Here is a 68,219-nt window from a genome sequence, read left to right on the forward strand (position 1 = left end):
GGTGAGTGATTAATATCCAAAATACATGGTTTGTTACAAGCTTTACGTTTCAATGATGTTTTATAATTTGAGATATGAACTCCATGGAATATCAATGGAAGGTGGACATGTTTTATATCTATTAATGGCATCCTCCCACGTCCCAGCTTGCTAGGGGACACGTGCTAAAAGGCTAGCAAGACATGGCTAACAAATCGGATAACGAAAGACGTCTTAACTTATCCACTACCGGGGACGCCTGGTAGACATGAAATGAATAGAGGATGTGCATTACTATGCTATGTTGCTATGAAATGTGATTCGTTTTTTTTAAATGGTTTTATCATTGTCCATGGAAAGCATGTGAATTGCGTATTAATCATTCATACGAGCTTTGGCTTATGAATTTTCCCACCTTTCAGGCAACGGGACGTAGAGTGGTGGCGTGCAACTCTTCTTTTGGTCGCACTAAGTAGATGTTGGCTTGTAGATAGGGAGTTGTTTTTTATGAGCATTTTTGTATGTAAATATGCACAGCTCTGGGTGGTTTGCAATGTAGAGATCCTTGTAAAGACTTTTGGTTTGGCATATGAAATAAAATAGAATTTGCTTCCGCTTGTCGTTAATTAAGTCCCTTTAGTCATTTGCTAATGAGGTGTTTAACTTTAATATGGCCTTAGTGATGTGATCACTGGCGCCTTGTTGTGACTAGAGCCTTTAGGGGCGGGCTAGGGTCGTGACACGTATTACATCAAAGATAGATGGTTTTGATTGCCAAAAAAGATCTCATGCAGGGCTTCGTTAGTGCAGTATAACACTTAAACGTCTCTGAAGGCATAAAATGTCTTTCGATCACAAGGTCACCGATATCAAATGATCTCCAATTTAGAAGACAATGCTATAATGAGTAAGATGTGAAATCCTAACGGTTCAGATCAAGCATTATAAATAATGGCTTGGCAGTTACATTTACAGTCTATACATTGAACTTACTTGGTTCTAAACCAAGGTATTTTGCTATAGTCTATTGGACTCTAGCCACACGATCACGACAAATTTATGACGATCCACACCGTTCATTTTGTTGTTCTTGGTGTTTTAATCATTCTCACAATTCCCGACAAATTATTTGGTCGGAAAATATTTACATTTACCGACTAAATATACATCTAGTTGGGAAATGTCAATTTTTTTGGCCAATTAAGAAAATATCAATATTTGTTCTGATTACACTCATCACGATGCAACCTTCCCGATCGAAATCGTTCATTTTTTTTCTCTTCTTAACTATAAGATTCTCGTAAAATTTTGGCTTGATCAGCTTAAGGAAGCCCCTTCATCGACATGAAAATTCCTAAATAAAAAGAATTTTGTTGTTCGATCAAGTGCCTATCCATATACAGTTAACTTCATTCTTGGTACGAATGATCTAGTTCGTATTACGTTAAAGATAGATGATTTCGATTGCCAAAAAAGACCTCAAGCGGGGCTCGGTTAGTACAATGTAACACTTAAACGTCTCTAAACGCGTTAAATGTCTTTCGATCATGAGGTCGCTGATTTCTAATGATCTCCGATTTTTGAGACAATGCTATAATCGGTAAAACGTAAAATCCTAACGGTTTGGATCAAGCATTAAAAATAATAAGCCAGCAACTACCTTTAAAATCTATACATTCAATTTATTTGTTTCTGAATCAAGGTCTTGTGCTATAGTCTAATGTACAGTAGCTAGAAGACCACAACAAAATCACAACGATCGATACCGTTCATTTTGTTGTGCTTCGTGTTCTAATCATTCTCGTAAATTTTTTGGTCTATCGGATTTCGAAAGCCCCTTGACCGGGACACAGATTCATTATTAGAATGATATTTTTACATCTAATCCTATACGTAATGATAAGAGATTTACTTCATTTATTGCAGGAATGATCTAATTCCTCCTACGTAAAAGATGGACGGTTCCGATTTATAAAAAGAAAAATAGCTTAGGCAGCCCTCGAGTGGTGCATTACAAGACTTTAATGCCTCCGGAAGTACCGAATGTGTTCCGATCATGTGGTTGCTAACATCTGATTATTACCAATTTTGAAGAGAAAAATATAATTAATAAGACGTTAAATCTTAACGGTTTAAATCTGTAACGCCTCGATTTTCTAAGAAATTTCGGAAGTATTAACCCTAAAATACACTGAATTTTATAAACTACTAGGTTCCTATTTGTCGTTATACAAAATGTACATTAAAAAAAATACAAAAAAGAATCTAACATTTTATTTAAACATCTTCAGAGTAACTCTAGTCTTGATACAGATCTCAAGCATACTCGGTCTCCGCTTTTGGTATTCCTTCTGTGTCAAATAGCTCCACCATTGAACCCTGCACCCTCTAGCAAATTGATCACCGAAGCAACCGATTTACCAGGATACAAACGTATCCGTGAGTGATAATTCACCTAGTAAAATAATCCCAATCCTACATTTACTCTACAATTAGCATTCAAAAAAATAACAATAATATCACAATTGATAATACACTAGAGGTATAGAATAATAGCACATCATCTTTTTCTTTACTATCCATCATCTTACATGAAATCTAAGGATCATCTCCACAAGATCCTTTCCTCCCACATCTACTAACTACAACCGTCTCATGAGTCCACCCTTCCTCTTGCTTATCATGCACCAGGGTCCTAGGTGAACGCACCTAAGTTATGTACCGAGTATGTTCTCACTTAAGACCATAACAGGAGGATTGAGTTATCCCATGACGTATCATACATTAGGGTCGGACATCCACTACCCCACGCGAACTATAACCGTCTCATGAGACCCATTCTCTTCCCCAAAGAGAAACTTCCCATGACGTATCATACATTAACGTCTCACTAACTATAACCGTCTCATAGGACCCATTCTCTTCTTCGAAGAGAAACTTCTCATGACGTATCATACGTTAGCATCTCACTAACTATAACCGTCTCATGGGACCCATTCCCTTCCTCGAAGAGAAACTTTCCATGACGTATCATACGTTAGTGTCACAACACCGGGCCCCACAGGTAACCCATTTCAACACAAGGCCCCATTGGTTACCCTTACCATCACCATGGCTCAAATCACAATCCACACAATCACACTTTCAACACTTTACCAATTTTCATTTACTTAACATAGTCTACGTGAGTCACTACTCGTAACCACCCGGTGAATCTAAGTCCATTCTAGCATGTACAATATGATACAATCAACACTAGCTCAATTCATAACATTATACATTTCAATGAGATAGCAAATATAACAATTGATATGTACGAATAATTGAACACACAAAGGGTTTGGGTTGGGCCGATGCCTTTTGTATTGCTTAAGATTTTTATCGAAAAATTATGTTCATCAGACTTTTTATTCACCTAAGGGAGTATTTCGTAAGCCTAGAGCAGTTTTAGTAACTTACTACTGTTAGGCTTCTATTAAATTAAATTTTATCAGATTTAAGTGCACTGTAATTTGATAGGGACTTGAAAATACCTTTACTATCATATGAAATTAAAATAATTATAAGTTTCGATGTCTACGTACTAGTTACTGACTTCTTGAAATTATTTTCTCAGTTTATTAGTTATAATATCAACATATATTTAAATAATAGTATTGGAGTTTAATAAGTACATTCAATATTTTTATAGACCTAAAATCTCACAGTAGTAATTATAAACTAATTAAAAAAAACATTGTTATAGGTTAAAATCATAAGCTATTCATACAAGAGGAACCTTAGTGTAGTTAATGCCCAATGATTTAAAATCAAGCACGAGATCACTGTTCTAGTTTTCGGAAAAAGAAAAAAAAAAGAGCAGGTTGTAGTTTTAAGGATTTTGATGCATGGATCGATTTGTTTTATTATGACAGTAAGTGATATTGGAATTCAATTCACATATTCACACAATACAAGGATCAATCTGTAATAAAACACTCCACATGCAAACTGTTTTCATCTAGTACTCACATTCATTTTGCCAAGAAACAAAGTATAATTTAATTTAATGGATTTTGATAGATGGGCTCCATTTTTAACATTATATCTCATCATTACACAATACTAGGATTTAATATACTTAGGAGAGAGTAGGATAGAGATTAATCTACCTTAAATTCAGCCGAAAAAGGCGGTACTAGTTTGCAGACGATTTCGATAAAATGAAAAAGACGGCGGCGGCAGCAGGGGACTTGGGGCTGACTCGAAATGATTGGAAGGTGGTTTGTGGATGCTTGGTGATGTAGTGATTGATTGAGAACCTGAATATGATGTACAGAGGAATTTTATGTAGAAATCCGTCTCTCTCTCTCTTTCTCTTTCTCTTTCTCTCTCTCTCTCTCTCTCTCTCTCTAAGATTACAGACCGTAATCAAGATTTGTTAGGGCTTTTGATTTTAGGCAAGTTAGGGCTTCTATTGAACCACTGTGAGTTTTCTCTCTTTTTCTCCAAATTAGGGCTCTTGTTCAAATTCGGGCTCTTGTTCAAGGGGACATTTGGTGGGATTTTCTTTAATTCTAATGTATGTGGACGTGTGTATGTATGTGGTGAGAATATATGTGGACGCGTGTATGTATAGGATGAGAGAGAGAGAGAAGTGGAGAGTTAATTTGAATAGAGTTCTAGTTAGGGTTTAAATAAAAAAGATAAGAGATGAATATGAATCCCTGATTCCCTGTATATCTAAAAGTTTAAATATATATTTTTATACAATAGTGCAAATAATATCAATTGTACACATAATAATATATTTTAATTATTCAATCTAATTAGTTATTGAATTATAAATTTAACAATATAAATTTGTATTAAAAAAAATTGGGTAGAAAATCCGGGTCATTACAAAATCGACCATTTAAAAAAATGTGTTGACAACTATCTTTAAAATCCATACATTAAAATAATTTTGATCTGTCGAGAAAAAAAAGTGACTTTGATCTTGTTTCGCCTACTAAACTATAACTTGTCAAGGAAAAGCAATTTATGCGCTAATTCAAAATTTCACGAAAAAATTGGCGGGTTTCCCACACAGTAAAAAAAACTCCAATATTTTCCTTTTCCACCCAAGTCTCAAACCCTATCTCCTCATTTCTACGAGCCGCCGACTTCAAACTTCTCCTCCATGGCCATTTCGCAATTTGCCTAAGACCAAGGCTGAGTCTCTCTTTTTCTCCCTCCCTCTCTCTCAGCCTTTCGCTTCTTCAAGACTTCATTTGTTCATCATCTTCTTCATTATGTTTTGTTTGTAGTTTGTACACTGTGAACAACGAACCACCGAGCACCATCGCAAACCGTTGACAACTGCAGGTAAGTCTCTCTCTCTCTCTCTCTCTCTCTCTCTCTAAGATTACAGACCGTTATCAAGACCTGTTAGGGTTTTTTATTTTAGGCAAGTTAGGGCTTCTATTGAACCACTGTGAGTTTTCTCTCTTTTTCTCCAAATTAGGGCTCTTGTTCAAGGGGACACAATGGGTAGTACCGTAGCACAGATGGGTAGTATTGACCTGAGCACAATCATGTCCAAAAAAGATTGGCGAGCACAGTATTTGGTGGGTGCACAAAGAATAATTAGATGATAGGAAGTTAATTTTTTTTTTTTTTATGAATCACATGGTGTAAGTGAATCGTGGATTTGGTTGTGCTCAAACGGCAAAGCATGTTTCATGTGACTGGTCCACGGTAACTATACAAGAGCACTGTGAGTTGACTAATGTTACTAGCCTAGTAAGTTGTAGCAGTGACTTCACTGATTCCTGAATATAAGGGCTTATATCATGTGTATGTTAGCTGGGTAGTCCCCGAGTCTTTTCAAGACCAAACTGAGCATACCAAAACTGATAATTTCACTCCTCAATATCCTACTGAAGCCTCCAATCGAGTGAATTGGTGAAGAAGGAAGAACTAATGCCTTCCGGATAAGAAAATGACCCTTGCTTGCTGTCTGGTGCGGCTTATTAGGGCAGTTCAAATCCAAGAACTTAAGCCTTAAATAGTAGGCACAGAAAATAAATAGCTGCCACAATCTTAGTAAGTTAGCACAAATCTTTGCAGAATCTTACCTGGTACTTTAGCGTGGCTTCGATTGTGCATATCAGATTGAAAGTGCCATGTACTTTAGTGTTAAAGATTACTGATGACCCTTTCACTTGAGTACCTCCATGCACTTTAGCTTCTCTTTTCCTAGCATCCAAAGGCCAAATTCTTCTATTTGGAAATCAACCACTTGTAGGAAGAATATCCCTTTCACTATCTGCAGTCCACTTGCTGACCTTTTCCAGTGGTGGAATGAAATCGATAATAGGAAGGTTCTTAGTGCTTACTAAGTGGGAAAAAAGAACTGATGCTTGGCAAATGGCTGTTTAGTAATGGATACTGAAAGGTCCCTGGATTCTGGAGGACCTCAAAGCAAAAAGCTCAGCCAGGCTGAGATGATGTCTACAGCAAACACTAGGTATCAAGCATTAGCGCCATAGTGTGCTTCCTCGTTGACAGGGAATTTTCCACATTTTCTTGTCTTTTCCTCTCTTTTTAAAGGAACTTTGCATCCACAAAAGCATGCAATTTGCTGTACATTTTTCATTCTTAGGACAGGGCGCACAGTATCAAGTTTATTGGATAAAGCCCGTATTATGAGAACTTTGTGGTGTGATCCTGAGATCTTAAGGCATTCAGTATATTCAAGAAACGTTCGGTAGAAGTAAATTTAAATGAGTAGAATGAACTCCGTGTAGTGTTTCAACTTTGAAACAAAGACCATACAATGTTAAACAATCACTTCCCTGCCGGTTCTTTAGGCCCCAATTTCCATTATCAAAATGGTTTTTATGTGTTTGGGTGGCCACGAGATCCAAGGATCCATGGGAAAAAATGGTTTTTATGTGTTTGGGCGGCCACGAGATCTAAGGAGAGAGAGAGAGAGAGAGAGAGATCAGTATGCATTCGTTGATATAACCTCCAATTGATAAGTTAAATGGTTAATTTTATAAAAACAAGGAACTAATTATTTTTCCTTTATGAAGCTTCTTGAGTAATTTTTTTTTCTTTTCATTATGAGGAGGAGTGATGCTGTAGTGGTTGGGGAATTTTTAAGTGTTCGAATGTTTGACTACTAATGGCGAGCTTAGGAAGCATGTTCGTGCTCTTGGAATTACACTTTGGGCGCAATATTTTATTGCCTCATATGACTACACAATTATGCATTTGTTTCGGCATCAGCAGGGTTGTTGCTTTTCCAAACTGCTATTGTGCTCTTTAAGGGATTAAATTGTATTATCCATGACTGTAAAAGTTCATGGTCCGATCAGGTCCTGTTGGGAGCAGATAGTAGCTGAGACTTCATCTCACCACTGGAGCTGCACTAAACAAGCAAAAACTGTCACCATTTACGTACTTACCTTTGTACTTATCTGCATTGCAAGCACCGAAAGGTGCGACGCAGCTCATCATCTTTTGGCCACACCAACTACCATACCGGTAAAGGTCGTACCATCTCTGCCAAAACTGCCACCATTTCCCAAATTCACCTTACTAGCAAGCCCATCCATCCCAACTATTCCCACCTTCCCTTTCTCACCACCTTCAAAGAAGTAAGCTATGAAACTACGCATCATGGGGAACTCCAGTAATCTAGTTTATATATTGTGGCCATAGGAGTTCACCAATAATCCTTTGTTGGTCTGCATGTGTAGCATTCTACACTTGTAGTGTGTGCTTATAGCTCTCTTTTAGTGTGTTTTTCCTGATATGCCAAAACCACCAGACAAATCTGTGTTTTTTGGCAAATTAAAAGATATCTCCCCTGTTGAGGCTAAACTCAATAGCTCAGATGCATCCAGTCCTTTGGCTGAGCCGAGATCACACCTATCAATCACATGCTTTGCTTGCCAATGCATTTTTGGATATGGCTATACGTAGCGCCAGTGAGATAATCAACAAAATACTTACAGTTGCTCTCGACTTGAATTTGCAGTCCATTTTGTAAACCTTAATATGGATTAATACGATATGAATTCTACTTTTGTGTATACTGTTTGGAGGTTGGTTTGGTGAATGAGTCGACTTACCACTGCACTTTGAGCCTCTCTTTTTTTCCATTATGTATTTCTGAACCATCTACGGAACTAGCATTCTGGGTTTCTCATGTCTGCATTATGGATTCTACATTCTACATTATGGATTCTGCTTTGCTAGAGTTGTAGTATGATGTCTCAACATAACCACCAATCACAGCCATAGTTTTGGTGTTTGAACATGTGCTATACCGTTCAAAAAAAAAAAAGTGCTATGGAACCGCTGCATTTGGTATTGATCACAGCCATGTAGTGCTGTACATGGCTGTTTTTTTTTGGGCCTTTCAAGTGTTGTACCTTGCTATTTTTTGTGTCCTTTCAAGTGCGTAACATGGCTATTTTTTTGTTGGGATTAAAAGGTATGACCTCATAGCCACGTCTTTAATACTTTTTTAGTCTATGAAACTGGTACCTTATTGGCCCTTTGGTTTAATTAGCATTTAAAGGAACTTCAATGATCAATAGTATCTTGTTTTTCTATATAGCCCTCGGACAGTCATATTATTTGATATTGTGGCAATGCTTTGAGAACAATGAAGAATTGGTAGTATTCTGTTTGTAGTCGTAGTAGTTGTAGTAGATGTGCATATGTATTTGGTCAAACACTTCCATTTACCGTTCATGCTTTGAGTAATGGGATACACTAGTTCATAAATACTACTCCCTCCGTCCCTAAATAAGTGTCCGGCGCGTAAACCTAGGCCTTTAAAAAAATGTATTTGTTTTGTTAAAAAAATCAATTTTTTTTGACAAATGAATAGATAGCAATGAGTTCTATTAGATTGTGAAAAAAAATTAGATTTTTTAATAAAAAATATGCATTTTTTGTAAGGCCTAGGTTTGCGCACCAAACACTTATTTAGGAACGGAGGCAGTAATGGTGGATTGTTCTTTTTTCTACAGATCGACGGTCTAATGGAGTATCCCGTAGTTATACTTCTAGTTATTGACTATGAAGATCAAAGTTATTGTGGACGTGCTTGGATGTTTTAAGGTTATCCGTTTGTTGAGGTTGAACTTTTTAGTATTTTGTGGTCTGAGTTTGGATACATTTTGTTACCGAGCTTGGATTTTTTTTTAATTTCCCCCTTGTTGTAGTTGGGGGCGTGTCGTTATTTTGTGCTCTAAGAATTCGGATAAAAGTTGTTATGACCGTATTTGGTGGACATATCTATTTATGAAAATTTGGATTTGTTTCTTGGAATTTGGATTTTGTATTAATTGCATTAGGTTGGTAATTTTGTGGATGTAATGATCGTTGGCTCAAATTTATAGGTTTTGTAGAATGGGAAAAAAATTTGTAGGAAATTCTAGAATGAATTGCGGATAAAAAAAAATTTTCTGGAATGGTACTACACAATTACCGACTAAACTCTTTGTTGGTGAAAATAAGACATTACCCGACTAAACATTAGTCGCCATTAGGCCACACATTCCCCGAGTAAGGTCTTGGTCGGCAATAGTCCATACCTTAGCCGACTAAATAATTTTTAGTCAGCAAAACCCTTTGCCGACTCTTATTCCCCGACAAACTTGCCGACTAATTTATTTAGTTGGGAAAATCATTTGCCGACTAAAAAGGGGACATTAGGCGACTAAAGGGTTAGTCGGGAATTGTGTTTTTTCTTGTAGTGATGGATTACTTGAGCCAAAATTTGTGCTGTAGTTGATGGTATGTTGAAGATAGGTTTTCATACTCTCTCCGTCCCATAATATTTGTCCGATCCGCAAAATAGAGACGTAAAAATAATACAATTTTTGTAAGAAAAGTTAGAAAAAAATTCAACAATTTACTAGATTTTGACGAGTTCTTTTAACTTATGAAAAAAATTTGAATTTTTTCTTGAAAGAAATACATTATTTTATAGTCCCCGTTTTGCGGACCGGACAAATATTATGGGACGGAGGGAGTATATATTTTGAAAGAACTGTAGCAAGTTTTCGGTCGAAATGTTGGGTTGCAATGGATGTCATTGTAAGTATAATGTTTTACGAAATTTGTCATGTTTGAACTCACTTGTATCATGTTTGAAAATTTTCATGTTCGTAGAACTTGCCATATTTGAACTCACTTGTTTCATGTTAGTAATCTCTCAGATTTTTTTTTCCTGATAAATAAAATTTATTGAATCTTGATTTTTCATGAAATAATTTGTTAAAATAGGTCATGAAATAGATTATATATTTCAATAAATAATGAAACTGGTAAGTTTTAGGGGGAAAAAACCATGAATTTCATAAATACGTCATAAAAATTAGATCATGAAATATTTAGATTTTAGGGAAGAGAAAATTGGAGAGAGAATAGTAGTTTTATTTTAAATTTTTTATTTAGATTTTAGGGGAGAGAAAATTGAGAGAGAAGATTAGGAGAAAAAAAGATTTGAAAGATAGGAGAAAGATAGTAAGAAAAACTAGAAAATGGAGAGAGAATGATTTGAAGGATTATGAGAGAGAAGCGGTAATCTGGGGTTTATTTGAGTTTGAGAATGAAAAAAACAAGTTTTTAAACTTACTAGAATGAGGACTTAAATATCTATGTAGGGCATGACGTCTATTTATGTTCCCCTCTTTTAAAATGGCTATTTTTTTTTTTGGTAAATCGGAAATTTTGAAATGACTATACAACTAGGCATGTGTGTCACAAAAATAAATTGGGTATAAAACCTTGCTATCTACCTCGGACATGTGCTTTTGTGGGGCGTGGGAGTCTCCATGTCTTCAACGGCTATGATTTTTTGGGGGAAAGAGGCATCTGAAAATGGGATCCGAAAGTGCTATAGTGCACCCCGTATAGTGTATGAATAGGGCGGCACATAGCCATTGATCTCATCAATCAACGGTTCAGATCAAAAATCAATTATAATTGATAAATCGGTCATAATTAAAAATTATACCTCAATTATTCATTATTAAGAACGATAGCCCGTGTGCACCCTACTGAATATCTTACAGGGTCTTGCACTGCAAGATTTTCCATCTCTAAAAATGAGATGATGGGGGAGAAAAGGAAAGAAAAAAGAGCTTTTCATTGACAAAAGGAGGAATCTCCATGGTTCTTGGTCTGTCTTGCTTTTGTGTTTAATCGGCGTGCGAATCGCCATTGCTTCATTGGCAGTCTTTTTTTCATTTGGTGGGGTAATTAATTATACCGGGGAAGAGAAGGAGAGAGAGAGAATAAAGCGAGCACGGGAAGCAAGAAAGAAGAGCAACGGATTGGTGGGTTTCAAAGGGGATGGCCTTAAGAATCCATACAAAGAAAACACCCTTTTAAGAACACAACATGACAATGTTTGATTATGACAAGTTTGCATTTTGTTTAGGTAACCTCATATCAGCAGTAGAATTTTTTTTTTCCTCAATGCTTGACTTGTCGGGTGTATTAAAATAAAGACGCGTCCCAAGCGTAGGACTCTCGACCAGTGTAGCACAAAATCCGGAAGTACCGGAGTCGAACCACAGAAACGGACGGACGGTGCTGACTCAAAAGTGTTGAATTATATTTTATCCTGGCTCTTAGGTAGCCACCCCTAGTTCAAAGAGTTTGATTAACTAACTAAATTACCCAACTAAATTAATGAAATAAAGATTTAAAAAGGAGAGTACAGCCGTGGGAACTCAGCATCCGCAACTAGCCTAACCAATATTTACTCGGGCCACAATTATTCACTTTGTTGATTTTAGAATAGGAAAAAGGATCCCTAACAAATGCGCACCACCTGTCGCCAATATCCGTGCGCATTCGAATTCCGGCGATGCCTGGGTTTTGTTTGTTAGAAGAGTTTTCGTCTTCTAAAACTGCTTAAAGATTAAATTAATTCGACCCCGAGGTAAAACATTGATTAAACTAGCTACGAGACGCCTTTGCCCCGTGGCCGCACTCTACAGAACTACTCACTCATGATTCTATTAAACGCAGTAATAATTAAAACCCTAGATCTAAACATGCTTCGAACAATCGAAATAGAAATAAAAACACGATTCCGCAGACTTACGGAAGAGCAATGGATTCGAATACCGAAAAGGAACAAGAATTAACAACCGGAAATCTTGAAGAACTGAGAGTAAAACTTGAATCTGCAATAAAGAACTTAGAAAACAGCAGCCAAAAGTTAAACGAACGTAAAAACTAACTATCAAACGTGTAACCCTAATCTTCAGTTAAAAAGGGGTTTAAATAGTAATCCCTTTAATAAAACAATTAAAATCCTAAATTAAATCGGAATCGGACCCGCAACGACCCAAAACGCCACCGTTCCATAGCCAATTAACACCCTCGGTAGCGCTATACAACAAATGGTATAGCGCTCGCGAACTTGTTTGAGGCGTTGACTCCGTTGACCTAGCTTTGGCCGTTGTTCTCTCTTAACCTTTAGGTAGCGCTACACCAAAAAGGGTGTAGCGCTAGCCAACTCTCTGATCACTTTGTGCAACACGCTATGCCACTTCTGAGCGCTGAACTCACTTTCTTGTAGCGCTCGCGAATGACTACGGTGATTTCCTCGCAAATTTCACTCCAACACTTAGTCTCCACAGCCTTTCTCGCTCACAAGCTCTATCACGGCCTACCGGGTACTTCTCATTAGCGCCAAAACATCTCAATTTCCTGCAAATTAGGCACAAACACAAAATTCAACCTCGTACACGCATTAAATGGAAAAATGAGAATTAAATGCACGTCTAACGCGCTAATTTCCCTACTTAGGCGCTTAAATTCATGAATTCCACGCGCCTATCACATCCCCCAACTTGAGCGTTGCTAGCCCCTAGTAACGAACGAAAAGAAAAATAACAAAACAAAGACTAACGAGACACGAATGGGGATACGAAGGTTATGCATGTTGTACAATAAATAGGCGGGTCGAAAAATTTTCGCCTCCTCACTCACCCGCAACTCAAAAGCATGCATGCCTTGGCAAAAAAAATGAACAAAATTAGTGTCGAAACACATGCAGAGATAAATGCCCCCACGAAGGCAACGAAGCTACACTCGCTCACCGGAACACTCAAACATTCCATGCAAAAAGCGCTTGGCGAACTACGTGGGACCGAAACAAAGGCCACCACGCGCCAATCAAAGACAACGCTGACAAAGAATAAAAGCACAATATATATACAGTCACGATTCCACAAAATTAGCAACATTAACATAAAACATGCATGAACAAGAGTTTAACAACGTGCACAAGGTCCACTAAGGACTTAATTAGGCTTATAATGACCATGGTTCCAAACGAAAGGGAAACTGCAAAATTAGGCGGCGGCCTATAATAGCGCACGGTCATCTACCCAGACTAACCGCCACCTTACCCTTAGCTACCAACATGCTTCCATTGGTGCCAACCAAACAAAGTCCAACAAGAGATTTAAACATCCGTAACTAAATTTTTACGGACCCAAATACTAGAAAAACAAATATAATCCACCGACACTGAAAAACATGAAATAAACACATAAAATGACACCACCACCCTAGCTTCATGCATCATGGAAATCCAAAATCAATCCAAACTGCTCTCGGCAAAGTTGTCGCTGACCTCTAAATCTGGAAACTGAGGCGGTTGATACAGAGTCGAGGACTGCCCTATAACATGATCAAACAATCACTTATTCTGATGTGCCAGTAGGTGCTGATTTCTCCCAACTTGCCTCAACTCCACATTTTCTTTTTCTTTTTTTTTTTTCGACTTAGCTTTATGGCCTGAAGGTTGGGTTTGGTTACAAAACATGACACCCATCAAGATTTCTTCACTTTCACTTCCGACGACAACGATGCTCCAAATCCAATGCAATAAGACACCCATGATGCACAATGCTAGACCCTCCAAACTATAGTCCAACCCACACACCGGTTTCCTAGGTTAGACTCAAGAACTGACTCGGACTGGTTTAAGATTGGACAAAGGGACACATATGTGGTCTAATCATGCAAAAATGCCTTGTCTCATCCCCTATGCACGTTACCAACTCTCACAAATGCATGCAAAACATCTAGCTACTCAATTGTGAAACAAAAGCCTACTATTTTCCGCAAATGCGAGAAAAAGAAAACAAAGAATATGAGAATGTTTATCAGGATGCACTATTAACTACGTGGGGACACTTACTCAACGTAACGACAGCACTAACATGTTCACAAAGGCGCCAAATATATGCATGAACTTGAATTAAAACAGGCACAATAATTCGGCTAATTCTAAAATGCTCGCCTAACAATACAATCAAGCATAACAAATGTATCCCCTGAAAAAAAAAAATAATAATAAAAATAATAAAATAAAAATTTACCCTAAAATTACCCTAGCAACGCAACAAAACATGTACAAGGTACACCCTCCCCCCAACTAGAAACATGCTATGTCCCCAGAGCATGGAGACACATCAAAAGAAAGCACAAGGGAGAAGAAATAGACCGACGGGTGGCAGCCAACCACCATGACCTCGGCCGATGTTCGAGGAATTTCCTGTCACCCAGCCTCCGGGCCAATCACCGTACTCTGCAAAAAAAAACATTAGTTCCGCCCGGTTCGTGGTATCCGAGCTCCCAAAACAAAAATAAAAAGAGAAATACTCCACCAAATCTTCACGCGATCAATGTGTCATACTTTTCTCCCCATCCCTCGCCGGTGGGCAAGAAACGGGTGGCTATACAAGACCATGATGCAATTTTTTTTTCGCTTTTCAATTTTTTTTTTCTTTTTGATATAAGAGAAGAAAAATAACTAAACAAAAGACAAGAAATAAAGAACTAAGAAATAAAAGACAAATATAAATAGATTGCCCAAAAACAACATAACTTAATTAGTAGAATCCAATGTTACCAACACAAAATTGCCCTTACTAACCGGAGCTGGGCACACGATCCTTATTTTAATAGCGGCGTGCGAAAGCTATAAGACCCAAGTCAATGATGGGTACCCCTATTACTAGGGGCCGGGTCCACTTCTCAATGAAGAGAGTGGTACGCAAAAGCTACCCGTCGGAACGTAGCCACAACGGCTACACAATAGGGTCATCCGAATAAACAGGATTGACCAACGCCTCAACCAGTTCACCTACTTCACCCAGGATCGACCAACACCTCCATCAAACTCCCTAATTCTGGAGAATTTAAGAATGACGCCTCCTTGGCTATCTCTAGAAGATCCTTATATAAAATATTATCGACATGCTCCTGCACCAGCGTGTCGATCAAACTCACCTCATCAATCTTGACTCGGCTCTCTGCATTAAACACTTTCACCTCCATTTTCAAGTCCCCAAACGATAATTGGACTTGTCCAGTTTTACAATTCATGACAGCACTGGAAGTGGCTAGAAAAGGACGGCCAAGGATGATAGGAGTCTTCTCAAAGACCTCCGGTATTGGGCAAGTATCTAGGACAATAAAGTCGACAGGAAAAAGAAACTCGCCCACTTGAATTAAAACATCCTCCACTACACCCTTAGGTACTCTCACACTCCTGTCCGCCAACTGTAGCGTGACAGGAGTAGCTCTCAGATCCCCTAGGCCTAGCCTCACGTATACTGAATAGGGGAGCAAGTTAACACTTGCTCCTAAATCCAATAATGCTTTATCGAACGTCTGGCCTGCGATATCTACGGTAATGGTGGGACACCCAGGGTCCTTGCATTTGGTAGGAATTTCAGTCTGAAGAATAGAGCTCACCTGCTCGGTCAGAACCACGTTGTTCTGACTCTTGTGCTTTTTCGTGCAAAGGTCTTTCAATACCTTCGCACACTGGGGAAAAGACTCAATCGCCTCCATCAAAGTGATAGGGAATTGCACCCTCTTGAAAAGTTCAAACATCTTATGGTTCATATTCTGCTTAGGTTTCACCGCTAACCTTTGGGGAAATGGAGCTACTGGCACAGCTGGCGGTGTTGGAGTCGTGGGGGCTGCAGCTGCAGGCACCCCCACATCAGGTGACTCCTCATCATCCTTTACCTCTTTCCTAGGGATATCAACAATATCAGGAGTTGCTCTTGGTGCATCAACCGGCTCCGGGGGTGGAGCTGGTTTCTGTTTTTGCGGGATGGACTTATCGATCTCCTTCCCACTCCTGAGAATGGTGACCGACTTAGCCTCCTCCTGATTCGGGTTATGAACATTAGGACCTGAAGAATTTTCCAAATAATGGGCACCCGCTGTACTACCCTGGGCCGGAAACCTACCCTTTTCCTGCTGCAGATGACCGATAACCGCAGTGAGTTATGACATTTGGGTTGTAAGGGCCCCAATTTGCTGTCTCGTTTCCGTCTGAAATGTCATCTGTGACTGCATCATGGAATTGACAGTATCATCTAACTTATGATCACGCGCGGTCATCTGTGAATAACCTGGGGGAGGACCACAAGTGGATGGACCTACCCCCCTACCAGCTTGTGGCTGGAAGTGAAATGGGATGACTTGCCCCTGAGGGGGCTTGGACGATTGGGCCTGTTGAAACTGCTGCGGCGGAGGTGGCGCAAAGGATTGAGCTTGGCCTCCGCCTACGGGTCTGGAGTCTGACCACCCTAAATTGGGGTGATCCCTCCATCCCGCGTTATACGTGGTAGAATAAGGATCCCAAGTCCTAACTGCATTGACTTCTTCCTGATTAAACTGACTCGCCCCCTTGGCGGCAATAAACCCAGGACAAACCGTCGCGGTGTGCCCTTTACATTCACACCACACGCATACTTCCTCAATTGATACCTCATGAACTGGACGAACCTGCCTCACCTCTAGCTCCTCTAATCTCTGAGCCATTTTCTCAACCTGAGCCTGAAGTCGCTGGTCACGAATGGTAACCGGGACAACGCTGGACCCAGAAGGTCCGGATCGCTCAAAATCGGATGGTTCTAAAGCCCTCTGCCTATCAGCTAGGTCATCTAAGAAATCCCAAGCCTGGTCCGCTGTTTTGGACAAGAAATCGTCCCCTTTGCAAGAATATTCTATGTGCTGGACTGACTCAGCGTTGAGACCCAGATGAAAGAAACCGATTAACTGAATTCTCTCAAAGCCATGGTGTGGCAGCCTTAGGAGCAATTCCTTGAAACGCTCCCATGCCTTGAGAAATGACTCATCCCTCTCCTGCCTAAAACCTTGGATTTGACGCCTAAAAGTTTTAGTCTTAGCCTCAGAAAAGTACTTCCTATAAAACGCGTCACGCACTTGTGCCCATGTGGTGAAGGATTGAGACTTTTGCATACGGAACCACAGAAGCGCGCCATCTTTCAACGTCGCCTCAAACAGTTTGAGGCACGCATTCTCATATTGGGTATTAGACGCAAGGTTGCGCACTAATCCCTCGAATGTCCGCACATGCTCGTACGGATCATCGCACTCCCTCCCGTGGAAACTAGGGAGACTATTAAGGACACCAGGTTTGACTGTAAAGGCATTGCGTGCCTCTTGTGTCTCTGGCGGGAATACAATGGGTCCGAGAGGAGTGGTCCTCTCGGGATGCATGTGCTGTCTCAAGGACGGCGGATTGACTAATTGCCTATCTCCCATCTCGACTGACTCTGATTCTGACTCCGAAACTGACTCTGGAACTGACTGGAAAAGTGGATTACTGACACTAACTGACTCAAAAGGTAAATCTATATAAAAATCACTAATGGGAATAGACTCTGACTGGTGCTCAGCTGAGTCTGACTCTAAACTAGAAGATGAAAAACTAGACAACACAGGCTGACTCGACTCCAGTTCTTTTCGAACTAAACGATGTGTCGGGTCGCGATAATAAAGAGGGTCCTGTTTAGAGGACACCTTCCTCTCTCTACCTATGGTGACTCAACTAAAAGACAAAAATTACGAAAACTCACACTCTAGAACACACGTCGCCGTCCCCGGCAACGGCGCCAAAAATGCTTGACTTGTCGGGTGTATTAAAATAAAGACGCGTCCCAAGCGTAGGACTCTCGACCAGTGTAGCACAAAATCCGGAAGTACCGGAGTCGAACCACAGAAACGGACGGACGGTGCTGACTCAAAAGTGTTGAATTATATTTTATCCTGGCTCTTAGGTAGCCACCCCTAGTTCAAAGAGTTTGATTAACTAACTAAATTACCCAACTAAATTAATGAAATAAAGATTTAAAAAGGAGAGTACAGCCGTGGGAACTCAGCATCCGCAACTAGCCTAACCAATATTTACTCGGGCCACAATTATTCACTTTGTTGATTTTAGAATAGGAAAAAGGATCCCTAACAAATGCGCACCACCTGTCGCCAATATCCGTGCGCATTCGAATTCCGGCGATGCCTGGGTTTTGTTTGTTAGAAGAGTTTTCGTCTTCTAAAACTGCTTAAAGATTAAATTAATTCGACCCCGAGGTAAAACATTGATTAAACTAGCTACGAGACGCCTTTGCCCCGTGGCCGCACTCTACAGAACTACTCACTCATGATTCTATTAAACGCAGTAATAATTAAAACCCTAGATCTAAACATGCTTCGAACAATCGAAATAGAAATAAAAACACGATTCCGCAGACTTACGGAAGAGCAATGGATTCGAATACCGAAAAGGAACAAGAATTAACAACCGGAAATCTTGAAGAACTGAGAGTAAAACTTGAATCTGCAATAAAGAACTTAGAAAACAGCAGCCAAAAGTTAAACGAACGTAAAAACTAACTATCAAACGTGTAACCCTAATCTTCAGTTAAAAAGGGGTTTAAATAGTAATCCCTTTAATAAAACAATTAAAATCCTAAATTAAATCGGAATCGGACCCGCAACGACCCAAAACGCCACCGTTCCATAGCCAATTAACACCCTCGGTAGCGCTATACAACAAATGGTATAGCGCTCGCGAACTTGTTTGAGGCGTTGACTCCGTTGACCTAGCTTTGGCCGTTGTTCTCTCTTAACCTTTAGGTAGCGCTACACCAAAAAGGGTGTAGCGCTAGCCAACTCTCTGATCACTTTGTGCAACACGCTATGCCACTTCTGAGCGCTGAACTCACTTTCTTGTAGCGCTCGCGAATGACTACGGTGATTTCCTCGCAAATTTCACTCCAACACTTAGTCTCCACAGCCTTTCTCGCTCACAAGCTCTATCACGGCCTACCGGGTACTTCTCATTAGCGCCAAAACATCTCAATTTCCTGCAAATTAGGCACAAACACAAAATTCAACCTCGTACACGCATTAAATGGAAAAATGAGAATTAAATGCACGTCTAACGCGCTAATTTCCCTACTTAGGCGCTTAAATTCATGAATTCCACGCGCCTATCACATCCCCCAACTTGAGCGTTGCTAGCCCCTAGTAACGAACGAAAAGAAAAATAACAAAACAAAGACTAACGAGACACGAATGGGGATACGAAGGTTATGCATGTTGTACAATAAATAGGCGGGTCGAAAAATTTTCGCCTCCTCACTCACCCGCAACTCAAAAGCATGCATGCCTTGGCAAAAAAAATGAACAAAATTAGTGTCGAAACACATGCAGAGATAAATGCCCCCACGAAGGCAACGAAGCTACACTCGCTCACCGGAACACTCAAACATTCCATGCAAAAAGCGCTTGGCGAACTACGTGGGACCGAAACAAAGGCCACCACGCGCCAATCAAAGACAACGCTGACAAAGAATAAAAGCACAATATATATACAGTCACGATTCCACAAAATTAGCAACATTAACATAAAACATGCATGAACAAGAGTTTAACAACGTGCACAAGGTCCACTAAGGACTTAATTAGGCTTATAATGACCATGGTTCCAAACGAAAGGGAAACTGCAAAATTAGGCGGCGGCCTATAATAGCGCACGGTCATCTACCCAGACTAACCGCCACCTTACCCTTAGCTACCAACATGCTTCCATTGGTGCCAACCAAACAAAGTCCAACAAGAGATTTAAACATCCGTAACTAAATTTTTACGGACCCAAATACTAGAAAAACAAATATAATCCACCGACACTGAAAAACATGAAATAAACACATAAAATGACACCACCACCCTAGCTTCATGCATCATGGAAATCCAAAATCAATCCAAACTGCTCTCGGCAAAGTTGTCGCTGACCTCTAAATCTGGAAACTGAGGCGGTTGATACAGAGTCGAGGACTGCCCTATAACATGATCAAACAATCACTTATTCTGATGTGCCAGTAGGTGCTGATTTCTCCCAACTTGCCTCAACTCCACATTTTCTTTTTCTTTTTTTTTTTTCGACTTAGCTTTATGGCCTGAAGGTTGGGTTTGGTTACAAAACATGACACCCATCAAGATTTCTTCACTTTCACTTCCGACGACAACGATGCTCCAAATCCAATGCAATAAGACACCCATGATGCACAATGCTAGACCCTCCAAACTATAGTCCAACCCACACACCGGTTTCCTAGGTTAGACTCAAGAACTGACTCGGACTGGTTTAAGATTGGACAAAGGGACACATATGTGGTCTAATCATGCAAAAATGCCTTGTCTCATCCCCTATGCACGTTACCAACTCTCACAAATGCATGCAAAACATCTAGCTACTCAATTGTGAAACAAAAGCCTACTATTTTCCGCAAATGCGAGAAAAAGAAAACAAAGAATATGAGAATGTTTATCAGGATGCACTATTAACTACGTGGGGACACTTACTCAACGTAACGACAGCACTAACATGTTCACAAAGGCGCCAAATATATGCATGAACTTGAATTAAAACAGGCACAATAATTCGGCTAATTCTAAAATGCTCGCCTAACAATACAATCAAGCATAACAAATGTATCCCCTGAAAAAAAAAAATAATAATAAAAATAATAAAATAAAAATTTACCCTAAAATTACCCTAGCAACGCAACAAAACATGTACAAGGTACACCCTCCCCCCAACTAGAAACATGCTATGTCCCCAGAGCATGGAGACACATCAAAAGAAAGCACAAGGGAGAAGAAATAGACCGACGGGTGGCAGCCAACCACCATGACCTCGGCCGATGTTCGAGGAATTTCCTGTCACCCAGCCTCCGGGCCAATCACCGTACTCTGCAAAAAAAAACATTAGTTCCGCCCGGTTCGTGGTATCCGAGCTCCCAAAACAAAAATAAAAAGAGAAATACTCCACCAAATCTTCACGCGATCAATGTGTCATACTTTTCTCCCCATCCCTCGCCGGTGGGCAAGAAACGGGTGGCTATACAAGACCATGATGCAATTTTTTTTTCGCTTTTCAATTTTTTTTTTCTTTTTGATATAAGAGAAGAAAAATAACTAAACAAAAGACAAGAAATAAAGAACTAAGAAATAAAAGACAAATATAAATAGATTGCCCAAAAACAACATAACTTAATTAGTAGAATCCAATGTTACCAACACAAAATTGCCCTTACTAACCGGAGCTGGGCACACGATCCTTATTTTAATAGCGGCGTGCGAAAGCTATAAGACCCAAGTCAATGATGGGTACCCCTATTACTAGGGGCCGGGTCCACTTCTCAATGAAGAGAGTGGTACGCAAAAGCTACCCGTCGGAACGTAGCCACAACGGCTACACAATAGGGTCATCCGAATAAACAGGATTGACCAACGCCTCAACCAGTTCACCTACTTCACCCAGGATCGACCAACACCTCTATCAAACTCCCTAATTCTGGAGAATTTAAGAATGACGCCTCCTTGGCTATCTCTAGAAGATCCTTATATAAAATATTATCGACATGCTCCTGCACCAGCGTGTCGATCAAACTCACCTCATCAATCTTGACTCGGCTCTCTGCATTAAACACTTTCACCTCCATTTTCAAGTCCCCAAACGATAATTGGACTTGTCCAGTTTTACAATTCATGACAGCACTGGAAGTGGCTAGAAAAGGACGGCCAAGGATGATAGGAGTCTTCTCAAAGACCTCCGGTATTGGGCAAGTATCTAGGACAATAAAGTCGACAGGAAAAAGAAACTCGCCCACTTGAATTAAAACATCCTCCACTACACCCTTAGGTACTCTCACACTCCTGTCCGCCAACTGTAGCGTGACAGGAGTAGCTCTCAGATCCCCTAGGCCTAGCCTCACGTATACTGAATAGGGGAGCAAGTTAACACTTGCTCCTAAATCCAATAATGCTTTATCGAACGTCTGGCCTGCGATATCTACGGTAATGGTGGGACACCCAGGGTCCTTGCATTTGGTAGGAATTTCAGTCTGAAGAATAGAGCTCACCTGCTCGGTCAGAACCACGTTGTTCTGACTCTTGTGCTTTTTCGTGCAAAGGTCTTTCAATACCTTCGCACACTGGGGAAAAGACTCAATCGCCTCCATCAAAGTGATAGGGAATTGCACCCTCTTGAAAAGTTCAAACATCTTATGGTTCATATTCTGCTTAGGTTTCACCGCTAACCTTTGGGGAAATGGAGCTACTGGCACAGCTGGCGGTGTTGGAGTCGTGGGGGCTGCAGCTGCAGGCACCCCCACATCAGGTGACTCCTCATCATCCTTTACCTCTTTCCTAGGGATATCAACAATATCAGGAGTTGCTCTTGGTGCATCAACCGGCTCCGGGGGTGGAGCTGGTTTCTGTTTTTGCGGGATGGACTTATCGATCTCCTTCCCACTCCTGAGAATGGTGACCGACTTAGCCTCCTCCTGATTCGGGTTATGAACATTAGGACCTGAAGAATTTTCCAAATAATGGGCACCCGCTGTACTACCCTGGGCCGGAAACCTACCCTTTTCCTGCTGCAGATGACCGATAACCGCAGTGAGTTATGACATTTGGGTTGTAAGGGCCCCAATTTGCTGTCTCGTTTCCGTCTGAAATGTCATCTGTGACTGCATCATGGAATTGACAGTATCATCTAACTTATGATCACGCGCGGTCATCTGTGAATAACCTGGGGGAGGACCACAAGTGGATGGACCTACCCCCCTACCAGCTTGTGGCTGGAAGTGAAATGGGATGACTTGCCCCTGAGGGGGCTTGGACGATTGGGCCTGTTGAAACTGCTGCGGCGGAGGTGGCGCAAAGGATTGAGCTTGGCCTCCGCCTACGGGTCTGGAGTCTGACCACCCTAAATTGGGGTGATCCCTCCATCCCGCGTTATACGTGGTAGAATAAGGATCCCAAGTCCTAACTGCATTGACTTCTTCCTGATTAAACTGACTCGCCCCCTTGGCGGCAATAAACCCAGGACAAACCGTCGCGGTGTGCCCTTTACATTCACACCACACGCATACTTCCTCAATTGATACCTCATGAACTGGACGAACCTGCCTCACCTCTAGCTCCTCTAATCTCTGAGCCATTTTCTCAACCTGAGCCTGAAGTCGCTGGTCACGAATGGTAACCGGGACAACGCTGGACCCAGAAGGTCCGGATCGCTCAAAATCGGATGGTTCTAAAGCCCTCTGCCTATCAGCTAGGTCATCTAAGAAATCCCAAGCCTGGTCCGCTGTTTTGGACAAGAAATCGTCCCCTTTGCAAGAATATTCTATGTGCTGGACTGACTCAGCGTTGAGACCCAGATGAAAGAAACCGATTAACTGAATTCTCTCAAAGCCATGGTGTGGCAGCCTTAGGAGCAATTCCTTGAAACGCTCCCATGCCTTGAGAAATGACTCATCCCTCTCCTGCCTAAAACCTTGGATTTGACGCCTAAAAGTTTTAGTCTTAGCCTCAGAAAAGTACTTCCTATAAAACGCGTCACGCACTTGTGCCCATGTGGTGAAGGATTGAGACTTTTGCATACGGAACCACAGAAGCGCGCCATCTTTCAACGTCGCCTCAAACAGTTTGAGGCACGCATTCTCATATTGGGTATTAGACGCAAGGTTGCGCACTAATCCCTCGAATGTCCGCACATGCTCGTACGGATCATCGCACTCCCTCCCGTGGAAACTAGGGAGACTATTAAGGACACCAGGTTTGACTGTAAAGGCATTGCGTGCCTCTTGTGTCTCTGGCGGGAATACAATGGGTCCGAGAGGAGTGGTCCTCTCGGGATGCATGTGCTGTCTCAAGGACGGCGGATTGACTAATTGCCTATCTCCCATCTCGACTGACTCTGATTCTGACTCCGAAACTGACTCTGGAACTGACTGGAAAAGTGGATTACTGACACTAACTGACTCAAAAGGTAAATCTATATAAAAATCACTAATGGGAATAGACTCTGACTGGTGCTCAGCTGAGTCTGACTCTAAACTAGAAGATGAAAAACTAGACAACACAGGCTGACTCGACTCCAGTTCTTTTCGAACTAAACGATGTGTCGGGTCGCGATAATAAAGAGGGTCCTGTTTAGAGGACACCTTCCTCTCTCTACCTATGGTGACTCAACTAAAAGACAAAAATTACGAAAACTCACACTCTAGAACACACGTCGCCGTCCCCGGCAACGGCGCCAAAAATGCTTGACTTGTCGGGTGTATTAAAATAAAGACGCGTCCCAAGCGTAGGACTCTCGACCAGTGTAGCACAAAATCCGGAAGTACCGGAGTCGAACCACAGAAACGGACGGACGGTGCTGACTCAAAAGTGTTGAATTATATTTTATCCTGGCTCTTAGGTAGCCACCCCTAGTTCAAAGAGTTTGATTAACTAACTAAATTACCCAACTAAATTAATGAAATAAAGATTTAAAAAGGAGAGTACAGCCGTGGGAACTCAGCATCCGCAACTAGCCTAACCAATATTTACTCGGGCCACAATTATTCACTTTGTTGATTTTAGAATAGGAAAAAGGATCCCTAACAAATGCGCACCACCTGTCGCCAATATCCGTGCGCATTCGAATTCCGGCGATGCCTGGGTTTTGTTTGTTAGAAGAGTTTTCGTCTTCTAAAACTGCTTAAAGATTAAATTAATTCGACCCCGAGGTAAAACATTGATTAAACTAGCTACGAGACGCCTTTGCCCCGTGGCCGCACTCTACAGAACTACTCACTCATGATTCTATTAAACGCAGTAATAATTAAAACCCTAGATCTAAACATGCTTCGAACAATCGAAATAGAAATAAAAACACGATTCCGCAGACTTACAGAAGAGCAATGGATTCGAATACCGAAAAGGAACAAGAATTAACAACCGGAAATCTTGAAGAACTGAGAGTAAAACTTGAATCTGCAATAAAGAACTTAGAAAACAGCAGCCAAAAGTTAAACGAACGTAAAAACTAACTATCAAACGTGTAACCCTAATCTTCAGTTAAAAAGGGGTTTAAATAGTAATCCCTTTAATAAAACAATTAAAATCCTAAATTAAATCGGAATCGGACCCGCAACGACCCAAAACGCCACCGTTCCATAGCCAATTAACACCCTCGGTAGCGCTATACAACAAATGGTATAGCGCTCGCGAACTTGTTTGAGGCGTTGACTCCGTTGACCTAGCTTTGGCCGTTGTTCTCTCTTAACCTTTAGGTAGCGCTACACCAAAAAGGGTGTAGCGCTAGCCAACTCTCTGATCACTTTGTGCAACACGCTATGCCACTTCTGAGCGCTGAACTCACTTTCTTGTAGCGCTCGCGAATGACTACGGTGATTTCCTCGCAAATTTCACTCCAACACTTAGTCTCCACAGCCTTTCTCGCTCACAAGCTCTATCACGGCCTACCGGGTACTTCTCATTAGCGCCAAAACATCTCAATTTTCTGCAAATTAGGCACAAACACAAAATCCAACCTCGTGCACGCATTAAATGGAAAAATGAGAATTAAATGCACGTCTAACGGGCTAATTTCCCTACTTAGGCGCTTAAATTCATGAATTCCACGCGCCTATCACTCAACAAATGAAACTTTTATAAAACTTGAAAGAGTTATATCGAGAGGAACACCGAAATTAAATAAACACTTACGAGTTCAGACAAAGGAAAGAAACGAGATAAAATTAAAACTGAAAAATGAACATCCAACAGAGAGTTGGATGGATTCACTCCTCAAAAACACATTACAAATTCACTATTCTGATTCCATCCAGAAAACCCTTATACTCCTCCACAGTGTATATCTTAATATCGAACTTCACCTTAATCCACATTGCGACTATGGTTTTGATAAGCTCGTCTACTTGCCCTACCCCTGTCAAAGCGTTATTGAACACATAGTCATTCCTCACCAACCACAAGGACCAAATTGTAGCAAAGAAAGTCGTTTCCCACAAATGTTTCTCCAAATTTCTGAATCTATTATCAAACCACCAAGTAAAAAGATCTACTAGAGATTCAAGACACACCCAATTCTCATGTCACCAATCCAGAATCAAAGACCAAACATCTCAAGAGAATTGACAGTGCAAGAAGGGATGTTGGGGCATTTTCAAATGAAGAGAACACAGCGGGTAGAGCACTGAATTTCCTTCCAGGATCAAGTCTCTACTTTGTAGCACAGATGTAGTAGCAACTCTATCCTGAAGGGCCATCCACGCAAAAATCTTCACCTTAGGAGGGCTGAGATTTTTCCAAATTGTTTCGAAAACTAGATTTCTTGCATTTCTAGACTGTTCTCATTTGTTATACACTGATTTCACCAAGAAACAACCATCAAGTGCCCAACTCCACTTCAACCAATCGCATTTGGACTGATCCAAGGTCACTGCTTGAAGTATTTGTTGTAAATCCTCCAATTCTTGATTTTCCCAATTACACAGAGTTCTTCGGAATAGCAGATTCCATCTTCCCACTCCACTACCACCTTTTACAACACTGATTATCTCATCCTTTTGCTCTGAATACATGTAAAGACGTGGGAGATGATTGCCAAAAAAAAACGAATATGGTGGGCTAGCAGTAGTGGATATTGAGAGTTAATTTCCATTGAGTTTTCCAGTTTTGAAAGACGAGGGATCCGCTAGAATTTTTCTAAGAACTTCACACGTTAATACCATTACGATCGATGTCCCATTAGAGAATTTTTCAATACCGAAATTGAGCATTCTAGAGCATTCTAAATTTTTCAATATCGATGGCCTCGTGCCAGCACGAACATTGTGCCCATCGTTTTAATGTTGCAGGGTTGTGTTTTTTTCTTACTACTAGTGTGTGGAAATGTAAGAAACACATATGTAGCACACTTATAATTGGAAGCAGTTGTAATGTAGAATAATCCATAGTATGGAAGCAAATTACGGAAACTTACTGAGGGTTATAATTCACAATGATTTGAAGTTCGAAATTTGCAAAGTTGTGAGTTTTCTGGATGCACACGCAAACAACCATGGCCGAGGACCATGCCTGTTGGATAATGGATCTTTCACGGTTCCAAATAAGATGAACTTGAAATTTCTCAAATTTAATTTTACAAGTCGTATGAAAAAAAAACCCTCACAATCTTGGCATGTGGAATTTTTTTTATAGTTTCAAGAAAGCATGAATTCCAAATGTGTAAATTTTTAAGAAATTTACATATTTTCATTGGCAGTCTTTTTCATTTTGATGGGGTAAAACCATTATAGCAGCTAGGAAAGAGAAAGAGAATAAAGCTAGCAAAGCAAAAATGTAATGCGCGCAAAGTTATACCGCACATAGGAATATGGCACCAAATCCACTCCTTTTCGATGGAATATGGCACAAAAGTGGCCACGAACCATCGATAAATAATCACTCCTTCGATGAAAAATTCTCCACCCCCCACTGCACTCACGATACCCGCCCCGCAAATTATTGTTATTTTCGCTCAGCAATACCCACCTTGCAATTGGGGTTATGGACGCAGTTCGTCGTCTGTTCAATGGTAATACGAACACTACCACGCTGATCAACAACACGGATGAAATTGTGGAGGTCCGGGAGTTTCGCGGAATATTTACGGGCGAGAACAATTTCATCCGTCCGATCACCATGAAAGCTCGTCAACACACCGACATCGACCCGACAAGGTATGGCGGGGGTGACAGCCGAGGAGGGCAGCCTTCTTCTCTGAAAATATCCTGTGACGGAAGCCTTCTGAGGTGCCCGCCGTCGGGACAAGATTTGCTGTTACGTGGAGAAGAATTTATTAATTCCAAAACCGTAACTATTGGTAAATCGGAAGACCAAAATTCGACTGGAGTTGTCAACTACGAAGTCAAATTTCAACCACGAGATGCCTATGCCTCTGTCAGGACTAAGAAGGTACCATTTGGTTCGCTTCGCTAACGGTTCTGCTTTGTCCTATAGATAGTGGATTTTATTATATACACATGTGATGTATACATGGGGAAGTTGGAGTAATGCTATATGTACCGACCGGGAGAGAAAAATTGTACCAATGGCCGCCAGCAGGCCGTTTCTGGCCACCGGACGGCCGATCCGAGCCATTTAAAAATTCTATAAAAAAAAAAAGAGCGATGGGGCTTGCACGAGAATCAACGGCATCCGAAGTGTGTAGAGTGCTTGATCCGAGCACTTGCACGAGAATCAACGGCATCCGAGGTGTGTAGAGTGTTTGATCCGAGCACCCCTTTTCATGTATATATATGAGGTGTGTAGGGTGCTCGGATCAAGTACCCTACACACCTCGGATGCCGTTGATTCTGCTTGACGATTTTTTAGTCCTAAATTAATGGGTTGCCCCAAGCGTAGGGCGGAGACCGGCATAACACAATATCCGGTAAGACCGGAGTCGAATCCACAGAGATGGTGATGTGTGCTGACTAAAAACTCGGGCTGTTATAATTTAAACGGGCTCTAAGTAGCCACCCCTTATCGTTTTGATTGAGATTAACTAAAACCTAGAAATTAATTGTACTTTTCAAATATTTAAAAGAAATATACGATCGTAGGGTTCATAGCACTTACAACCGGCCCGGACTCATTTGCTCCAATTGATATTCTTTAAAACGTTTGATTTTAGACTGAAAAGATACCCCGTAAGATACGAACCTTTATGATCGCCGTTTACCCATGCGCAACGGAGAATGAGTTTTGGACCCCCATTCCCTCTTTCACATGGGTTCCGACAATGTCCAGATTTGTCCACGGGAAGTATTTTACCAATCTAAAATTATTTTTCTTACATTTTTTACTTCAAAATAGGAGCAGAACGCATCCGAACAGGCTACGGTGTGCTAATCACCCTACGACCCTACCTCAACGACTACTCACTTATTATCAAGAAAAAAATTAAAAGAAATCCTATTTTGAAACATGTTTCTATTGCTCGAAATATAAAATAAACACATAATCTAAGTTAAATAAGAACCAACGAACAACTTTGATTAAAAGCGAAAATTAATACGAATTATCGAAATTTAAACAATTGAACAAAACTTTAAATAACATGAAAGAAAGAAAGCTCCAAGATAAACTAAATAATATTCGAACCTAATTAAAGAACGGCAGCCTCGTTCTTCGTTTTACTGTTCGTGGAAATAAAAGAATCGTCCGTCCTTTTTCCGAAGCTGCTGCTGAGGTCATTGCTCTGTTGCTTATATAGGGTATACATCCTTTTATTACACAAAGCTCTTCGAACTATGTATAATAATAACCTACAAAATCTACTTTAAAGCACTTTGCACTTTTAACCCCAAACTTCTTCAAAATCTTTTTTTTATCCAAAGTCTCGGACAACGGGCTCGAGCAACCTATAAATATAAAAACACATAATAAAAATCAGTTAACAAAAATAAAAGACTAATAAATATAGATTAGAGGGCCAAAATATGTATATTTTGGCACTTATCACACCCCCCAACTTACACTTTGCTAGTTCTCGAGCAAAGAAAATAAAGAAGTCAAATTCTAACTTCGCCACTTTCGTAGGACTCATGATTGCATTTAGCCTGTGCAACAAGCTTTTTAAACCCCTAGGCAATCCCCAATAGGACGAGTGAAGTCTCGTGAGGATTTTCAGCAGTGATCATCCACAAAACACCGCGGATCCCTTTACTTGGAACCCAAAAAGAAACTGCAATGCAACTCTTTGATACGCTAATGCCAAGAATATAGCATATGCGAAAATAGTCCTATAGGCTATCAGAACATAGAAATAAATCATGGCACCAAACTTTAGCGTGTGGGAGCAAGGATCTTAACCACAAGTGAGCCACAACTAAGTACTCTCTCCGAACTGAGCCTCGACTTCAATTCTCACTATGTCATGCACTCAATAAAAGAAAAGGCTCGAAACAATGTGCATTTAATAAACTCTCAATGTGTGCGGGTGAAAATTATGCAATATAAAATCAAAGTATCCCGCACACTTAGACACGAAAAGAAAGCTTTTTAAGGTAGACACGTGATCTCATGAAAGAAACGTCAAGCATTAAAGACTATCTATCCATCGATCCGCAACTCATTGCCCCTAAGATCAAATACGACTTTTATTCGGTTATATTGTTGGGTAAGGAAAAGTGTTTCAAATGTTAGGATAAATCATTATAAACAAGTATCCGAGAATAGGCAAAAATAACATAGGGCTAGTGTACCAATGTACACCCTCTTATTATTCTTTTCAACTTCACCATATCTTTCAAAATTTTCACCCTTCATATAATTCCCCAATGAAGTTCACACATTTCTTTCTTCAAACAAATGTATAGGTGTCTTTCCCTTTTTGATTTAAGTCACTTTCTTTCTTTCTTTTCTTTTTTTTTCAAATTTCAACATTTTTTTTTAGCATGGGGAAGAACACCGCAACTCGAGTACAACATTCTCGAATATACTTACTCTATTCTCTTCAAAAATTAACCTTCACATGATTAGCTTGCCATTCTCACGACACAATATGGTTGTTGAAGCTTAACAAGAAAAAGGCTCACGCAAGAGGCTCAATGTGGCTCGCAAGGATAAGTATTTAAGAAAAAGAAACGAACCGGCTCAATTAGCAAAGATGGCCTATTATCCTCTCCTAGAGGCAATACAACCAAGTAACGGTCCAATCCCAAAGAATAAAATAACAGGCATGTATTAAGTCTCAACACTTGACAACAAAAAGATAATGAGATCAACAACGATTAAGCCCTTCTTTTTTTTTTTTGACAAACGAAGAATTTGTGTGACATCACTCCAAAGAAAGGTAAAGCACTAAAGCTCACATAGGCATAAGTCTTCACTAATCTAGCTATTGAAAGCACTCAAGTCACAACTCACAAGTAGTCAAGGTCCAAGAAATTTACAGTGCAAAGATGCTAAGAGTATATGCCAGGACAAATTTCTATCACCAAACTAGCAAAAAGAACTACCATGCAACAAAAATATTCAAGGAATGCCCACAAATTCTAAGCACAAGCAACCAACAAGTAAACATTGCAATCTTCAAGTCTCAATTAGAAAAGATCCAACAAATATTTTCAATTTCTTTTCAAATGTTTTCCCCTCTTTTTTTCATTTTTTTTTATTGAATCTAATAAAATAAAGAACAAAGTGATCTCTCCTCCCAACTTGAACTATTCAATGTCCGCATTGAAAGCATGAAAAATAAAGATAAGACAGGAAAGTAAAATAGAGGAGAGATATCACCTCGAAAAGTAGGGGCTAAGCAAAGTAAACTATAGAGAGAGGGAGGCCCCCCAACCTGAATCGAACAACCTGTAAAATGTTAGCCTCCGAGACAGCAAGAAAAACAACTAAAATAAATAAATAAAACAAAAGATAAAATAAAAGATAAAAATTCATCAACTTTCTTCACGCGAAAGACACGGATACTACTTTTCTCCCCATTTCTCAAGTGAGAAATAGGTGGCTATACCAGTCCAAAATAAAAATAAAAATTATGTACGAGCTGCCAAACGCAGGTACCGAATATTTATCATGCCAACAAGAGCTAAGACAATGAAGATAGCACTCCATTCTACACTTTTTATCAAGAATTGAACTCAGCCACGCCACAATATAAGATACTTCGAGTAGCGCATTTGCCGAATTCGTTTTTGATATTTAAATACTACAAAGTGCACAGCCCAAACTAGATCAATTTTCAAATTGTTGACAAAATCCACAAGATAAGAATGATAAACTAAATTAAATTCATCAACATCAAGAAAATCAATCAGTTTCATATTTAAAAACTCTTGTGAAAGTGGAGATTCAGTAAGAGGGGTGGCACTATCTAAAGCCGAGAGTATTTGATTATTCAGTGCAACTATTGGCAATGACTCCTCAAAATGCATATAGCCCTCACTAATGACAAGCGGCTCTATTTCCTCTTTTTCCCTCCCATCAGAATTGGTATCATCAAAACTTTTAGTCAACTCACAAAATTTGAGCTTTTGGATTAATTCATCTAGGTAATCCCAAGCCTCTTCAACGTTTTTATTCAGGAATTCATCAGTGGACCTAAAATCCACCTGGCATGGTTTAGGATTTAAATTACGGCAAAAAATAACCAGAAGACTGCCAAACTTACAATTAAAACTCGACCAAGAGAATACGATAAATTTAAATCGCTCCCAACACTGTGACAAATACTCATCATCTTGTTGAGAGAAAACTGATAGTTCTTGTAAAAACATATGAGTCTCATATGAGGGATTGAAAGTTTTGAAAACCTGTATTACAATCTCATTTCATGTCAATCTTGGACTCAAAAAATTAAACCAATATTGAGCACTACCACGGAAAGATGATGGAAATACATGTAAAAGAGCCACTTCATCGCTAGCAAAAGATTTTTCAAGGTAATGAACATGCGAAAAAGAATTTTCTGAGGCAAAATCATAAAATCTAGGAAGTGACACTGAACAATTAAATTGATTTGCATAACCTCCGTAGCACCTTGCAAAATGGGCTCTTTTTTTTCTTTTCAACAATAAAAAAATTTTTAAAAAATAAAGAACTAAAAAGAAAACAAATAATAAAAAAAAATCACTACCCGAATTCTTAACACATGTTACAGTCCTCGGCGCCAAAAATGCTTGACGATTTCTTAGTCCTAAATTAATGAGTTGCCCCAAGCGTATGGCGGAGACCGGGATAGCACAATATTCGGTAAGACCGAAGTCGAATCTACAGAGACGATAATATGTGCTGACTAAAAACTCGAGCTGTTATAATTTAAACGGGCTCTTAGGTAGCCACCCCTTATCGTTTTGATTGAGATTAACTAAAACCTAGAAATTAATTGTACTTTTTAAATAATTAAAAGAAAAGTACGGTCGTAGGGTTCATAGCACTCACAACCGGCCCGAACTCATTTGCTCCAATTGATATTCTGTAAAATATCTGATTTTAGACTGAAAAATATACCCCGTAAGATGCGAATCCTTATGGTCACCGTTTACCCATGCGCAACGGAGAATGAGTTTTGGACTCCCATTGCCCCATTCACATGGATTTCGACAATGCCTAAGTTCGTCCACGGAAAGCATTTTACCAATCTAAAATTATTTTTCTTACATTTTTTATTTCGAAATAGGAGCAGAACGCATCTGAACAGGCCACGGTGTGCTAATCACACTACTACCCTACCTCGACGACTACTTACTCATTATCAAGAAAAAAATTAAAAGAAACCCTATTTTGAAATATGCTTCTATTGCTCGGAATATAAAATAAACACAGAATCTAAGTTAAATAAGAACCAACGAACAATTTTGATTAAAAGCGAAAATTAAAACGAGTTACCGAAATGCAAACAATTGAACAAAACTTTAGATTACACGAGGAAAGAGAGCTCCAAGATAAACTAAATAATATTCGAACCTAATTAAAGAACGGCAGCCTCGTTCTTCGTTTTACTGTTCGTGGAAATAAAAGAATCGTCCGTCCTTTTTCCGAAGCTGCCGCTGAGTTCATTGCTCTGTTGCTTACATAGGGTAGACATCCTTTTATTACACAAAGCTCCTCGAACTATGTATAATAACAACTCACAAAATCTACTTTAAAGCACTTTGCACTTTTAACCCCAAACTTCTTCAAAATCTTCTTTTTATCCAAAGTCTCGGACAACGGGCTCGAGCAACCTATAAATATAAAAACACATAATAAAAATCAGTTAACAAAAATAAAAAAACTAATAAATATAGATTGGAGGGCCAAAATTTGTATATTTTGGCACTTATTAGCCCCATCGGGTTTTTTTTTTAGAATTTTTGAACTGCTCGGATCGGCCGTCCAGTGGCCGGAGACGGCCCGCCGACGGCTGGCGGTACGATTTTCCTCCCCCGGTCGGTACTTATATCACTTTCAGGGGGAAGTTACCCTCGAGATTGTTTTGAAATGTTTGTTAGTTGACGTTGCGTCAAGATTTGGATACATTTTTCAAATTGAATCATAATTTGTGAGAGTAATTATTGATACTTCCGTGAGGCGAGACTTGGGAGTCAGAAGAGCCATTAAAGAGAATTTAATTTTGCTTACCTTCCTTAAAAATCTAAAAAACACTAGTGGCAGTTGAGAGATGTAGGCGGGCATTGTGAGCCACAAAGTCAAACAATTTAAATTTGACGTCCCTATAGTTGGGTTTGTTCATCTGAGGTTGTTCTGGCCTTCTGGGTGTGGTAGAATTTTTTTTCCTGTTAGGAAAGAAATTTTATTAACTCTCTCTTTGCTTCTGCAATTTCTCTCCCTGTCTTTGTTTTGTGTAACACGCAAAGGCTAATAACATGCGAATAAATTGCTAGCTAGCATCCATGACTCATCTTTTTCTGCTCGATTTGGGAAACAAATGCGAGATGCGAAAAAATATTAGCATGGGAGCGATTAGTAATGCCAGACTTAGGGTCCTCAATAATTTGATCATTACGATGATAATATCACATTAGCAGATTCATCAATAAAGAAATTTTTTATTAAAGATTGCTTTTTTGTTGACAACATTGTTATCTAATTCACCAAATTATCAACAACTAAGAACATCGTTCGACCTAATTTAAATTCATCAACAGTTAATAATCATCCAAACCAAGGAACTTGTGAAGAAAAGTGGAATGATGTATTATTGATTGTGTACAAATCATAATCCTAACATGCCTTTATATAGACTACAGGATTTGGTGATTAAGAAACTAGCCAATAAAGGAAATACGCATAACAAGGAAACCATACCCTTTTTTTTTTTTTTTGTCATTCGTTAAATCTAATCTACTCTATATTCTAGGGGACTTGGGGAGAGGGATGGATGCTTACGGGATTGAACCCTACTTATTTGCATTAAAGTATAAGGGAGGCACCAACTGCACTCTACTTCACTCCACTTGTAGAAACCAGACTAATTAGAAAACATAAATAACAATCTGCCTAAACAGGAAACATAATAATAAAACCTAGAAACTTGGTAACATAATATTCTAATATCATTCTAACATTAACATGTTAAATTTCTTGAAGGGTTTCAACCTAAAACCAAATTGGCTATGGGTGGAGTAGCCTCTAGAGTTTACCAACCAAGTTTGGGTGGCTTAGATGAGCCATGTGAATAAAGTCTAAGACTCCCCCTCACGAGCAGCCCGGATAGAGGTGGAGGTACGAATTGAGGAGAATTGGAGATTTGCTCTGTTAGACTTTATCCACATGGCTCATTTAAGCCACTCCAACTTGGTTAATAAAATCTAGAGGCTATCACACCTATTGCCAATTGGTTTTAGGTTGGAACCTTCCAAGAAATTTAACATGGTATCAGAGATAGGTTTTGGGTGGCCTCATCTCATGTGGTTGAGTCTCTGGCGCCCGAGCAAATCTCCTGGTCTCCTCAATTCATACCTCCATGTGCATCCAGGCTGCACGTGAGAGGGAGTATTAGACTTAATCCACATGGCTACTCAAGCTTGGTTAATAAAATCTAGAGGCTACTCCATTATTGCCAATTAATTTTAGGTTGGAATCCTCCAAGAAATTTAACAAAACTAATAGTAAGTCATTCATTCCTTTAATGGACAAGTCCCAATTGAAGTCAGTCAGGCCATGGTTGACGGTTCTAGGACTGAAACTCCTCATGCTGGCATCCTTCAGGGGGTCCTTCATTGCTAGTTTGTACTTGCTTGTTTTACTTGCACATTTTGACGTTGATCTCTTGTCTGTGCAGCATTGTGAGAAAGGGGTGTGAAACTGACTCGTAAGTAGGGTATGACGATGACCCTGGATCCTTCTGTTAAAAGTAATGCCTTGTTGTAATTTTGTATTTTGGGCTAAAAATGTAATGTTTAGTTTCGGGCCACAAAATGTAGGTATGTAATTGCGCCATGTTTAAGTTGTTTGTAGTTGGGTTAATATGTGAATTATGTAGGCCCAAGTAAGGTCCAAATATTGTATCTATATAAAGCGCATGTAAAGACTTTTCTAGAACCAGTGGAATGAAAAAATCTGTGAGTGCTTCCCCTGAGTTCTCTGTTTTTCCAGTTTCGAGCGTGAGTTCCCCCGACCAAAAAATTGCTTCGTTTACTTGCTAATTCCTCCACTAGTTAAACAAAGTCTTGGCTAATCTCAAGCCAACAGCTTCAAAGTTATTTGCTAGTAATATTGTCGATGATCCGGAGACTGTATTATTGCATATGGTTCTGAAGTTCTGGCCCAGAACCTTTGCAGATTTGAATTGCAAAGATGATTTGGAGAGAACCGTTTGTGTTGTGAATGATCTAATGCGCCAAGCGAAGTTGTATATATGATGTTGATCAATCGAAAGTTGAAGTTGCCAAGGTGGTGGAGAAAGTTGGTGTCCTTAACGAATTGTACTCCGCCAAAGTGGAATGGTATCGCCCTTTATTCCCGGGGATGGAGGATCGATTTCCGCCAGCGGCGGAGACGATGGCTGAAGTTGATCAGGAGAAGCTGAAAAAGTTTGCAACTACCATCGAACCTCTGCTACGGCAGCCAAACTCCTTGCTTGGAAGGAGCAGCTGAAAGTCATGATCAGTTCTCTTAGGGAACTGGATATTTGTTCTTATGATGACTGTTTGTGGATAGTTGTGGTTTGTAATGTGGTGAATGTGTGGGAGGTGAATTCCATTCTTGAATCTTTTCCTTCCTTTGACCTGAGCGGTGTGGTTGGACGAGGATGATCTGGGTACTTGCAGACCGGAGGGTGGTGTACCTCCGGGAAGAAGCTCCGACGATCTAGTTAGTTGGTGAGGAAGAAAGAAGAGAGAATGCTTTTTTCTGAAGAAATTGTGGTGAGAAAAGAGAGAGAGGGAGAGATCGATCCCCTACCTGGGAGGAGTGAGTCTCTATTTATAGGCAAACCTTGGAGTGACAAATAAGTCTTTCGCTTCTTCCATGTGCGCCGTACTGTTCGGCTGACATCATGTGTCAGATTCGTTAATGAACGCCACCCTCGAGGTTTACAGAGTCACATTAGTCAATGTCAGAGATGTCACATCAGGGGAAGGCGTCACTTTACACGGGCATAGTTGACTGTTGAATAACCGTAGACAAGCTTCATGACTGTCGAGCCTGGCGGTTTCCGAACAAACATTCCTTCCGGATATTGCGATACCAAATGACGTAAGTCAGACATTTACCGAGCAATTGCGGAAACAGCCGAACAATATGGAACAGAACGTGATACCCCTGAACATTAACTGTACCGAAAGTACAACAAGAAGATAACGTTCAGTGACGGAGGCAAGGATGTGTTATCGTTCGGTGAAACAGTACAGGCGAGATTAACGACAGAAATGTCTCTACAGATGAACTGAGACAACTAAATGGCGGGTTACCTCTCCATACTATTTGACCCCTCTGAACCTTGGTTATTTCGGCCTACTACAGAATGCCTGGATAATTAACTTTGACAATCTTTTGGTGATTGGGTTTGACTTATTTCTTGTCCGGTTAAAAAAGTTATTGTGGATTATTTTGTCCTTATTTGAATTTTGTTTACATTTGTTAAATTTTTGTCAAATTTTTGTAGATTATTACTTCGTCATGATGAGAGAAATCTAAAAAGCAAGGCGGGTGTACCTAGCCTAGGCAAACCACCTTAGTGCTAAGGGTCACCTACAATAAAATCGCGTCTCATTCTACCTGAGTTTCATTGAGTGCATTCGTTGGATGAAAATAATTTCGATTGTCAAAACTATTTTATGATTTAATACAGTCTTAATAAAAAGTACAAAATAAAAAAAGAAGATGCAATATTGATGCTTTGGCACAATCATAAAACTAGACCATAAAATTAAACTAGTGCATCATTTTTAAGGTGCACGTCTGCTGGCATGAAGGATTTGACAGATTTGGAAAATCTAGAATTGCTACCAATTTGGACACCAAAGATAAGTTTACTACTTTTTTTTTTTTTACAGTAACCTTAATTTGCAGGTGAAGCAATAATTTATCTTATATTCAGCCAAATTTTAATCTTAATTAACAGTCTAAATAGCTCATGAATGGATTTGTAAGTTGAGTTTCCTTGACTGATGACTAGTTAATTACTATATACAACTTTATCTCCTTTTTCTCATACGAGATGAGGAAAATGACGACTGCATTGAAATTAATCACATTGTACTTTTAATCTGAATGATGAAGAGATAACAAAAAATTCATTTATTTCTATTCTGAAACGTTCATGTAACATGTAATAAGAGTTAAATCAACCGAGTATTCAAATAGTAATGACTAATGACCCTTGCTCTCACATAATATGTCTCACAATCTAATATACAGTTTTGTGAGCAATGGTTCGACTTGTCTCATGTGAATTGTAAGTTCCACCCCGAATTTCACCTTTCAAAAACACTGTCACATAAGCGGGATATTGAATAATTGCTCCATAGTAAAGAAATTAATTGCGCCATATTTCCTTGACGACATCCATTTTTAGAAATCTTTTTATTCGAAACAAATAAATGAAACTCTAATTAACTGTAAACATAACCACAATAATTATTTGTTCATTTTACGAGTCACAATAATTTTCTTGAGATTTTTCACTCGTACTGCTCACAATTCTATCTCTTATATAGTAAATTGCATGGCTGTTACAATAACATCTTGATACATGTATATATCTGGACACACACAAATATATATACTAGGTGTTCTTATTTATTTATTTATGCATATATTTATAACTATCTTGAAGGGAGTCAAATGGTACATTTTGTTACCCATATTACAGCCCGTCACCTTGTATAGTTGTATGAACTTAAACGATTTTTCGTAATCTGCATATTCCCCTCAAAATAGTCGGGTTAAATTGGAGGAGAAGAGTATCTTCACATAACTTGACAACCTCATCCTTTGGTAGCGTAACCATAGCCACTCTGCTAAATCCACCCTCCCCCGGTGGCGATGGAAGGATTAGTACTTTGCCCTTTTCCCAACACAGGCTCAATGTAACAAGAAACTTGAATTGTATGACAACATTCTTCAAATATGGTTGAATTTGACTCCACATTATCTAATTTAGCACAAATTAGGTCTCGACTGCTAATTGTGGATATTGAATAGGATTCAAAATTATCACGTTCCAACCGCTTAATCAAATCGAGTATCCTTTTATTTTCCATCTTCTTCATTGCTTCCCCTATAGCAAAATCTGCTTCTGACAATCCATTTTGATCTCCCAAACATTCCCATGTAGGAACTTTATGGTATACCATGCAATTTCCAAAGAAACCCATGTCCAAACCTAGGGTTTCCCTCATATCTGTGGGCACATACTTTGAAAATTGCATCGGGTGCACCCCTTTTTAGAGCGCAACAAAACGCTTAATTCAGAGTCGTCATTTGGGTTTGAAGGTCCGACACCCAAGAAACCGAACTTGAAACGCTTGCTACGTTGTTTGATTTGAAAAAGGCTTTGTAGACTAGTCTATTGTCACCTTTGATATCGTAGGTTCAGGAGCCAGATTACGAGAGGGGAAAAGTTTTAAGGCACCCTCTCTCACCCAATCTGGAGATCAGTTTGCGATTCTCTTTCATTAATTAATTTTTAGCCAGTTAGGGCGGGGGAACAATTTAAGGGATTAAAACTGTAACAGGTTTGCAGGATGTGATAGATGACATGTTCGCTTGTTGAAACAGTTAGTATAGGATGAAAACAGACTCCTGTGGGAGTTTAAACAGACTGGATGGCCCCTGTTTTAGAGTATCGTGCGCAGGAAGAAATCAACATGCACTGATCAAGTCACTACATGCAAACCCAACCTGCGCACGCCAATAAGCTTAAACGTACACACAATTCTTCTTTTCAACCCTATGGGCACTGGAAATGATTAGTGCATACCACGCAGTTCATATGGTAGTTAATATACAGTTACAGGCAGTTTGAGTGGGCTACAAAGCCACCAAATGAATAAAACACCTTATAAACAGTATGAGGACAAAAATAGAAGCCAATGCCTAGTTACCCATACAAAGGCCAGCCACTGGTTGAGACTGGCCTGTGCGCGCGGGTAGACCACTACTACGCGCAGGTTTGAGTCAACAAACCAATGCTTCGTTTCACATATTTCTAGGTTCTAGAATATATCCAGGATGGCCCCAGGGGTATTCCATTATAGCAGGTAAGAATATTAACTAAAAACTAGTAGCTTTAACAAGGGAAAACAATAGACTGGTTTTTAGCATGCTCACAGTGATGTATATGCTTGACGATTTCCTAGACCTAAATTAATAGGTTGTCGCAAGCGTAGGGCGGAGACCGACGTAGCACAATATTCGGTAAGTCCAAAGTCGAATCCACAGAGACAGTGATATGTACTAACCAAAAACTCAAGTTGTTACTAATTTAACGGGCTCTTAGGTAGCCACCCCTTTTTGATTTGATTGAGATTGACTAAAACCTAAAAATTGATTGTACTTTTCAAAAAATTAAAAGGAGGCACGGTTGTAGAGTTCATAGCACTCGCAATCAAGCCGGACTAATATACTCCATTCGGTGTTCTTAAAAACATTCGACTTTAAAGAGAAAAAGATACCCCGAAAGATGCGAATCCTTATGGTCGCCGTTCACCCATGCGTAGCGAAGAATGGGTTTTGGACCCTCATTCCCCCATTCACATGGGCTCCGACGATACCCGAGTTCGTCTAACGAATGTTCTTTAATAACCTAAAATTGCCTTTTCATTTTTATTTCAAAATAGGAGCAAGACATGTCCGACCTAGCCACGGTGTGTTAATTACCCCGCGACCTTATCTATACGACTACTCACTAATCATTATGCAAGAAATAAAAGAAATCATAATTTGAAACATGCTTCCGAATACAAAATAAACAGAAGAAATAAATTAAACAAGTTCCAACGAACAACTTTAATGAATGACGAAAATTAATACAAATTACCGAAGTGCGAGTAATTGAACAAAGCTTTAAAACTTGAAAGAAAAACTCGGAAGAAACTGAACAATATTGGAACCTCAAGAGTCACAGCCCCCATTCGTATCTTTTTAGTCCGTAACTTTTTTTTCAGAGCTGCCTACCAAAAACAGTAGGGTAATAATGTTGGTTTTATAGGGATTGAAAGCCTTAATTACATAGTGGCCCTTGGATTTTGTCTAATATTGAATTAACCATCCAAAATTTCAAAGCACTTCGCACTTTGACCCAAAACTTCTTTAAAATCTTCTTTTTATCCAAAGTCTCGGACAACGGGCTCGAGCAACCTATAAACATAAAAACAAATAATAAAAATCAGTTAACAAATATAAAAGACTAATAAATGTATATTGGAAGGCCAAAATATGTATATTTTGGCACTTATCAGTATATGCAAAGAAAACAGCATAAAAGAATAAGACCCCTGTCCCCATGCAAATTTGCCCCCGCAGCCACAGAGTGGCACGCGCGAGCTATTGACCGACGCACGCACCTCTTTTGTCCACACGGTTTTTGAAACCCTGCTAGCTTTAGGACCAGAACTTGGTATTGATTGTCATCCTTAATCCTACTAGCCCTCCTTAGGGATCAAAACAAAATGCAAATCAAAGGTGTTATACCTTTGGTTCTAAGTTTTGAAAACATGTGATTGAACTTTGAACTTGAAGGGTTGGATGGAGGTGCTCGATGCATGGAAAACAAGTGAATTGCTTGTTAAGGTCCTTCTTTTGCAAGAGAGAGATGAACAAGAGGCTTAGGGTTTGAACCTTGAGCTAGGGAACTTTTGTCACCTTGGAACCCTTTGCTTGTGTGTGAGAGAGGGGTATATATAGGACAATGAGGGTGAGAGAGGACTACACCAACCAAGTAATGGCTGGTGGCTTTGGCCCAAAGCCTTCCCTTTGATTGGAAGAGAGGGAAAAGGTGAAATAAAGGGTGTAAGGGTTGTCCCTTGGTGAAGACTGCTCTTTGGACCAAACAAAGCCTTCCACCGACCCCAAAAGTCCTCTTGATCATGACTTAATAAAGGTGATGGGACGGGATTTGACCAGCACGTGCGGGTGGTGGACCTGCGCGCACAGATTCAAGAAACCCTGTACCAGTCAACAGTCAAACTTTGACTGTTGACCAACATGTGGCACTTGGACTAACGTGCGCTGGTTTTGGACCAACGCGTGCAGGCATCTTTTCTAGCTTTTGAATTGGCTTAGGTTAGGTTAGGTTCAAAAGTGTGTCAAATACTCAAAGCTCAAACATGCTATCATTCCCGAGGTGTTCTTAATCCATTTCATTATTGGAGAATCAAATACCGTAAGTAAACTAATTTGAAAAATCTAGATTGGAGTGTCTACAATATCCAAACTTATAGACATATTTGTTAGAGTACCATTTCCTTCTCCTTTTATTTTGCTCACGCAAACCCCAAATAGCCCAGCTAGGGCTTCAATGGGCGTCAAGAATGAATCATCGGGTGCACCTACTGTTTTAGCCATGGCTCTACAAAATTGCACCATTTCGTATGTAAACCAGAATGTAACAGTTGCATGTTGCTTAGCCATGTCAGGAGTTGGATTTCATATTGATGTTTTGTAATGGTCGATTAAGGCGGTGTAAGTTCGGTGGTTGGTGTTCTTGTTGCCAGGTTTTGGCAGTGGTAGTGGTTGGAAGAGAGGAGGAGTGGGCATTTTGCCGCCAAGGGTTATGTCAACCCATGCCTTGATGAACATGGCAGCAGAAGGGGGATCAACAAGGAGGTGGGTGTAGCTCTGGCCGATTGCTAGACCGCCTTCTTCAAATTCAGTGAGCTGCAATGGAATAATAAATTAATTAATTAAGCTCCCACTGTCATGAATTTTGTCTTTCATATATATAAACCAGGTAATCTAGACAAAAAAACAAAGAAAAAGAACCAATAATAAATTAGAGTCCAGGTAGAGGTAACCGGACTGGGAGAAACCCAGCCGAGGAAAAAGAAATAGGGAGAACCAAACTCCACAAAGGAAAAGCTGAAAAACTGTAAATAAATCCACTGGCTTCCCTTCTCTTCAACTCTAAACTCTCAAGGGTTGCCCCTACCAAAAGGGTTGAAGGTGGAAGAAGGAACTAGAGGCAAACCGGACCGAGTAGACTCTACTCTCTCGACTTTAATAACTATAATATTAGGCAAATGAGCATAACTTTCCAATAAGAAATTTGGACATTTTTTTCCCGAAATTACCCCATCATTAAGATTCTCAACTTCTACTTTAATTTCCATATATATCAAACTGTCACACTTCCGAGAGGACTTGTTCATGAAAAATTGGATCGGAAAATTCTCACTTCCACTGTAAAATTATTGTACTTTAAAATCTGTACACTTTTCGCTGTAAAACACTCACGTATCGATGGCAAAACAGTCAACTCAATCACAAAAGGATTTACACGTTCATGAAAAATTCAATAGTAAGTCCACAAAACATAACTAGCTTGCAGGCTGCACGCAAAATGAATCAAATTTTTTCATTTGTACGGGTAACTTTTTATTTAGGATTACATTCACCTTTGGAAAAATGGAAAACAAGGGGGAAAATGCTTCAAACGAACCCTTATTTGGAACATAAATTTACCTGAACATAAAGCGTAGACCAAAAATAGGGCTCGTAATACATATCCTCCCAATGAACAAGCTCACGCTCTTTCTCCCTGTCCGCGTGCCTTAACCACCCCTCCACACTTCCTTTCGCCCGCGCCTCCACCAGTCTCACTCCTGCGTCATTGCACTTGATCATCCACTGCCCTTCATCGTTCTTCAGTACACCACCATAGGAAAGCTGTTTTTTTTTGCTCGGCAAACGAAACTATTTATAGAACTCGAAAGGGTTACATCGAGGGAATACATCCTAGCTCGTAGAGCCTAGAAGCACCAAAAGAAAATACAAACATATCCAACTAACAGTTGGATAACACACCTCAATCTAAGTTACAATTTTAGTTTTCGGATGCCATCTAGAAAAACCTTAAACTCTTCCACCGTATAGACCTTGATGTCGAACTTGGCCTTCATCCACATTGCGACCCTAGTTTTAACTACATCTCCCACTTCCCAGGCCTGTTTTGCTGAGTTGTTGAAGATGTAATCATTCCTCACCAACCATATGGACCAAAGCGTTGCATAGAAGCATGCTTCCCAAATATGTTTCTCCAAATTGGAAAATCCATTTGCAAACCACCAACTTGCTAAATCCGGAACGGAGACCGGACACACCCATTTCATGTTCCACCACTCTAAAATTATTGACCAAACACTCCAAGAGAAATGGCAATGGAGAAATAAATGTTGATTTGATTCAAGATGCATAGAGCATAGAGGACACAAGGCTAAATGAATTTCATTTATCACATTTCTACTAAGAAGTTCTGACCTGGTAGTAGCTTTTTCCTTGACAGCCAACCAAGCAAAAATTTCCACCTTGGGGGGGCTTAAGTTCTTCCAAATAGAACCCAGAAAAGTATTACTTGAATGGGACAGCAATTCCCAGTGGCCATACGCTGATTTCACAGTGAACTTGCCATCCCCCGTCCACCGCCACAATAACTCATCGGGCTTCGATTGGCTTAATGTCACCTGTTGCAATCTCAGCCTTAGGTTATCCATCTCTCCTTTCTCCCACCCAATAAAGCCTCTCCTAAATAGAAGGTCCCAAGATCCACCAGCAGCGTCACCCCTCATATTACAGATCAGTTCCTCCTTTTGAGAAGATAATGAAAACAGTCTAGGATATTCTTCTTTCAAGGGTAACTCACCCAACCAAACATGTTCCCAGAACACCGTAGCATTACCTGAATTTACTTGCACTCTGAAGCTCTCACGGATGGAGTATCCCAAATGAGATGAGGAATTCTCCAGTGAGCAAATGTCTGCCCAAATTCTTGAGGTGGAACCTGAGCCATGAACATAAGGGAGCCAACAATTTCCAACCAATTTGTATTTGTCTCTAATGACTTTCACCCAAAGAGAGCCTTTATCTGTACCAAATCTCCACCACCATTTGGCCAAAAGTGCTAGATTCTGTTGAAGCATCTTTTTCACCCCCAACCCTCCGTCAGCTTTCTTCCTTGTAATCTCGTCCCATTTTACCATGTGTATCTTTTTTTTATCGCTTGTATCGCCCCAAAAGAACTGTCTCTGCATTTTCTCCAGCTTCCTCGCGACTGCCACTGGCATTTTAAACAAGGACATAAAGTAGATAGGCACATTTGCAGAGTTGGAATTGATAAGGCTAATCCTTCCCCCCGTCGAAATACACTGTGATCTCCAAATACTCAGGATCTTCTCAGTCCTTTCGATTACGGGGTCCCAAGTCTTAATCCTACTTGGGTTTGCACCCAACGGCAACCCAAGGTATTTGATTGGTAATTTTTCCACCTTACACCCCAAAATACGAGCCAGTGAAGTTGTCGCTTCGGGTGGAACATTCACTCCGCAAAGAGAGCTTTTTGAGAAGTTAATTCTCAAACCAGACATCAGTTGAAAGCACCTTAAGATTCTTTTAATGTTTGCCAACTCCTCCGGGTCGTTGTTGCAAAAGAGAATGGTATCATCCGCAAATTGTAGGTGAGTTAATGAGACCCCATTACTCCCCAATTTGGTTCCTTTGATAATATTCGCTTCCTTTGCTCTTTCTAGCATTATGTTAAGGGCTTCCACAATAATATTAAAGAGGAAAGGAGATAGGGGATCCCCCTGCCTCAACCCCTTATAGGTGCAAAAATCCTGGGATGCTGAACTATTGATCAATATTGACATAGAGACCGTCGAGCAACACTCCATAATCCATCCTCTCCACCTATCCCCAAATCCCATCCTCAACATCATGTTGTTTAGAAAACTCCAGTTGACACAATCGTACGCTCTTTCAAAGTCTAGCTTTAAAATAAGGCCCCCGTGCACCCTATTTTTCTAGCTGTGAATGGCCTCATTGGCTATAAGAACGCCATCCAGAATTTGTTTCCCACATACAAAGGCAGCTTGGGACTCCCCAATGACTAATCGCATATGCTCTTTGATTCTATTCGCCAAAACTTTAGATAGAACCTTATAGACCCACCCCACCAAACTAATGGGTCTATATTCTTTAAAAGAAACCGGACAAGCTACCTTAGGAATCAATGAAACAAAAGTGGAATTGATACCTTTAGTAAGCTTCCCATTGGCATGGAACTCAGTGAAGAATTGAGTGACCGACTCTTTCATAAAATCCCACCCTTTCTTGACAAAAGAGAAATTGAAGCCGTCGGGTCCCGGAGCTTTGAGACTACTACATCCTTGCAGGGCTACCAAAATTTCCTTCTCCTCAAATTGTTTCTCAAGTTGCGATGCTACCGCCGGCTCTATCGTTCTGGAAAAAAACCCCCCTAACACTGGTCTGATCTTTCTATCTTCCCTAAAGTTATTCCGAAAAAAATTTACTGCGACTTGTTTGATCTGATCCGGTTCTACCAGCAGACATCCGTTCATCTTAATAGAACCCACCAAATTCCTCTTGAATCGGTTGTTAGCTGAGATTTGGAAAAACCTCGTGTTTCTATCTCCCAATTTCAACCACTTGACTCTAGATTTCTGTTTCCAAAGAGATTCTAACAACTTAGAGAGCCTCCAATAATCTGACTTGATAGAACATCTTAGTGCTTTTTCCTCGTCATTCAATTGCCTAACTTCAGATAGAGTGTCAAAGAGATGCATTTTAGCTTCGGCTTCTTGAAGAGCAGAATTGATGTCCCCGAAGTCCTCTTTATTCCAAGCTCTTAGCCTGTCCTTAATTCCTTTTAATTTCTGCATAATGACAAAGCCGGCCCAACCACTTACCCGAACCTCATCCCATGCAGCTTTAGCTACCTTCAAACATTTAGGATCAGACAACCAAATGTCCAAAAACCTGAAAGGTTTTGGTCCCCAATCTCTATTATCATCCAAAAGCATGATAGGGCAATGGTCTGAAATAGGCCTAGGTAGACCCCACTGCAAGACCCTAAACTTATCAAGAAACTGTTGGGATAGCAGAAATCTATCCAAGCGGCTGTGTATGGCGAAGTTCTGATAATTAGTCCATGTATACTTCCTGCCCAACATTGGGATATCTAACACTTCCATATTAATGCAAAATTCTTGAAAATCTTTCATACCCCTATCCACTCTCACACACCCCACCCTTTCAGATACATCCCTGATTTCATTATAGTCACCCCCAATGAACCATGGAACCTGAGAATTTGATTTAAGGACCAACAATTCCTCCCAGAGATCTCTACGGGATAGAACTACATTAGGAGCATAGAGATTCACAAAGGTACAACGGAAATCATCAATGGACCCTTGTATCAGAATGAAGGATCTATTAACCATCACATTAGATACTTTAAAGAAAGAGTCATTCCAAATAATCAGCAGACCCCCTGACGCTCCAACTGAATTAGAACATACGAAATCCATGTTGCTTGCACCCCAAATTCGTTGAATTACAAAACGGTCCACTGATTCCAATTTCGTTTCTTGAACAAACACCATATCCGGTTTCCTCTTCTTAATAAGTTTTCCCAAAAAACGTTTTTTAGTATCACTCCCCAAACCTCTTATATTCCAGGATAAAATCTGCATAAAACTGACTTGACCAAAAACGACCACCAAAAATTAGACGCTCAAAGCTCTAAATACCTCCATCCCTCTCATGCAAGAGGGCAGCTTCCTTAGACTCAATCAAAATCATCTTCTTTAAAATCTGATCGTCATTAGGTAAAAAATTGACATTCAATTGAGCACCTAAAGCCATGGTGGCCCTTACCTCTTCAATGACGCACTGGGAGCTCTCTATAGAATCAGCAGAGGAATTTGGCACAAAATCCTCCTCACCTGGTTCACCCGACAAGTCCTCACAGATCTGGATGAGGTTGGATAGTTGTCTACGTCTTCTCCTTCTGCACGCAGCGTCATTCAAATCCACCATGAGATTGATGCCTGGAGGTTGAGATGGGTGAGAGGAAAGGGATGCGGCACCCCCCTGCTGGATAAGGGGATATTGAATTTGATCCTCTGAAAGCTCAGAATTCTCTGCCCTTGGCTTGAGAACGGGTAAAATAGAAGTGGGCTCCTCCAACTCCTTTTGGGTCAGTGGCTGTTGCAAGCCCACCTCACAAGCAGCCCTTTGTAGTTCTGGCCCAATTGTAATTGCTGCATTAGAAGGGATACCCTGGCCCATTACCAATGCTTGAGAGACCCCCACTTGGGACCCCGGGTCCACCGACTCACCCACCACAGATTCAAAATCCCCTCCATCAGATTTGCTTAGAGCTGAGCTAGGCATTAAATGCTTGTCAACTTTCTTTTGCTTAGAGCTCCGGACCTTGAGCTGACCCGTCCCCTCCCTCTGCTCAAACATCACCTTTGTAGCCCTGGCCCCTCTGCTTTCATCACCAACCCCCCTTCTCTCATTGGCTGGACTCTGAGCAAAACTTTCCATGTCATCATCTTCAACCTCCCACCTCAATGTCTCAGGATTCCTACCACCTTCTTCCTGCACCAACTCCACTGTTTTGTTTGCCACGCCCGATTTGTGGGAAGGCCAGGCCTCTTTCCAAATCTCCTCTGGATATACGCATGTCGATTCTTCTTTTACTAGAACATCATACCTTACACCATGCACCTCCAATCGAATCCATCTTTCTATCCTTATAGATTCCTCTGTTGCTATAAGTATTTTTCCTTTTGCAAAAGACAGGTCCTTTAAGGATTCCTCATCTATCAAAATGAGAGACCCCCATACCTCCCCAATATGCTTAAAAGTCTCAACATTCCAAGAATTAAGAGGCATACCAATACAACTCAACCAAGCAAACCTTTCAGTACTAGCCGGCTCACCTTGCCATGGTTTCACCTTCGCAAACCAACGTTCCATCCACGGGCCTTTGATAAGAGAGTCTCTGACTTCGTTATTTTGGAACGTAATAAGCACTGATCTTCCCCCTAGAGCTCGAAATTGGACTGCCTCCTCATGCTCCTTACTGAAACTCTCCTTCAAAGTCTTAATCGGAACCACTTTACTCATAACAGCCACAGCACTCCGGAATAGCCATCCATTCCCAATCCCATCAGATTTGATGATGATCTCTTGATCCTTTGATAGGGCTGGATTAGAGGTCTCACCTGTTACCGCCTGAGCAAAAGAAACTCCTGGACATTTCCTTTTCCAACATGGGCCCCCATTCCCATTAAAGGTGTTCACCCCTTCTCCAACATTATTGCTAGAGTTAACCTTCTGGCAGCCTCTTGGATTCCTATCTACGAAAAAACTGGGTAATTTGGGATTGCGTTTTTCATTCCTCAAATCAAAACTTGCCTCTTTGACAAATAACCTCTTGTTATCCACCCAAACTCCATTCATTTTGGATATTGCCATACTTGCCGATGCATGGCAACCAAATCTAACAAACCCAAACTTGCTACCCGAGCCTTTACTCCTCTTTCTCGAAATAAAAGCATCCTTTACTGCTCCAAACTTCGCAAACGTCCTTGAGAACCAGTGAAGATCCTTTTCCTCTGGGATGTTGTCAACAAAAAGAGTAACCACTGACCCCCTACCAACCTGGGATCGATGATTCCTAATCACTGGAACCCAACCTCCAATATCTTCCTTCCCGATACCTCTCTCTCCCTCTCTCGCTTGCTCTCATTTTGCTCTGTAAGAACAAGGAAGATTAGGATTGAAGCAACAGTTCTACTTCAGAACTATTCCAAAGGAGAATTTTGATTACCATAGGAAAGCTGTTAAGCAATTCCGATATGGACTCTCTCAACTTCGATCTTGGTTACTGCCCCGACTGCCCGACCTGGAGAGGGTCCAGTAATAGTACACCATTTGGATTGGCCGATTGGGTTCCATGACCTGATCCAGAGCGGATAGGTGGTGGAATTTTTCGGGTTGGACTGGCTTTGTGCTGACCACGGTCCGTTTGCATAGGATTTGATCCGACATTGATTGGATGTTGGACTAGACCCTTTTTGCTCTAGCTGTTAGGTGTTGTTGCAAGTTAAATATTTGTAGTTATTAATTTAAGTCATCTATATATGTTTGAATATTGGCTTGAATTAAGATGGTCAAGTTAATTTCATGTCTAACAGAAAAACCGAACTCTTGTTTAGTACTGTGGGGAAATGAAGTTTTCATGATTCATATATATAACACGGTTCTTCTTTTTGAAGGAAAATACCAGAAGGTTCTTAAGAGTATCTCCAATCCAATACTCCATTTTTTTCTTCATTTCTTCATTTGAGAGTATCAAAATAATATATTTTATTGCAAAAGTGATTTTAGAGGAAATCTAACTCCAACCCAATACTCTATTTTTACTTCTATTTCTTTAAAAACTCATCCCAAATCTCAAATTTCTCCACTTTCCCTCCAAAACTCAAATTTTCATTTTTCTAACTTCATTAAAAAAAAAATACTCAATATGGATCTTATTTTGAAGATATTGTACATATCTTTTGATTGGTACCAATTTTATAAACGATTAGTGTATCAAAACTAATTTGATGAACAAAATGGGATTTGGTGAGGGTGAATAGTGAAATGGAGGAGATCCTTCATTTTTTTCTCCATCCTCCATATTTGGAGTACCAAACTTGATCCTCTCAAATGGAGGAGAAAATAGAGGATGGGTTGGAATGATATTTCCTCCAAAAATGATCCTCTCAAATGGAGAAATAGAGAAATCAAGGGTGCATTGGAGATGCTCTAATAACCACCAAACGAGGCCAAAAGGCCTTTGGTCCGATGATATTAATTGATTAGGTGTGCACTTAGGTGCTAGAAATTAGAAGGTTAGAAGTTAACTCTTCTATCTAATTGACAATACTATCTTTTGCCGAGAAAAAAATAAATAAAAACTCATGTAATGACAAATTTAATTGCTGGAACATAAGAACACATTTTTATTGGGTGAGTGAAAGACGAGTGGTGAACCAAATTGCGCATTTTACGATTTTCCATTTGCCGGAAATGACGCTGTCAATTATTCAGAAAATACCTAAAAATTTAGGCAAATTTAGAGGCCCGCGTGGATGCATGAATCAATGTTTTAGTTTAGGGCTTGGAAGAAGTTTCATTTTTACCACTGACGGAAAGTTCACCACTTCTTTTTATTACTTATTATATAAAAAAAGGAAAAGAATAGAGTATTTGCGTTGACAATTTATAAAAATACAATATCAACTAGTATGCGTGACTCTTAAAGCTTGTCTTTTGTGAAATTCTTTCGGTTTTTTGTCAAAAGAAGTGCGAATTTCACTTTGTTTTAACGAAAAAAACATAAAATATAATTTTTTTAAAAATAAAAATATTTTCTTAATTTTGTCTTTATTAAAATTTTAACCGCTTATCAAATTTATTATTCTCCATTCTTCCGTTTTGTTTCTCTTTATCAGAAATGCGTATTTTTTGAGCAATAAACAACAATTTGTGTGGATATCTTATGAAATGTTTTTGCACCGGTTAAAAGATATTATTAAATTGTTTTACTTGGTGCAAAAAGCTTTAAAAATTAGCTATTGACGTCTACTTTCTGCGTGTGAGAAAATGTACAATTTTTGGAGTGATCAAAATGTGTCCCGATTACGTAACTACGAATGTCATTCAACTTACTCCATCCGTCCCTTATTTAGAGTCTAGTATTCCATTTTGTGTTGTCCATTAATAAGTGTCCATTTTGTAAAGTTAGTGGGTAAAAGTTGGTACGTACATTGTCTATTTTGATCCTAAAAGTAGATTTCATTTTGAAAAATTAAGAGTAAAAGTGAAATAGTGATGGATAAGTAGGAAAAGTGGAAGGAAAAAGTTGATATGAAAGATATAATGATGATATCTTTTTAATAAGTTAGAGTTACGAAGCAGGACACTTAAAAAGGGACGGAGGGAGTATCTTTTTTTTCCGCATTACTTAAAAACTCAATCCGTAAATAAAACAAGAATGAACAAAGGGGAATTTTTAGGCCGGCCCAAAAATTTAGGCTCGGTCTTCATTTAGTCCTGTACAATTATTTGTATTTTTTATTCCAACCTTGCCCCTTCACGCGCATCAGCGCACAGAACTAGAGAGCATCTAGTATAGAAAAATTATCCAATGCTCCATGAGCACTGGTGCACCATTAAAACATTGTTTAAATTTTAAAAAGTCATATCTTTTGTTGTAGATATTCATTTTTAAAAAAAATTATATTTTTGAAACCTACTCGACGATATCTACTAAACAAGATCCATATTGAATATGAAATTATGAAAGATTAAAAAAATACCATTTGCTATGAGAAAATTCTATGAGAACTGTTTCTATGAGAATTGTCTATGAGAACTATTTTTATGAGAACTGTCCTTATGAAAATTGTTTCGGACAAAAATACCCTTAGTTATATGAACTGGCTATGAGAACTGTCAATTCTCATAATCAGTTCTATGAGAACTGCCAGTTTTTATAGTCACTTCTATGAGAATTGGCTATGAGAAGTGACTGTTCTCGTAGAGAACTAGCTTTGTGAACTGGTTATGAGAACTGGACTATGTGAACTGGCTATGTAAACTGAAAAATACACAGTTTACACAGTCTTACCATACACTAAAATATACAGTTTTCATAAAATATATATAGTTCTCATAGAAAATATATGGTTCTAATAGACAGTTCTCATAGATAATACACAGTTCTCATAGAAAAATACTTAATTCTCATAGACAGTTCTCATGAATAACACACAGTTCTCATAGAAAAATACACAATTTTAGTATTGGAGTTATGTGAATTTAGGTGTATTTAGGTGAACTATGCATTATTAGTCTGTGTTGGGCCATGTGAATTGTGTGGTGGCATATGTGAACAGTGTGTATTGGAGTTATGTGAACTGACTATATTTTTGTGTATTTTTTACTATAAGAACTGTATATTTTTTATTTTTTCTACTAGAACTATATATTTTCTACCAGAACTATGATTTTTTCTATGAGAATTGTGTATTTTCTATGAGAATTGTCTATAAGAACTATTTCACATAGTCAGTTCACATAGTCCAGTTCTCATAGTCAATTATCATAGTCAATTTTCATATAATTGACTATGAAAACTGATAGTTCTCATAGAACTGACTATGAGAATTGGCAGTTCACATAGCCAGTTCTCATAACTCAGTTCACATAGCCAGTTTTCTATGAGAATTGAGCAGTTCTCATAGAATTAACTGAGACTTGGCAGTTAAAAATTTAATTCTAAATTAATTTATTTCCTATGTGAACTATTACTTTTTTTCTTTGATTATTTTCTTTGGACCCAAACATCATTACTCTCTCTTTCCCTATGCCGTCATCGTCTTCTTCTTCTTCTTGTTAACTTTTTATTTTTTTGCAAAATTCTAGAGAGAGAGAAATGGTGAAGGGAATTGGCGGTGGGCAAAAACTTCACTCCGACATCACTCAGCTCATCAATCAGTTGGAGAATTGTCTAAGAAGTGTCTATGATAACAATTTCTATGAGAACTGTCCCTATGAGAATTGTCTTTATGAAAACTGTTTCGGACAAAAATATCCTTAGCTATGTGAACTAGCTATGAGAACTGTTAATTCTCATAGTTAGTTCTACGAGAACTATGTGAAATGGCTATGTGAATGAAAAATACACAGTTCAAATAGTCTCAACACATACTAAAATACACAGTTCTTATAGAAAATACGTAGTTGTCATAGAAAATACACAATTCTCGTGGACAATACTCAATTTTCATAGAAAATATACAGTTCTCATAGATAGTTGTCATGGATAATACACAGTTCTCATAAAAAATACACAGTTCTCTTAGAAAAATACACGGTTCTTATAAATAGTTCTTATAGAAAAATATACAATTCTCATAGAAAAATACACAGTTCCTGTAGAAAATACATAGTTCTCATGTATAATACACAGTTCTCATGGACAAATACACAAATCTCCTAGAAAGTACCTCTAAACTATGGTTATGAGAACTAAGGCTATGAGAGCTATATTTTTAGAATCAATTCCTGAATTATATTATTTCGGACAAAAATACCATTGGATATGTGAACTGGCTATGAGAATTGCCAAGTCTCATAGTCAGTTCTATGAGAACTGAGCAATTCTCATAGAGAACAGACTTTGTGAACTGAGCTATGAGAACTGGCTATGTGAACTGCCAATTCTCATAGTCAGTTCTATGAGAACTACTAGTTCTCATAGTGAGTTATATGAGAATTGGTTATGAGAAGTAATTGTTCTCATAGAGAACTAGCTTTGTAAACTAGTTATGAGAACTAGGCTATGTGAACTAAAAAATACATACTTCACATAGTCTTACCATACACTAAAATACACAGTTCTCATAAAAAATATATAATTTTCATAGAAAATACACAGTTCTAATAGACAATTCTCATGGACAATACACAGTTCTCATAGAAAAATACGCAGTCCTCATAGAAAAATACACAGTTCTCATAGAAAATTTACACACGAATAAAAATTGAACAAAAATAAAATGGTAATCAAATCAAATATAATTATAAATGTTCTCATTGTCATGTCTTCAAAAAGTAATCAAAATAAAAAAAGTAATAGTTCACATAGAAAATAAATTGATTTAGAATTGAATTTTTAACTTCCAAATCTCATAACTGACTATTTGAATTGAGCTATGAGAACTGGCTATGTGAACTATCAATTCTCATAGTCAAAATTTTACTTTCTCGTATTTTGGCACTCGTATTAGTTTTTGGCCTGACAAACTATGGTCCAATGAAACTACAATTCGTCCAATTTGTCTTCTTTATCGTCAAAGAGTGAAGACCACAAACAATCACCACATAACCTTTCCTAATTACAACCACAGACCCAAAAAAAAGAGAGAGCAGAAAGTGTATTTTACTTCATCGTTCTACACTCGTCTGGTAAATCATTGAACTTTATTATCCTCTGTGATCTGTTATCTTGCTTCGTTGGGTGTAGCAGTCTCGATTTGGCCTCCGTCATCAACAAGCTCGAATTACGCCCTACCGAGTTGGACGTGCAAACCAACACCTCGCCTCTGTCGCCGCCAGTGAAATTGGACCCGCGGTGGACCAGTTCGGGTATGCTATTATTGTTCGATTCGCCGAACGAAACCCTTGCAAAGCCGCTGCCGCGAGGGGTCGGGCTCTCGGCGATTCGCGACAAGTCGTGATGAGATATCGGCCGGTCGGAGAACTCGGGCTCGCGTGCCACGTTGATGGCGTCGATGGGTTTGCCGACGCCGGCTCCACCTCTGTCAACGGCCTCAAACTCGTCCAAGTCTTCGACGACGGCCACGACATGTGCGACTGTTAGTCGCCCACGGCCACGTCGTCGTCTTCCCGGGAACTGAATTGGTTGGGGCTCGGTTGAAGACGTGTGTGGTTGGGTTTGGGAAATGGGTGATGGGGAGGGAGTATTTCAGAGGAGAGAGAGGGAGAGGGGGTCTGATTTGATCAATTTGGGTATAAAAGTCATTACGTAAAAATTACCAAGCCTATATAGGTTTGGAAAAAATATTTAGGGTTGGGATCAAATCAAGCCTAAAAAGAAGGACCGGCTTCTAATTTTCTAATGAACAAATTTAAAGGCCCGGCGTCAAGCCCGTTTTATTCTCTGGGCCGTGAATTGCCTCACATCACACACCACTAATCCAAGAGAAATTGTGCGTCCTCACAAACAAAAGCTCGGAGGCCCTTCTTATAACCATTGTTAACAGGCCCATATCTCTCTCTCTCTCTCTCTCTCTCTCTCTCTCATAGCGACGGGTTGGTCCTGGTTTGGCTTTTGTTTGGTTTGTTTTCGCTTAAAAAGTGAATTGATTTTTTTTTTGAACAAATTAAATAGCCATCCTATCTACATGACTTATTTAGGTGTCCATCCTAGTAGGTTTGAATACTTATCTTCTCATCCTCAAATTATCATATTACCCATTATACCCCTATCTACAATATTAATGTACATATACATATATATATATATATATATATATATATATATATGTTTGTACGGTTTTCAAATTCCCACAATTATAGGATATTAATATATTGATATGTATGTGATTTATACGGTTTCCAATTTCCCCATTTTTAGGGATTATGCAAATCCCAATAAAATTGTATCTCTCTCCTCCTATCTCTGCATCGAGAAACCCATATATCGCCATATATCGCCGATCAACTCTACCGTCGCCGATCAACTTCACCATCGCCCTCAACCCCACCATCGCCGTCAACCCCATAGTTGCCAATCGACACTGTCACACCTATCATCAGTTCGGATTTCTCTCTCTCTTGATCGATAACCGCCACTACCGCCGCCCGACGTATTAGCCCCCGGTCGCCGTCAACCACATCATTGCACTGCCACGCTCCCATGCCTTCAGACCATCGCTGCCGCCTGCACAGTGGCTTTGTTTTACCATTTCACTCCGTTACGTCGGCGATATGGCGATCTGGTTCTCTCTGTGAAATGCCTTGTCATCGATCTGGTGGATGGAATACTGACAATCAGAAGGGGCAAAAACAAGTAAGGCCTTGTTTGCGGCGTCGATCTGTTATATCTCAAAGAAACTAACCATGTGGATGAACAACCACATGTTTCCCCGTTAAAATATTGTGGAAAGGTGTCCGCTGTGGAAATGGAATCACATGAGAAAGAGGATGAACAACCACAGGTTGAGTCACATCACTTCCGTCCTCTTCATCGCCGTCGTTACCGGAATATCAATTTTAGGCATTATATTTTTCGATTTTTGTCATGTTTGTGAATTGATGATGTTTTGATCGTCTATCTCGATTCAAAATTTGTCATGTTTTCTGATTTTTGTCACGTTTTTTATTTGATCATGTTTTGTTCATCTATCTCGACTTGATTGAAACCTACACTTCTCAAAACTTGTCATGTTTTTTGATTTTTGTTATTTTTTTATTTGATCATGTTTATTTATCTATCACGATCAAAATCTACACTTCTCGAAACTTGCCATGTTTTTTGATTTTGTCATGTTTTTTAATTGATCTTGTCTTGTTCATCTACCTCGATCAACTAGTTTTGTCATGTTTTGTAAATTAATCATGTTTTATCATGTTTTCCGGCTTACACATTTGTTTTTGAAAGAGTCGAGTTTTCCTTTTAGATTTTAGGAGAATGAAAATATGAGAGAGAAGATTAGGAAAGAGAAAAAATTCAAAAGATTAGGTGAGAGAAATGTTTGAAAGAGGAGAGAGAATTGAGATAATTAGAAAAGATAAAATAAAAAGAATAGAAGAAAGATTTGAAAAATTAGGAGAAAGAAAGGGTAGTTTAGGATTTAATTGAATTTGAGGATGGAAAGATAAGTATTTAAATGCATTAGGATGAGCAGCTAAATAAGTAGGGTAAAAAGGATGGCTAATTAAGTTCCCCTTTTTTTTCACATTTATTAATTTTGTGTCAAACTTTTGTAACTTATTGCTTCATCTCAACGAGAGGAATTGAAAAAGTAAAAATTATGATCGAAATTCATAATTTTAATCGAAAACCAGCTTTAGTTTCACTACAAGAAAAATTGCATTGGGTGATGAAATGAAAATCGTCAAAAATAATATAGGTGCATGACGAAAAAAAATTGTCGACTAAAGGTTGTCAAAAAAAAATTGTCGACTAATCGTCACAAATTGCATGTTTAATGTTTCAACCATTAAAGATAAAAATTAGCAATTTTGATAAACATGAAAGTCGTAGCTCTTTAAGTTATTGTTCAAACCCAATTTAAATTATCTCAATCTGTGTTATGAGCAAAGAGTTATGCCCAAAATATATTTAGTGACAAAGCGTAATTCATAAATTTCATCACCAAATGTATCCATTTGGCGATGAAATAAATTTTTCGTCGCCAAATTAGTCCATTTGGACACCAAATATTATTTTCGTCACCAAATAGTTATCTTTGATGACAAAAAATAATTTCATCTCCTTTTTTATTCTTTTGGCGACGGAAATTTAATTTACTTCGTCGCCAAATAAGTACCTTTGGTGACGAAATAATTTCGTCATGAAAGTTGTCAAAACAGTGACGAATTTATTTTTTCCTCGCCAAATATATTCATTTAGCGACGAAATTAAATTTTTTCATCACTGAGCATACCTTTTTTTGTAGTGTTTTGTGTTCACTTTTTGTGAATCATTGATTTGTCTCAACTAAAGAAATATAAAATGTACAAGGTTATGATCAAAATATTAAAGAAGCTCGCTAAAGACAAAAATATCCAAAATAGATAGGCTTTATGAATTATATTTGTCTTTGATCAAAAAATAAATCGGACTCAATTATTTAGCCAAAACACTCATTAAGTATTTTTTTTTTTTTGATTATTTGTTAAACCTAATCTACTTTATCCCAAGGGAATTGAGGAGGAGATGGGTGCTTACGAAAATTGAACTATGCTCGTGTGCATGAGAGTATAAGTGAAGCACCAACTGCACTCTACTCTACCAAAAAAAACTATTTTATTCTTCTTCTCTCTCTCTAAAAATTCTCCTCTCCTCATCTTTTGATAGCGGCTAGGTTTCCACCTGGGGGAGGTGCCTCTTCTCCTCCCCCCAGGCCTCCTTTTCCCTTCCGTTTTCTTTCTTTCTTTCTTTTTTCCCGTTACAGGTGCTGAGAGGTTGTTCGCGATGGTGGTCTTTGCTTCCGGCGTTCCTCCTTCGTTTTTGGGACCTGCGACTTGCGATGGGTTGGGCTCCGGTTCTCTGCTCACGACAACTTGTGATGTTGTCGTCCTTCCGTTCTCAGAGGTGGATCGACGATGTGGATCTCTCCTCAGTGTCATCCTCCCCTTGCAGAATAGATTCTCCTTCCTGTAGCTGTCTCTTGCCGTCTCCATCTCACCTGGGCTTCACCTTTTTTTGCTCTCTTTGGGGCCATAGATTTGCTTGTTGGAGCTCTTCGGTTTTTGCCTAACGGCTAGGCTCGGCTCGGCGGGAGGAGGGTGCTTATTCTGGGCTACGTGTCTCTGTCGATTGATCTCCTGAGATCAATCGGTCCTCTGGCCTAATAGCTTAGTGAGACGGGATGGTCTGTCAGTAATGGCGGTGGTCTGCCGTCTTTGGGTGGTGGTGGGCGGTGTTGTGGGGTGGTGGTGTTGAGGGGCGGCAGTGGCAGGGATGTGTGTGTTTCTCCAAGGGTTTGTTTTGGGCTTCTATTGTGGGCTTGTCCCTTGTAATCTTGGCTTATAGGTCCCGTAGGTGTACTGGGCTATGTCCCGTCAAGTTTAATTGTTGGGCTTATTCTATGTATCTAGGCTTTAAGCCGTTTAGGTGTTTCATTGGTTGGCATCTTGCTAATCTAAGGGATTGGGTCACGGATTAGACATTGTCGCTATCCTTGTTCTATTAATCTTTGTAACAATTTCAAAGGTTTATAAAATTTCTTTTCGCCGATCCAAAAAAAAAAAACTGCATTTTACTCCACTTGTCTCATTGAGTATCATTTATTAGAGTAACCACAATACTACAATCAAGAGTAAAAGGTTTTTAAAGGTAACAATGTTAGTGCAAAATATAGTTCATAATGTTATAATCAAACTTAACATCTTCCTTAGAAATAATCAAATTTTGGGTTTTGAATAACCAAAACTAGCAATCTTATGACAATAACCAAATTTAATCGACCATTGTCAAAATTTAACAGACCTTACATATTTTTAATCAAATACATCAATCATTATATAAAAAAGTTCTATTCGTCTTCCCTTTTTCTCTCTTTCTTTTAGAAAAAAAAAATATTTTACAAAATTTTTTTTTTAGAAAACAATTTTTTTTAAATAATTATTTTCCAAAACAAAGTTTCAAAGACTATTTTCTATTTCTAGTAAATTGTTTTTATTACTTTCAAAACAGTTTTTATGAAAATTATTTTCTAATATTCACAATTTTTAATTTTTTGTAGTTTGAAAATATAATGTGATAAGTTTTGGTTATCTAATTTTAACTATGTCATTGTAGATATCTATATTGTTAACCTTAACAATCTCTAAAATGAATAATCAAAAGTTAATGTGACAATTTTTTATTAGAAAATTGATATTCGCGCACCACTTTTTACAGATGGCACTCCACTTTGTTCATGAAGTTACTAGTAACTTCACATTAAAATTGGAACGCCATCAGTAAAAGGTGGAGCTCTAAAATCAATTTTATTTAATTATACTCCTTCCGTCCGGATTTAATAGTCCCTAATTCAATCCTAACCGGATAAAAAATGAATTATATCTTTAAATTAATAATGAATTTTATATCCAATATGAATCTTGTTTAGTAGATCTCAATTAGTTCTATAAGACAATGTTTTTAAAATTACATAAAAACATCATAAATTACAAGATATAATTGATTGAAAAGTAGAATGAACTCTCAGAAAGAATTATTAAATCCGGACGGAGGGAGTAACATTGTGGATACCCTTAGGAATGAAAAAAATTCAGTGTACCCGCTCGCGCATCCGACCGTCCATTTCGTGTTTGAATGGCTCAAATTTGAAGAGAGAAAAAGAAGAGAAAAAATGTTGGGGTGAGAGGAGAGAGAAGGTATCAATCTAAGGCTCCGTTCCAGAACACCTTCTTAAAAAATAAGTACTTATTTCACATTTTTAAATTCAAAATTAATGTAAATGAAAAATAATTTTTCAATTTTTTTTTGCATCGTATTAAAGATTTCAATGAGATCTATCAAACAAGATCCATATTCATAGAAAAATAATTTGCGTAAGCACATGATTTTTGAGCTTGAAATTGTCTTCTTAAAAAATAAGTACTTATTTTCCTTTCCGGAACGGAGCCTAAATCTCCAAAAGTATATCGGACGGCTCGAATGCGCCGAGCAAGTACCACTTAGGATATACTCACTCGGCACTAAAAAAATATCTCCTTAGAAATTCCTAATTTATTTTTAATAACCAGGTCCTCGACATCGGCGAGTCTCAGTTTTCGGGGGGTTTTCATAACGGACTGCAATTTGACCGTTGCGCAGTCAAAAGCTCCCCCATTACTTCCAGGCATCTCACTCCAAACAATTACTCCACTGTTTCGGATAGATTGTGAATATCAATGAGGTGACTGGTGAGGGCATGTGCAAGTCTTCTGTCTAATGCAATTTAAATATGCAAGTAGCTAGGCTGGTGCAGGAACATGAACCCCATTGTCCTCTTTGCCTCCCGCAAATGCAAAGCCATGTGTTTTCTTCATGTGGAAATGTGCCGACAGCTCGTTACGAGGTCATTCTAGCTGACACAGTATAGCTTTTGCATCTATCTATGCTCTCCTAATACTTCAATACACATGGGCCCAACTATTGGTACCCATAGTTCAAACAAAGTGACAACCGAAATTTAATACATATTTCTTCTGTCCGAATGATGGTCCTTCGCAAAAAGACCTCCAATTTTCAAATAAAAAAATGAAGAAGTATTTTTGCACATGATTTTTGAGTTTCTTATCACCAAATGATCGACCTAGATTAGTTATTTAATTTGATGAGAAAATTTTTAAAGTTTTTTGCAGTAAATTATTTTTATTTAATCCAAAAATTACACTTCTTTTAGTTAGGGATTCTCAAATTGGGATAGAGTGTATATACATCCACTTCTGTATTATATACTACATACACTTAACGGTAGGTACTGGAAATCTCCCAGCACATTTTTTTTTATATCCAAAGTCCCTCCCCCCGGTCCTCCCTTTTTTTTTTTAATCTTTTATCCAAAGTCCTTTGTCTTACCCAAATCAATCATAATCGAATGGCTTGGTTATGTTTTTGAGAAGTGAGGATTGGTCCGAAGTATCACGTTGCGGTACTTTCGAATTATTGAATAATTACTCTTGGGACAAATGACCAACAACCTACATGCCTCCCTAATGCCCCGTTTGGCAGGCAGCACTCTTTCTGTTTTAGAGTAATGATTTTTTTTCTCAGGGGTCCATTTTGAGTCCCACAAAAATATTTCAAACCGCTCGTTATTGTTATTAATATATTTTTTTATATTCCTGTAAAAAATTAGCTCAACTCGATATTGGTAAGGACTTTTTCGAAAGTTGTAGGGAAAATTTATTTTTGTGATACCCAAAATGGTCTCCCAAAAATCAATCAATCATTGATTTCTAATTATGTATTTTGCCCTACAAATTTTGAAAAACCTTTTACTGATATCGAATTAAGTTATTTTTTTTAGGAACACTTAAAAAATACATTTTAAGAGTAACGAACAGTTTGAATTATTTTTGTGGGACCCACAATAGATCAATAAAAATAAATAATTCTGTACTCTAAAACGAAAAGAGGCCTGGTTGCCAAACGAGGCATTAGGGAGGCATTTTGATTGTTGGTCATTTGTGCCAAAACCATGCCGTTTGGTTGACATTTGCATCAAACTTTTGTCACTACAAGAAAAATGAAAATTGGTGACGAAAAAGTGGCGACGAAATTTAATTTCGTCACTAAATGAGTATATTTGGTGACGAAAATATAAATTCGTCACTGTTTTGACAACTTTCATGACGAAATAATTTCGTCACCAATTATATTTGTTTAGTGACGAAAAAAATATTTTCATCACCAAAGGTACCCATTTGGCGACGAAATACATTTTTCGTCGCCAAAAGCTTAAAAAAGGTGACGAAATTATTTTTCGTTGCCAAAGTTAAGCATTTGGTGACAAAAAATATATTTTGTCGCCAAATGAGACCAATTTAGTAACGAAATACTTTTTTCATCACCAAATGCCTAACTTTGGTGACGAAAAATAATTTCGTCACCATTTTAACGCTTTCAGCGACGAAAATATATTTCGTCGTCAAATGGGTACCTTTTGTGACGAAATTTATGAATTGCACTTTGTCACTAAATATATTTCGGACATAACTCTTTACTAAAAACTCCGATTAAAATAATTCAAATTGGGTTTGAACAATAACTCAATTGTCTACAACTTTCATGTTTATCAAAATTGACAATTTTAATGTTTGAAGGTTCAAAATTACATTCGAAATATATTTTTATGTTAAAAGTATATGTTTTATATTAGTTATTTCAAATATTTATTGGAAAGTGTGTGTGGTGCGGTTTGTCGGAGCTTGCGCAAAAAACTTAAGAGACTCGGGTTCGAAACCCAGCAGGAGCAAGAAAGAAGGATTTTTTTTCCATATGAAAACGTTTTTTGCAACGAAAAATTTCGTCACTGATGTGACCCATCGGTAACAAATTTTTTCATCTCCAAAAAGCACGATAAGCGAGAAAAAAAATTTCGTCACTAATTATTCACTTTTGGTAACAAAATATTTCGTCATTAAAAGACACTATAGGTGACAAAAAATAGATTTCGTCACTAGGTGAATCCTCAACAACCTTTAGTCGACAAATTTTTTTTCGTCACATATATTATTTGTGACGAAAAACATGCAATTTGTCACGATTTTCATTCGCCACCTAATGTAATTTTCCTTGTAGTGTGTAAAAGTGATAATTTTTTACTTTTTCAATACGCCTCAACGAGCTGAATTAATAAAACGTGGTTTTTTCGTGAATATTTTTAAATTTTTTTAAATGAAAGTAATAATTTTGAATATATAAGAATAAAACAAGGGAGCAGCTTAATCATTGAAGCCACCGAGTAATTTGCATTGCCACTTGGATTTCATCTTTCCACCCCACCCAAGGCTGTTAAGAATACCATACTAACTACTTTTTCTTGACTCACGGACGCGGAAAAAGCATTGCCACCTTTAGACGCGGAATATTTCGCTATCATGTTAGTAGTATGCTGATCATCAAGTCTGGCTTTTCCTAGTGAGAAATGTCAAGTGAAAAAAAAAAATGGGCAAAAAAAATATTCTTAAAGTGTATACGAATGATTCAGATTCATTACATATTGAATCTGAGCCGTTCATATACACTTTAAAAGTCTTTTTTAACCTATTTTTTTTATCCCTAGCACTTCTCTTTTCTAGTACTCTGATAAAAGCAAATAATCTGAACCGTTCATATACAATTAAAATTTTTTTTTATCCTATTTTTTTTATTCCTAGCACTTCTCTTTCCTAGTACTCCTCCGATAGTACTCCTCCGATAAAAGCAAGTACTTGGTCTTTTGAAGTGATATATACAGAGCCCAATCATTGGTACCCATATTGTAGTTTTTATTTGGCTTATCAACTTTCTTAGTCCTTATAAAATACATCAAGTTCCATTTTCATCCCTAAAAATTTTAAAGTGTCAATTTCGTCCTTATACTTTATTTACAGATTTCAATGTTACCCTTCCGTCAACTTGCTAACAAAAATTACTTACGTGGCTAACTGTAACTAATGTTGAAATGACATGGTCACCCCGTCATCTATCTATCTTTATCACTAAGCACCCCATATCTTAAAAATCTTTCATCAACACACCCTCGAATATTCACTATTATCATTTAAAGTCCTTCAGTTCAGCATCTGTTAATGAATTATGCCAATTGGAATTTGACAGACAATGAGACCCCTCCCTAACATATACCCCCTTTGTCCCACTGTAAGTATCCCCAACGAAAAGATTTGTAACCACATATTCTAGAGTTTATGAATTATCTTTTACTTTTGTGGCTAATTATATGAGTTTTTGTGATTATATAATCCTTCCGTTCCATAATATTTGTCCAGACCACAAAACGAATATGTCAAAATAATATAATTTTTGCAAGAAAAATCCAAAAATTTCATCAATTCATAAGATATTGATGAGTTCTTTTAATTTTTGAAAAAATAATTGAATTTTTCTTGAAAAAAATTTATTATTTTTGAGTCCTCATTTTACGGATTGGATAAACTTTTTGGGATGGAGATAGTATTATTTTAATAGGATAACATGCTAAGTAACCGGTTGAACCTGTTACTTTTTGGTGACGTGACGCGATCTAGACCGTCAATTGGGTGCATATGGTGTGTGTTTTTTGGAGGTGCGTATAGTAAGATTATTATTATTTTCCTATGAACCAATCAATGAATTGGGCATGCTGGTGTAGTATGTGCATTTTATTGCTTGGACAAATATATATATAGTACTATAAAAAAAAGGTTGAGTGAGTTGTATTTTATCAGTTGAACATATAATATAAAATATTAATAGTTGAGAGAAAAGTGACTTTGACTCACACTTTAATTAGACTGGTCACTGTTGCAATATCAAAATTTTGACGAATGATAAAGTGGAGCATTGGTTAGCCTTTTTTAATTTCAAACTAATTTACAAAAAGAAAAAAAGTGGAGCATTGGGGGATTTGCCTCCCCATGGAGATGCTCTTTAAAAAATTGTACTCTGCACCTATTGTACCTTTTTTATTGCATTGCATTGTATTTTTATTTTTTTTATCATATTGCATTGTAGTAGTACAAAGAGCGGTTTGTTTCAGTATGGACAGATACATGTATGCACCTCGGAAGCAATTCAAGTCAAAGGTAAAATCGCTTATTGACTTTACTATTAAAATTTTGTGCATTTCTCTACTACACTAGGAAATATTTTTTGATACTTTCTTATTTAAACACAGTGCATTATTCTATTACAGGGCAGAGTCTGCACATGCGAGGCTAAAGGCATATTTGGGGGATACCATGTCATCGCTACAAACATCTTTTGATAAAATAGAAAAGATGTTGAAAAATCAGTTCGGGGAAATTAAGAAGTCGTTCGAGAAATCATTGAACATTCCACGCCACAAACAATTACGTGACGACATTTTTGATCAGGTAAGGTGTCGAATTTCATTAGAGGCAATGGAGTTCATAGATGATCAGCTAGAAACCGCTTTAGAAGTATCCCCCACATTGTTGGCTATTGCAACTGTACGATCAAAATCACACACGGATTGCCATGCATGCACGATCTTGCATATTATCGTTCCATTTCCACTCCAATTCCGCTATGAAGTATCCATGCTCATTGGACTAGGTTGTCTATGCACGCAACCGAGTTTAATGAGGAGGGAGCACGATCTGACAGGACATCTCAGGTCGTTGAGATATTAGATGGGATGGATCCACCTATGCGAGAGCATATCATAGACAGGATTATCGATATGGCAGATCCATCTCGTAACACAGTTCGACCTCCATCGTACAACACAGAACATAGAGGTCGACCTACAGGTAGAGATGAGCAAAGTACACGTCGCATACCTTCTTTCTCAGAAGCATCCACTTCAGGATCAAGGACTGCAACATCGCGAGTGAGAAGGAGAGGGAGACGTGGGAGGGGTTCGGGGGTTCGCAACACTCAATTTATAGTTCCATCCATCACCGATCGCTACATTCAACGATTACCTCAGGCTTATCAGCGTTATATTTCCCACACTGTTGACGTGCTTGGTGATGGTCATTGTGGATTCAGGGCGATAGCTGCATTAATCGGGTATAGTGAAAATGATTGGAGTCGAGTACAAGAGGAGCTTATTGAAAAAATTCGACAAAATTATTATCTATACAGTGTGATTTATCCAGTACATGATTGGGCAAATCGTCTACTAATTTTACTGAATTGGTTCGAGCCTACAGCACCAGAGAATCATTGGATGGAGGCTATGACTTTGAGAGTTGTCATCGCAACAAGGTACAACCTAGTACTGCATACATTTGATGAGGATGTTTACGGTTGTTTTACTCATTTGCCATTGAGGTCCCCTCCAGTTCCAGTCGAATACCGCCGGAAAATTGCTATTGCCCGCGTTAACAACAATCACTTCGTGCAAATTTTCTTAGAACCTCATTACCCTGTACCACCCATCCCAACATGGTGGGAGGAGAATTCATCGGATGAAGCTAAAGGATGGGCTGTCAGTTATAAAACACGTTTGCTATTGTAGTACGAAGTAATGTGTATAAGCACGCCGGGAGCAGCATTTGGAGGAGATATTGATTAAAATTTGTGTTTTTATGTATTTTCATGTTTTGACAATATGTACTCAATTAAAATAAAATGAAATTTTATTTCAATTTATTATTGTTCATTACAAGTTATTTTTATTATTTATTGTTAAGACTAATTAACTAATTAAAATAATATAATTTTATTAAGTATAAAGTCAATTTTAATTGAAAATAGAATTTGAGTTAACCAAAAAAAAAATAAAGAAGGGAGGTAAATTGGAAAAGAAACAAATAAAGAAAATAGAAAAGATTATTAAAATAATAAAAAAAAGATTCAAAGTGGAAGGAATCAAAAGGAAATAAAGAGAAAAAAAAACGGAATAAAAATTCTAACAGAAAAAAACAAAAGCAAATAAAGAAGAAAAAAAAAGAAAAAAAAAAGTAAATGGAATGAGGGAGGAGCAGGAGGAGGGGGGGGAGGGGAGGGGGTAATATGGGAAATGGGGTGTGGGCCGGGGGGGGGGGGGGGGGGGGGGGGTGGGGGTTGGGTGGGTGGGGTGTGGGGTTGGGAAAGCAGCCCTCAATCTACCTTTAGGAGTAATAGGACCACATAAGAAACCCCATGAGACCCGTAACATTTGCCTGGGAGCTATATATATACTAGTAGTTGTAGTTTCTTTTCTCTCTATCTTATCTATCTTCTCTATGTCTGAGACGAACACCTATCTCTTCTCTCCAATTGGAAAGGGTGATTTCTCGCACATGGGGTACTTGTCGGTAGAACAACTGAAAGTCAAATACAAAGAGAACTGTTTGACACTCGGAAAACAAGAGAAACTGGTCCAATATAACGAAACAAAGACCGGACAGATCGTTGTATCCTACGTACTTTTTGTCGCGGTCGTCATGTTTTCCTTGATAACCTCCTCCTCCTCCTCGTCCTCCTCCTTCATCTTACAGCGGATTCGGTGGGTACTATTCTCTCAAATACTGTTGATTTCAGCATCCTCTTGGCTCGCAAGCACCATAGTCATAAAAAGACTTGTGGGGGCTAAGCACCACTA

The 68,219-nt window shown here is 38.8% G+C and overlaps 1 protein-coding gene, 1 long non-coding RNA gene and 2 other non-coding genes across 4 annotated transcripts; all 4 read left to right on the forward strand.

Moving 5' to 3' along the window:
• The first annotated feature begins 8,297 nt into the window (after nucleotides 1-8,297).
• On the forward strand, nucleotides 8,298-9,291 carry LOC131315611 (uncharacterized). Its single transcript, XR_009196833.1, has 2 exons — nucleotides 8,298-8,733; nucleotides 8,951-9,291. It is a non-coding gene; the product is annotated as an uncharacterized LOC131315611 (long non-coding RNA).
• A 7,798-nt stretch (nucleotides 9,292-17,089) lies between these two features.
• On the forward strand, nucleotides 17,090-17,198 carry LOC131318321 (small nucleolar RNA R71). The gene has a single exon (XR_009197644.1). It is a non-coding gene; the product is annotated as a small nucleolar RNA R71 (small nucleolar RNA).
• A 6,385-nt stretch (nucleotides 17,199-23,583) lies between these two features.
• Nucleotides 23,584-23,692, forward strand: LOC131318322 (small nucleolar RNA R71). The gene has a single exon (XR_009197645.1). It is a non-coding gene; the product is annotated as a small nucleolar RNA R71 (small nucleolar RNA).
• Nucleotides 23,693-27,229: 3,537 nt separating this feature from the next.
• Nucleotides 27,230-36,259, forward strand: LOC131315994 (uncharacterized). The gene is made up of 2 exons (XM_058345258.1): nucleotides 27,230-28,140; nucleotides 35,969-36,259. Exons 1-2 carry the CDS (start codon nucleotides 27,733-27,735, stop codon nucleotides 35,987-35,989), a joined length of 429 nt encoding a protein of 142 aa, XP_058201241.1. The 5' UTR covers nucleotides 27,230-27,732; the 3' UTR covers nucleotides 35,990-36,259.
• The last annotated feature ends 31,960 nt before the right edge of the window (nucleotides 36,260-68,219 follow it).

The sequence above is a fragment of the Rhododendron vialii genome, chromosome 2a (assembly GCF_030253575.1).
Source record: "Rhododendron vialii isolate Sample 1 chromosome 2a, ASM3025357v1".
NCBI classification, from domain to species: domain Eukaryota; kingdom Viridiplantae; phylum Streptophyta; class Magnoliopsida; order Ericales; family Ericaceae; genus Rhododendron; species Rhododendron vialii.

Bases quoted from the DNA above. Each gene is read 5' to 3' on its own strand.
- LOC131315994 (XM_058345258.1), top strand. From the start codon at position 27,733: ATGGACGCAGTTCGTCGTCTGTTCAATGGTAATACGAACACTACCACG. The intron at 28,141-35,968 runs GTACCATTTGGT...TTGTCTGTGCAG, and splicing joins CCTCTGTCAGGACTAAGAAG to CATTGTGAGAAAGGGGTGTG.